The 72089-nt window shown below is 39.9% G+C and overlaps 1 protein-coding gene across 1 annotated transcript; it reads left to right on the top strand.

The window, feature by feature from the left end:
* LOC109234422 (probable serine/threonine-protein kinase DDB_G0282963) lies at positions 31160–45331 on the top strand. Its single transcript, XM_019400406.1, has 13 exons — positions 31160–32079; positions 39625–40030; positions 40136–40799; positions 41135–41175; positions 41577–41645; positions 42649–42749; positions 42861–42939; positions 43159–43257; positions 43356–43424; positions 43547–43596; positions 43701–43782; positions 43945–44039; positions 44522–45331. The coding sequence occupies exons 1-13, from the start codon at positions 31667–31669 to the stop codon at positions 44646–44648; spliced, it is 2295 nt and encodes a 764-aa protein (XP_019255951.1). The 5' UTR covers positions 31160–31666; the 3' UTR covers positions 44649–45331.

Below are 72089 nucleotides of genomic sequence, written 5' to 3' on the forward strand. Positions count from 1 at the left end.
TTCTCAAAACACGCTTTGATCAAAAAGTCTATCAAACCTCGTCCGAATGACCTGAAATTTTGCACACACGTCACATTCAACACTACGGAGCTACTCCAACTTCCGGAATTCCATTCCAACCTTCGGATCAAATTCTCACTATCGAACCGGAAACTTCAAAAGATCCATCTTTTGGCATTTCAAGCGTAAATTAGCTACGGACCTCCAAAACACAATCCGAACATGCCCCTAAGCCCGAAATCACCCAACGGAGCTAACGGAACCATCGGATTTCTATTCCGAGGCCGTCTTCACACTGTTCTGACTATGGTCAAATTTCCAAGACTTAAGCTCTCATTTAGGGACAAAGTGTCCCAAAACTCTCCGAAATTCAAAACTGAACATCCCGGCAATTCAAAATAGCAGAAATAAACACGGGAAAAGCAGTTAATAGGGGATTGGGGCGTAAATTCTAAAAATGACCGGCCGGGTCGTTACAGCTCTTGTTTGATACGGGCCAATATTCAAGAGGATACCTAGCCTCGACAGGTGCATCGAGTCAACTTCGACTGGCCATGATGGCCGATGCTTTGAAATAAAAAAAAAAGTCCTGGAAAGAAAGGAAATCAAAGTCAAATGCCCACAAAGGCAAAATAAAGTTGAAAAAGGTTAAGTCCCACGTGGCTAACCATCTCGGCAAAGATTTGAAAAGCCAAGGGATCCCAAACACTCTGAAGCTAAAGTTGGAAGAAAGAAACCAGAAATGAAAGGCCTATGAAGGCGAAACAAATTTGGAAAAGCTTAAGTCCCATGCGATAGCCATTGCAGCAAAGTTTGAGGAACCAAAAAAGTTCCCCAATGCTCTGCAGTTAAAAATTGAAAGAAAGAGAGAGTCAGGAGTGAAAGGCCTACAAAGGCAAAATAAAGTCGAAAGGTTGAGTTCCACATGACCAACCGTTATGGCAAAGCATGGAAAAGCTAGAGGTTCTCCAGGGTCAGAAATGAAATCGGTCCTCAGAGAACAAGCAGTTGCAGTTGAAATCTTCATCAAAGAAGCTGGGTCGAGATCAAATGACTGAAACACTCAAGGCCACAAAACCAACCACCGTTTCAAACTAACAAATTGTTCTTTATTTGAAAAATAGGAAACAGGTGCAACCAAGAGGAAACTGCGCAAGGGCTAGAAACAGCTCTGCGGAATAATCAATCCAAAAGGGAAGTCTCCTCCAAATTCTTTCCTCCATTTTATTCATTTTCTTAAAAAAAACAAAAAAAAGAAAAAAGAAATGCCAAAAATGAAATGAAAAGAAAAAGAAAAAAAAAATTCTAAATCATGGTAGCATAGGGTCTCCCATCTCTAGCTACGTCTCTTCCAACATAGGGTCCCATTCCCTAGTCGATCCCAGCATAACCTGGTAATCCTTCCAACATAGGGTCTCACTCCCTAGTTGATCCCGGCATAACCCGAGAACCTTTCCGGCATAACCCGATGACTTCCCCGGCATAATCCGAGGACCTTTCCGGCATAACCCGATGACTTCCCTGGCATAACCCGAGGACCTTTCCGGCATAAGCTGATGACTTCCCCGGCATAACCTGAGGACCTTTCCAGTATAACCCGATGACTTTCCCGGCATAACCCGAGGACCTTTCTGGCATAACCCGATGACTTCTCCGGCATAACCCGACGACCTTTCCGGCATAACCCGATGACTTCCCCAGCATAACCCGAGGACCTTTTCCGGCATAACCCGATGACTTCCCCGGCATAATCCGAGGACCTTTCTGGCATAACCCGAGGACCTTTTCGGCATAACCCGATGACTTCCCCGGCATAACCCGAGGACCTTTCCGGCATAACCCGATGACTCATAACCCGAGGACCTTTCCGGCATAACCCGATGACTTCCCCGGCATTACCCGAGGACCTTTCCTGCATAACCCGATGACTTCCATGGCATAACCCGAGGACCTTTCCGGCATAGCCCGATGACTTCCCCGGCATAACCCGATGACCTTTCCGGCATAACCCGATGACTTCCCCGGCATAACTCGAGGACTTTTCCGGCATAACCCGATGATTTTTGCAGCATAACCTGGTAATTTTTTCCAAACGTAGGGTCCCATTCCCTAGCTGATGCCAGCATAACCTGGTAATCTTTTCCAACATAGGGTCCCACTCCCTAGCTTTGCTAGCATAAACTGGTAATCTTTTCCGGCACAGGGCCCCATTCCTTAGTTGATGCTAGCATAACCTGGTAATCTTTCCAACTTAGGGCCTCCGATCCCCATTTGATTTTACTTTAGATATAAGGCTCCATTTTCTAATCTCTTTTTTTCCAAGGATACACAATCTTGATTTTATTGCTTCAATAAAGAAGTAGTTTAGATTTTTGTTACAATAACTCACGAAATTTTCCTAGTGAAAATTGGGCAGAAAAATTTCGTTCGTTTGTTTGTTTTGGTGCCTAAACAGGTTTTTACCATAAGGCACGAGGTTTGAGATGACCAAAAGAAGAAGTCTCAATCTAAATAAAAGAAAAGAAAAACAAGAAAAGAAGTTGAACTCTAAGTGTAGAAGCGGAGAGAAAATGCAGAATGCTCAAGATATGATTGAAGTCACAAGCTTTGCATGTCTCGCCTTGATCCGAAAAGCTCACGAAGAATGAACCAGCGGTTGCAACTAACGAGCATCAAGATTCAGATCAGAGTCTGCAGGAAAAACTAGCCAAGACTCAAGATCAAGCTTTAGAAGGTTTATATATATGAATCTTGTAACTCGTAGTTGATAGGCTTAGCTAGTTTAGCTTTTTATTTTTTTATTTTTGGTGTAATAAGGAGCTCAGCAAGCAGAAACAGCAGCAATAGCAGTGAAATCATAGTTTCACGGTAATCCCAGCTACCAAAACTTCCAGAACTATACCGACCTGATTCCTTTATAGCCAAGGATATCTAGGCAACATGCGAAGCAAGGTTCAGTCAAACTTTTTCAAAATGCTTCTAAGTGGAGTTTCAAACGGGCAAAAATTGCTCGTAGTTTCTCACTTTATCTTTGCCCGAAAAATTTTCATCTTTCCAAGCAAAGAGGGGCAGCTGTGAGCACCTAATTTTTGCCCCGCATGGAAATAACTCCTAAAAAATAGAACAAAAATAATTTTTAAGGGATTTTAGAAGTTTTTCTTTATTTAGTTGCATTTCATGCATTTTTAATATTTTTAAAATCATAGAAAAATCATAAACAATTGTCACATTTTAATTTCATGCCATCATAGGTTCAATTTGCATGTAGGAATTAATTAAGCAAAAAAAATCACAAAAAATGGTCATTTATACGTATTTAGATTTTAGTCCTTAAAATTAGCATTTTCTTTAGTTTTAAGTCAATTAGTTGTTTTAATGTTAGAAATAGATAAAGAATTTTAATTTCTACAAAATATATTAATTTAAGACTTAATTAATTTAATTAGGCTTTTTAAAATTAAAGAAAAGAAAAGGGGAATTAAGCTATTTTTGGGTCTAATTTCGGATATGGGCCAAATTGCATGGTCCAATTCCCTCAAAAAATGCCCAGCCCACCTCTCTAACTTACCTCTACCCTCTAATAAAAACCTAGATCAGAAAAAGGGGAGGGCGCTCTCTTTAGAAACGGTGCATCTGATTTCCCCTTATTTCTTCATTTTTGCCTTCTTCTTCTCCATTCTCACATTCACTCTTCTACATGATTCACACACAATAGCAGCTAAATAAAAGGCTAGAAATCTTCAAATAGAGATCCGGGAAAAACCAAAAAGAAAGAAGAAACTTCGAAACAAAGGTAAAGAAAATGGAGGAAACACAGAGTTATAGAGGAAATTAAAAAGCTTCTCTTCTCAGATTTCAGTTTATAATCATGGGATATCAAAGTTGATTGAGCTTTAGAGGTGCTGATTTTGTTAGTTTTGCGGTTAGTAGCTGCTGCTTTCTTCTTGGTTTATCTGACTTTTATTTGGTCTTATTCCTTTTCCTGTTCTGCTTTCGAGGTAAACATCTACTACCTCATGTTTTTTTATTGATGTATTAAAGGTTGTGATGAAATAATATTATTTGTTTATCCGGCAGAATATTTTTAAACTCCCATGAATGATCATTTGAACTTAACAATGAAAGACTAAAAAATGTTCGTGGTCTGTTGTGTCATTTCTTGCTTCTGAAACTCACGACTACACACACACACACTCATTATATTTAATCAGTCATATGGTTTGCAATTAACGTTATTGTGTTGATTTACTGAAAGTTGAGACGAAACCTTATAAGTTCAAATCAGATTTTAAAACTGATGAATCTAGGTGAGGGGTTAAAATTATTTTATTTCTATTATCAAGATATAGCAGAATGTGTATTTGTATGTGTGTGTGTTTATTGATGTGCGTGGTTTTAGGTTGGCTGATCACTTCTTTTCCTTTTCCTTTAGCTCCCTTATCAGCCATCTCTCTCTCACTTCCTCTAGATATCACTTTATGTGAAGATATATATGTTTGTGAGAAGAGCTAGCTGATTACTTGCTTACTTTGCGATTATTTGGAGGAAATGCAAAGATTTTATATAGGGAGCTAAGGCTTTATATGTGGTGTCTCATGAAATTTCTGCGCGACCTCACGTAAGGTTGATAGGAGATTCATGTTGTGTGTGTGTATTGTTTATGTGTATTTCTGATGTTTATTTATTCACTGTCAATCATGTAAAAATTTCAAGACTAATATTTAATCTTTTAATTTGCAGAGTGAATGTGTATGGGTATGAATGTAAAGACTAAATTTTAAATCTTTTTCACTATGTGTATGGGTGTGTCAACCAACTCACATTTTTGTCCAAGTAATAAGCAAGTAGTTAAAAAGTGTTAGTTATATTTTGTTTCAGCATTGTTCATATACTTTGTGCTCTAATAATCATCTTGGATATGTGTGATGACAACAGTGCATCTTAAATTTTATGGCTTCACTCTCCTTTACTTTATTATATTTTCTATATGTGTGATGACAACAGTATATATATTGTTCAAATCTTCGCCTATCAATTTCCTTTCTCACAAATCCATGACCCTTTTTTTTATTCCAAATTAGAATGAACAATAAATCTCTGAACATCGTAGTGTTGCTTTAAGCGCGATTAATAAACCATCGTGATTATGGGTACGGTTCCCGTGACATAATTACGATGCTTAATTTCCCAAATTCGGGTGTGCATTTTATGTGACCCGATCATAACAACTTTGAACAATAATAAAATAAACATGTCGCAAATTGCGGGTGCATTTCATGTAGCGTGATTTGAGGTGTGTTCCAAAACGGCAAGTGTACGACAATCGTAACTTGTTCAATAAATAAATCCATAAATTCTAAAAGCGGTTAAATTAAATAAAAGTGGTTATAAAGTTAAAAATGCACAATAGGTTTGGAACATGTAATTAAATCAGATATTTAGGCCAACTATAAATAGTTTAAGCGACCGTGCTAGAACCACGGAACCCGGGAATGCCTAACACCTTCTCCCGGGTTAACAGAATTCCTTACCTAGAATTTCTGGTTTTGCAGACTATTAAATAAAGTCGGGTTTTCCTCGATTTGGGATTTTAAAAATAAACCGGTGACTTGGGACACCAAATAAACTATTCCAAGTGGTGACTCTAAAAATCAATAAAATAATCCCATTTCGATAAATGTCACTTTAATTGGAAAAACTCCCTTATATATCCCTCGGGGTGGTAAAAAGGAGGTGTGACAGTTCTTGAGTTGCTTTTGGATAGTTTTGAGCCGTTCGGAGGTTTGGTACGCGCGGGATGGCATTTTTGGAGTATCGTTTGGCTTCTTCGGTATTGGATTTGGCTTGTTCGAGGTAAGTAACACTTTTAAACTTGGTGCTAAGGGTATGAACCCCTAAATATACATGATATGTGTTTGGTGTTGAGGTGACGCACATGCTAGGTGATGGGCGTGTGGACGCGCACTGTGTGAATTCTGACTCGGTTATTTTTATGGTATTATGTAGTTACTTAATCTTATTTGTATGATTGTATCTACGAAATCTCTACGTGCTAGAGTAATTGAGCTGTAATCCATGTTAGAAACCATGTCTAGGCTATATGCTTATCCTGTTGGGACCCACTGAGGTCATTTCTGTTGTTGAGTTATTTGCTTACATTGTAATTACATACTCAGTCACACGAATTCATTTGGATATCATATCTCAGTCTCTGTTACCATTTATTAATACATCACATCATCATTTTCGGGCTGATTTTCATGAAATTGTGAGCCCGAGAGACTGGAGAGATTGATGATTGAGTGAGGTCGAGGGCCTAATTGTGAGGATATTGATGGGATCGGGCTGCACGCTGCAGCAGGTATTATTGATTCATGATGGGATCGGGCTGCACGCCGCAACATGTATTATTGATTCATGCCATGAATAGCTTATTATAGTGCTTGGGATGGATCTGCCCTCTGGAGTCTACACACCCACAGTGAGCGTAGGTACCTACTGAGCGCGAGTGCCGAGAGCAAGTGCGTAGTGATTGGGAGGACTGAGTGAAAGGGAGGATTGAGTGAATTGATACTCTTGGAGTACGCATATAGTTTTATCACCGAGTTGCATTGCATTCGACATGCACACTTGACATATAGGCATAGAGATGCATTTTTCCGCATGTTATACGATATTGCGTCATTCATGACTTCACATACACATTGACATGTAGGCATAGAGATCTATTTTTCCTCATGCTATTTGAAAATGAAACATTTACATGTTGAAAGCTTTGGGAAAAATCATAGTTTTACAAACTTACTCATATTTTGGTGATTTCGGTAAAAGATTTGGGGTTCTCACTGATATACTTAAAAAGCATACCTATTTTCCGGAACTGTGAACGAGCTAACCATTTTGTTTTTGAGTTATTACTTGTACTGCTTTAGTTATATTGTTATACGTTGTTACTGGCTGTTGGTGTTGGACTCTGACCTTTGTCCAAGCTCGTCACTACTTTCAACCTAAGGTTAGGTTTGTTACTTATTGAGTACATAGGGTCGTTTGTACTTATACTACACTTCTGCACCTTACGTGCAGATATTGGATGTTGATGTTGCTGCGTGCGGTGGGAGCTAGATTTGAAGATGTACCTGCGTTCTGGTCATAGCTGCCTCTTGATCTTGGTAGCTTTAGAATTTTAAATTGTTCATGTATATTTCAAACAGATGATGTACTTTATTTCATACCAGTTTTGTAAATTCTTTGTATAAAAGTTCAGTTATATTATCATCATTTCTCTCAGTAAATCTCATTTGAATTGGATTATTGTTAAATTGGCTTACCTAGCGAGTCGAGGTAGGTGTCATCATGACTAGTTAGATTTTGGGTCGTGATAAGTTGGTATCAGAGCTCTAGGTTCATAGGTTCTAAGAGTCATGAGCAAGTGTCTAGTAGTGTCTTGCAGATCGATATGATGACGTCCGTACCTATCTTCGAGAGGCTATAAGACATTTAGGATAAACTTCCCATATTTCTTTCTTTATCGTGCGATATTGATTCAGCTTGAAGCGTATCTTTTTGAATTCTTCCACCACTCGTATACGCATGTGAGCGCTCAGTATTAGTTGTGCATCGACGGGTTGTGGATTCCATGGATGAGGTGCGAGATGTATTTTCTGTGTTTTGGTGATGGGCCAGTCTGGAGGACTTGAGGCCCAGTTTGGACCATAGCTTAGGCTCGATAGTTCAGTTGTGTGAGCATGTACTTTTAGACTTCTGTGTCCAGTAGTGTCCCTATGAGTGGGACTGGTGGCTTGGTGAGTGGTTGGATGGCTATATGATGAGTAGGATGTGACTGCGGGATGTGTTCAGATGGTTTGAATGTAACAAGAAGAGTTTGCTTGAGATGTCAAAAGGACTATTGGATGCTTGATTTATGTGGATGTGTCATACAGTCTTGAGTTATAAAGGTTTTTGAGAGATTCTTTCGTGTTATTTTACTTGTGGAACGAAGTAGATTTTCATGTCTTGTTGATGAGTTTAGACTTAGGAAGATTAAGCGATTGCATAGTAGTTGTGGCTGTTTGAAAGAGGTATAGAGAGATGTTAGTTTGAAGCTAAGTAGGTGGGTTATCACTTGCGGGGTAATCTACGAATCTGTGATCCTTATGATGTTGTGTGGAGGGTTTTCTTTTCTACCATTGTGTTATAGGTGTTGCGATTTGAGTTTGGATTGGTTGAGAAAGTTGACACGATCGTCACGAGGATGAATGTGATCTTAGCAGATGATTTGAGGTATTATATGGTTTGTGTTACATGAGCTTATGAAGGATTTAGTTAAATTTCAATGAGGGATTATGGCAGTAATAGAGTATGGGTATTGTGAGTTATCGAACCTTTTGTGCTATGTCTTTGAGATAAGTAAGGGAGTCTACTATCGATGATTTGATTTCATGGTTATGTGTTGTATAGGTTTCGGTGTGAGGCATACTTATGAATCAGTTATGACTTGTAGAGGTTGATATCGAGGATGACTTGAGTGAGGAGATTTCTGGATACGGGATATATCACACTTTATGGGTATATAGAAATCACGAAATGATTTGAGTTTGTTATTCATGACAGATATAGTATGCATGGAGTAGGGATTTACTTGATTGCTTAGAGGTGTGGATTACTTCTTTGGGTGTTGTCGTGCTAATGGGGAACATGTCGTTCGGCCCGTTTGGGTGGTGCAATTAAGATTTGAGCAGAGTGGATGACTCTCGAGAAGGTTCTAATGGATTCAAGATTTATTTGTAGCAATTGAGAATTTCGAATTGGTATATGGCTAGAATATGAGATTTGCATAAGATTGTATCGGGACTCATCATTATGGATTCTACATTTCAGTATCAGGAAGGTGAAGGAAACAACTTTAGATTCATAGAAGGTCTCTTCAGAATGGGTGTCTCGATTGTGGTACTTTGGGGTGCTTAAGAGGGAATACAGAGGCTTGTGTGCCTTAGGGCGGTGTGGTTTTATGCTAGGGTATCGTGTGGTGAGTTTTGGTTGAGGATCGTGGTATTATGGCGAGGAGAATTATCAACTTAAAGGCAATTCAGAAGAAACTCGGAGAAGTATGACAACTTGATAGTTGGTTGGATCAGCACAGTACTGGATATGATCAGTTCTTTGGGTACTTATGATGTGGTGAGTCTATACAGGTGCCTTGTGGCAATGCTTTGGGGTTTTGGCGACTTGTATGGCTTGGTTGAATTAGAAGGATTCGGTTCTGATAGCTTGGTTATGTGCAAATGGATTCCAAAGTGTTCTCGACGATTTCTACCATGGTTCGAGGTGGATATTTCCTATTGGCGTGAGGAGCATGTTGCATATTATGAGATCAAATGGAAGGGTTCTGACTGATTGGGTATGTATTCGGCTGGTGACTCAGAGTTGATTAGGAGATTCTCGTACTTCTCATATGATGACATGATAGATGCGGTGTGTTGTGTAGGATTGGGATTTGCATGTGCAAGGTTATGGTACAGTTTTGAAGGAAATGTCATGAATTCTTAGGCAACATGGATAGTTTCAAATGACTAGATGAATGAAACTTGGTATTGCTTGAGGAGAGTGTACATTCGGAAGGTGCACTGAGTTTTAACTTACGGATGCTTCGTTGGTATTGCGGTACTCATCGGGTTGATCGACTGCTGATATTCAAATTTTTACTATGTGGCACGAAAGGATTATAGAACCTCGTGGGAGGATCGTGTATGAGAGATGTGTTAGATATTCGGGCGGTAGAATTGGGATCAAATATGGTGATTCGTATGTTCTATGGATTGGGAGACTGGGAGTCCTCAGGAGCAGACTGTTTCGTAGTTGTGGATTTTGAAAATGTGGCCAAAGCTAGCTAGATGATAATATGCATTGTGGTTAGGTCATTGTGGACTTTTTGAGGGCTAACTATCTATTTGTGGATGACCAGGGTTGATTTGGGGGCTCATTGGTAGGCCTAATGAGTATGTGTATTCTACACCGGGTCGGATTGGTTGACAATGTACTGCTATTGTGGAGGGTTGTGTCTTTCGGTTAGAATTAATCTCATTTGTATCTGGTATGTTCTATGTGTTACTCTTCTTGCTACGAGGGGTGGTGATTTGTTGGTTATATGCACCCCTAATGTGGTTCTGTTTGGGCCTTGTAGAAGAATTTGAGTGAGATGGTTATTGGGGTGTTGAATGGTTGATTGCGCCTTAGTTATGGTCCTTTCGGGTTTGTGATATTGTGTTATTTGCTCCTTCGTGGTTATGGTTATGCACCTTGGGTACTTGATTTCGAATTGCGCGTGGTTGTTGATTTTGAGTATTGTGACTTGAGGTATTTCATATGGACCAGTGTTTGGATGGGGTCACGCATTGCAACGGAGTTATATTGGGATATTGTGACGACCCGGCCGATCGTCTTAAGAATTTACGCCCCGATCCCCTATTAACTGCTTTCCCCAAGTTTATTTCTGCTATTTTGATTTGCCGGGACATTCGGTTTTGAGTTTCGGAGAGTTTTGGGACACTTAGTCCCCAAATGAGAGCTTAAGTCTTGGAAATTTGACCATAGTCGAAACAGTGTGAAGATGGTCTCGGAATGGAAATCCGATGGTTCCGTTAGCTCCGTTGGGTGATTTCGGGCTTAGGGGCGTGTCCAGAGTGTGTTTTGGAGGTCCGTAGCTAATTTAGGCTTGAAATGCCAAAAGGTCGAATGTTAAAGTTTTCGGTTCGATAGTGAGATTATGATCCGAGGGTCGGAATGGAATTCCGAGAGTTGCAGTAGTTCTGCTATGTCATTTGGGACGTGTGTGCAAAATTTCAGGTCATTCGGACGAGATTTGATAGACTTTATGATCGAAAGCGTATTTTGAGAAATTTGGAGTTCTTAGGCTTGAATCCATGGTTAATTTGAGGTTTCGATGTTGTTTTAGGTGTTTTAAGGATTGGTACAAGTTTGGGGAGTGGTATTAGACCTGTTGGTGCCTTTGGTTGAGGTCCCGGGGGCCTCGGGATGATTTCGGATGGTTGGCGAGAAATTTAGAAGATGTTGCAGCTGCTGTATTTTTTTGCTGCTTCTGGTATTTTTGCATCTGCGGTAGGGGGACCGTAGATGCGGCTAAGTGACCGCAGAAGCGAAACTTAGGAATTTCCTCAGGAACCATAGATGCGGTGAGTTGTTCGCAGAAGCGCAACCACTCCTGCGGTTAGAGTTTCGCAGATGCGGAATCTGGCATTTAAATGAAAGTTGCAGATGCGACGTAGTTTCCACAGAAGCGGGACCGCAGATGCGGTCCCAGGGCTGGGCAGAACACATAAATAGTTGCCTTTGCGAAATTGAGCCATTCTTTCACCATTTTCATCCGGGTTTGAAGCTTTTGAGAGAGATTTTTGAGGAAAACAAAGGGAATCGCTTGGAGGTAATGTCCTTGACTTCATAACTCGTCTTTATGTGATTAAAGACCTAATTAGTGATGAGAAATTTGGGAAAATGGGTAATTAGGGCTTGAGTTTAAGAGGCCTTTAAATGAGGATTTGAGGGGTCATTTGGACTCCGATTTTAATGTTCTTGTTATGTTTAGACTCGTGAGAGTACGAAGTTTCTGAAAATGTAAATTTTATCCGATTCCGAGACGTAGGCCTGAGGGGCGTTTTGGTCATTTTACCTAATTTCGCGTATTAGCTTAGAATTTAATTGTAGCATCAGTTACTTGAAGTGTTATTTACATTATGAAATTGAATTGAATAGATTGGGGCCATTTGGAGTCGAATACTCGTGGCAAGAACGTGGTCTCGGGTTGATTTTGAGCCGGGTCGAGGTAAGTGGCTTGTCTAACCTTGTGTGGGTCCCCCTTAGGTTTGACTATATTTGGTAATTGAAATGCCTTGTACGTGAGGTGACGAGCGCGTACTTGTGCAAATTGTTGGAAGTCCGGTTTTCTTTAAGTACTTATTAGTATGTTTCTTCTCCTACTTATATTACTTGTACTATTAAGCCTGTCGTTAGCTTAGGAAAGCATGTCTAAGTGATTTAATTGCTTTAATTGTTCAATCTGTTTACCTGAACTCTGTGCAGCATGCTAGGCTAGAATTATTTGTTGCCTTGATATGAAATCTCCCTTCTCTTAATATTTTTCTTGCTGTCGATGTGTATTTAGTTTGGGACACGGGTTAGATTCCCGGTAGATCCCCCTTGTCTATTTACTTTGGGACTACGGGTTAGATTTCCGGTAGATCCCCCCTGCACATTTACTTTGGGACTACGGGTTAGATTCCCGGTAGATCCCCCTACACAGTTGTATGGAACTATGTGAATGCACCCGGTAAATTCACCAGTACTGAGTATTTATATTTGGGGACTACAGAACGGTATCCTGGGAGATCCCTGGTTGTTATCTCGGAGTTAAGCTGTATTCTCTTTCTGTGTTTTACTTGCCTTTGTAATAGTTGTTGTTGTCCTTCATATCCTGCGTTACTTATCTACACTGTTTATTTCACACTGTTAAACTTATATTATTATTTAACCTTAGTAGGGCCCTGACCTTCCTCGTCACTACCCGACCGAGGTTAGGCTTGGCACTTACTGAGTACCGTTGTGGTGTACTCATGCCCTTCCTGTGCATGTTTTTCATGTGCAGATCCAGGTACTTCGACTCAGCCCTACCACCCTTGAGGCAAGGCGACTGCTATAGGGACTTCGAGGTATATTTGCCGCGTCCGCAGACCGAGGAGTCTTTTTCTATTCTTGCTGTTTAGTATTAGCCCTTCTGTATTTTCCGTTCTTGTTAGACATTCTGGAGTTAGAGCTATGTAGTACTTCTTAGCTTGTGATTCATGGGTTTTCGGGTCTTGGATTTATGTGTTGGTTTTGAGAGTTAAGTATGGTGTATGCCGAGCGGCACATTTATACACTGGTTATTTCTTATTTCTATTTTAAATTGTTTTACTTCCGCAAATTCTTGGTTTCTTTTCCGCGATTAGGCTTACCTAGTCGTAGAGACTAAGTGCCGTCAGGATGGTTCACGGAGGGCGAACCGGGGTCGTGACAAGTTGGTATCAGAGCTCTAGGTTCATAGGAGTCACGGATCACAAGCCGGTTTATTAGAGTCTCGCTGATCGGTACGGAGACGTCTGTACTTATCTACGAGAGGCTATGTAACTGTTAGGAAAATTCCACTTCTTGATTTCCTCATCGTGCGACTTGATTCCTTGAGGCTTATGCCCTTGTTTCCTTCCTACTCAATCTTACGTGACGCGAATCGCTTGTTATAAATCGAGAATTGAAGAATTGTAATGGTATTACAGATGTGGTGCGGGATGTTTCTCCCGGTATAGTTGGTTGAGCTATTGTCGTCGCCTTGCGGAAGGATTTTCTATCGTTTCGGCTCGATAGTTGTGCTCCTAAGAGCTTGGAGGCTATGCACAGGTTGCTATGATGCTCGCGATTGGTTATCGCACAGTATTGACTTGATGGTAGGAGGCTTGCCTATGTGTTGGGGCGGTGAATGAGTTGAAAGGAAATCTATTTAGTGCATGATTCAGAGATATGATATTTCACTTCCGGTGAAGGAAAAACAATTGGCCTATGAATGTCCAGATTTGGGGTGATGGAGTAACGAGACTTGGTAAATTCGAGCGTGGTGGAATTTTTATCTGCGATGTAGTGTCGTCGTCCTCGATTGTATGTGTTAAGTTCGCCGGTGTTATGGTCTTCTGCAATTCGCCCTTGGGGTAGGATATTGTGAAATAATATTGGAGAAAAGATTGTTGGATATCGCGGGGTGCGGTGGTTCAGGATTGAATCGGTGTTTCTAATGTCGACGGCTCGAGAAAGATGATCTCCGGAAAGGTTTAAAGTTAGTAGCGAATTGTGGGTTCAAGTGCTACGAAGATAGATTTTATTAAGGCAACAACTGAGCAGCAAAGGATGAGGAAAGACATGTGGGGAGTGTCAGGCGGTGGTTAAAATTTCTAGAAGGCCAGGTATAAGAAGCAAAGGTCGAGTGGTCGATTAGAGGGGTGAGTTCCGCCAAAGTGGGAGAGTGGCGGATTTGCATATGGGCTTTGTGCTAGGATGACTACGCACCTTAAGGAGAGTTTGGAACGACTTGGGAATTTTAGTGATTGATGATTGGGGTCTACGGATCTAATTTGAAGTATGGGCTATTATGCGGCAGGAGATTTGATATAACGGAAAGGAGCTACTTGAAATGAAGAAGGATACAATGTAACTTTGAATTGGAAGGATGTTGCCGCACATTTAATTGATGTCCACGAGGGGTGAATGGACTTGTGCAGCTAGAGAGTGAGCTCGGATTCAGGATTTATGCCTTGTATAGAGGCGGATTTCAAGGGAAGTGATTCTGCCGGATGCTTCGTCGAGAGGGTATTCATGTGCTAGAAGATTCAAGGAGTTGATTATATTCGGGGCCAAGTCAGAGCGGGCGGCTCTCAACAACGGTCCTAGTGGATTCAAAGGGGCAAAGCGTGTTGCCTAATGATTTCGAGCCTACGATTAAGAATCAAGCTTTGTAGCAGCTTATGAGAAGAGGCACAGAATGTTCTATGATGTTTTGACTCGCAGTGTAGCATTTGGGAGGTATGAAATGGTTCGTGGGATTTGAGACAACATGGTCTCGTGATTCAAGGTCACTCGGGATGAGTGCGGATGGAGTGTGTTATGTGTTGAATGGAGTTATTATTATTTCTAAGGCAATCAAGAATTAATTTGGAAGAAGATAGATTGGTTAGCCATAGTTGAATTGGCATATTGGTGGTAGTGATCATTTCCTTCAACGTGATCAAGTTATGCAAGTGATTCGTGACGGCACGTGTGAGGCTTGTCGACCGCCGTAATTGATGTTATTCAGAAGTATTCCACTGTTATGGCCTGTCATGTGTAGGCGGATCCCGAAAGGGCTATGGTGGCTTAGACCGCTACTTAGAGATTTGCATATTCTACGGTTATGAGAATTCACCTGTGTGTTGCTATGACTCTCCCGAAGCGAGTTAAGTGAAAAGTTTTATATGATGAAGTGTTTATCTATTAGTGGTTACGGAGGTATGATGAAAATTGTATTCTATCGTATATTGGCATATTGGTGCAGTGTGTGGTATGGAATTTGAAGTGAGGATCAAGGTTGCAGTTCGGTGTTGACAAGGATGTCGCGAGCTCGGATGAGCAGTAAAGAAGTTTCGATGTTTAAAGTAAGTGGGTATCGTCTTCAGCGTCACCTGAGATCGGTGTTTTGTGAAAAAGGCCTTGCATCCTGGTTATGGATTCTTGAACGCTTTCTCAGCGTTAGTGCGGCTGGTGGTATGGATACGCATATTTGTTGTCTGTTACGGAAGGTCGTGGGAGCGTGCCCCACAGGAAGATTGTATAAGTGTGGCATGTAGTCACTTGGTTGATTTAAGATTTAAACCAAGTATGAAGACGGTGGTGATATCATTAATTTGGGAATTTATGCTTGGAGGGCACTCGACTTATTGGGTTGTGGACCGTGGAGGATTTGCCCCGGTTATGATGGTAGTTCTCGTGTGTTATGAGAAAAAGGGAGTTATTATGGACCTTCGAAAGGTTATTAGCCCAGTTCAGTGTGATCAGAATCAGCTTGAGGTCTGTGGATGGATCTAAATGTGAATATGGGCTCTATATCAGGCCAGATGTGTTCATTTCAGCAATGCGCTCCTTTGGACAAGTAGTCGGGGTACTATTTCGTCGTCAACTATTTCATGTAATGATATATTGCGTCGTATGAGTTGTGAGATGGCTTGATGAATTTCTTATGTGTTGAGTTCCGCGTAGAGATGATGTTATATGAGCAGGATGGCTCTCGAGATTCAGATCGTATATCGCACCTCAGTTGTGTTTGAGTTTTGTAGCCTATGGCACTATATGTCTCCCTAGGGATGGTATTATGCACTTAGCGTGCTTGTGACCGATATTCGGAATTTTTGTTATAATGAACAGTTTAGCTCGATGTATATCTCCTTATGTAAATTCTATGTGTGGATCGGGTGGCACGCCGCCATGGGTATGTTATTTGGATCGAGTTGCACGCCGCAACAATGTGATATTGAGTACAGTTTTCTATATGCTATTTTTGTATGCCTGGCTTCCTATTTTCTAAGGAAAGTTCATATTAGTGCGTGAGTTGAGTAGTTCCTTCTAGAGTTCATTTTCCTTTTGTCGCGTTCGTGTTCATAGCCTATTGGCACATTGTGGCATCATATGAGACTTTTGATCATGTCCGGGGTGGCTTATTGCCTGAGCGGTTCATACTGGGTGAGACGAGATCATTGGATTTAGGATCAGTGCAATCTGATTATATGAAGTATATTAAGGAGCTAAGACCGTTATCTGGTTCAGAATGAGGTGATGGTTCTTATCAGAAGTATAGGCACAATGATTTGTTGATTCAGCAGTTGGGTATGAATTTCTACACACCTCTTCCGTCTTGGCGGTATTGTAAGAGTTAGAGCAAGACCTATGTAGGTCATGAAGTGCAATGGGAGCATCAGATTCGTGGAATTTCGACTAATTTGATCAGAGAATGTTATTGTGGTCCTGTGAGTAAAATGGTGCAAGGTGTGAAGTCAGCTAAGGTATGCAATCATGTTTTGGTACCGCGGGTAGTTATTGATACGGTGAGCGTATGTTAGAACAGGCCTGGCAGAGAATTCTGGATGTAGGAATTGGGCTCTAAGACTTATTTGCTTAAGTGAAAAGGGATATCTTCAGATTGATCGAGCTAGGGCACCCAACTGAGTTGTGGTAGCATGGGTAGGTGCTCGAGGTGTTAAACAGTGATTTAGGACAACCCCAACATAGTTCTTAGCACGTTCGAGGATGAACGTATGTTTAAGTGGGAGAGGATGTAACGACCCAACCGGTCGTTTTGAGCTCTAGCGCGTCGCTTAGCAGTTTGGGGCCATGAGCAGCTTCACCTCAGGTATGTCTCTATGCTCGTTCGAGGATGAACGAATGTTTAAGTGTAGGAGGATGTGACGACCCGGCCGGTCGTCTTAAGAATTTACGCCCCGATCCCCTATTAACTACTTTCCCCAAGTTTATTTCTGCTATTTTGATTTGTCGGGACGTTCGGTTTTGAGTTTCGGAGCGTTTTGGGACACTTAGTCCCCAAACGAGAGCTTAAATCTTGGAAATTTGACCATAGTCGAAACAGTGTGAAAACGCCCTCGGAATGGAAATCCGATGGTTCCGTTAGCTCCGTTGGGTGATTTCGGGCTTAGGGGCGTGTCCGGAGTGTGTTTTGGAGGTCCGTAGCTAATTTAGGCTTGAAATGCCGAAAGGTCGAATTTTGAAGTTTCCGGTTGGATAGTGAGATTTTGATCCGAGGGTCGGAATGGAATTCCGAGAGTTGCAGTAGTTCCGTTATGTCATTTGGGATGTGGGTGCAAAATTTCAGGTCATTCGGACGAGATTCGATAGACTTTTTGATCGAAAGCGTATTTTGAGAAATTTGGAGTTCTTAGGCTTGAGTCCATGGTTAATTTGACGTTTCGATGTTGTTTTAGGTGTTTTAAGGATTGGTACAAGTTTGAGGAGTGGTATTAGACTTGTTGGTGCCTTTGGTTGAGGTCAAGGGGGCCTCCGGATGATTTCGGATGGTTGGCGAGAAATTTAGAAGATGTTGCAGCCGCTGTATTTTTTTGTTGCTTCTGGCATTTTCGCATCTGCGGTAGGGGGACCGCAGATGCAGCGCCGCATAAGCGGCTAAGTGGCCGCAGAAGCGAAACTTGGGAATTTCCTCAGGAACCGCAGATGCGGTGAGTTGTTCGCAGAAGCGCAACCGCTCCTGCGGTTAGAGTTCCGCAGGTGCAAAATCTGGCATTTAAATGAAAGTCGCAGATGCGACGTAGTTTCCGCAGAAGCGCGACCGCAGATGCGGTCCCAGGGCCGCAAATGCGGGAATCGCTGGGCAGAACACATAAATAGTTGCCTTTGCGAAATTGAGCCATTTTTCACCATTTTCATCCGGGTTTGAAGCTTTTGAGAGAGATTTTTTAGGAAAACAAAGGGGAATCGCTTGGAGGTAACGTCCTTGACTTCATAACTCGTTTTTATGTGATTAAAGACCTAATTAGTGATGAGAAATTTAGGGAAAATGGGTAATTAGGGCTTGAGTTTAAGAGGCCTTTAAATGAGGATTTGAGGGGTCTTTTGGACTCCGATTTCAGTGTTCTTGTTATGTTTAGACTCATGAGAGTACGAGGTTTCTGAAAATGTAAATTTTATCCGATTCCGAGACGTGGGCCTGAGGGGCATTTTGGTCATTTTACCTAATTTCGCGTATTTGCTTAGAATTTAATTGTAGAATCAGTTACTTGAAGTGTTATTTACATTATGAAATTGAATTGAATAGATTGGGGCCATTTGGAGTCGAATACTCGTGGCAAGAACGTGGTCTCGGGTTGATTTTGAGCCGGTTCGAGGTAAGTGGCTTGTCTAACCTTGTGTGGGGGACCTCCCCCTTAGGTTTGATATATTTGGTAATTGAAATGCCTTGTACGTGAGGTGACGAGCGCGTACTTGTGCAAATTGTTGGAAATCCGATTTTCTTTAAGTACTTATTAGTATGTTTCTTCTCCTGCTTATATTACTTGTACTATTAAGCCTGTCGTTAGCTTAGGAAAACATGTCTAAGTGATTTAATTGCTTTAGTTGTTCCATCTATTTACCTGAACTCTGTGCAGCATGCTAGGCTAGAATTATTTGTTGCCTTGATATGAAATCTCCCTTCTCTGAATACTTTTCTTGGTGTTGCTGTGTATTTACTTTGGGACTACGGGTTAGATTCCCGGTAGATCCCCCTTGTCTGTTTACTTTGGGACTACGGGTTAGATTCCCGGTAGATCCCCCCAGCACATTTATATGGAACTACGGGAATGCACCCGGTAGATTCCCCAGTACTGCGTATTTATATTTGGGGACTATAGGACGGTATCCTGGGAGATCCCCGGTTGTTATCTCGAAGCTGAGCTGTATTCTCTTTCTGTGTTTTACTTTCCTTTGTAATAGTTGTTGCTGTCCTTCATATCCTGCATTACTTATCTAGACTATTTATTTAACACTGTTAAACCTTATATTATTGTTTAACCTCAGTAGGGCCCTGACCTTCCTCGTCACTACCCGACCGAGGTTAGGCTTGGCACTTACTGAGTACTGCTGTGGTGTACTCATTCCCTTCCTGCGCATGTTTTTCATGTGCAGATCCAGGTACTTCGACTCAGCCCTACCACCCTTGAGGCGAGGCGACTGCTATAGCGACTTCGAGGTATATCTGCCGCGTCCGCAGACCGAGGAGTCTCTTTCTATTCTTGATGTTTAGTATTAGCCCTTCTGTATTTTCAGTTCTTGTTAGACATTCTGGAGTTAGAGCTATGTAGTACTTCTTAGCTTGTGATTCTTGGGTTTCCGGGTCTTGGATTTATGTGTTGGTTTTGAGAGTTAAATATGGTGTATGTCGAGCGGCACATTTATACACTGGTTATTTCTTATTTCTGTTTTAAATTGTTTTACTTCCGCAAATTCTTGGTTTCTTTTCTGCGATTAGGCTTATCTAGTCGTAGAGACTAGATGCCGTCACGATGGTTCACGGAGGGCGAACCAGGGTCGTGACAGATATGATCCTTTGTGTTAGATTCATGTGTTTTGGCTCTACGGTGTGTGATGAGTTCATAGCAGTGCGTTGTGGTGATACTTATTAAGATTGCGGGATAGTTCTCTCGTTTGAGTCATTTTTCATGATTGAGTACATTTGGATTGTTGCGTATTGGTGCACGGATTGCACGGTTTGCGGCTCTAGCTTGAATTGGTGTGGCATGTCAGTAGGGCGGCTGCATTTCATAAGATAATGTCGTCGGACCTCGAATGGGTGATATCGAATTTGATTGCGGTATTTTTGGAAGGATAATGTCGCTGATCGGCTTAGAAATTGGCTATAGTTCTTGTCGAAGGAGAGGGAACTCCATGACTTGTTGATCTGATAAGTGGTTATGAGTTGCTACGTGTTCTTTTCATCATCGGCAGTGTACGAATGTTTTAGAATGGGGTTTTGTGTGATATGAGGTTTATTACCTGTACTGGGTTTGTTTTGAGCAGTTATTGTGGTCGAAAATTTAGCGCTATTGGTATTTGAGTTATGTGGTATATCATGTGATTGTGTCTTGGGTTATGTTTATGGCTTGATACAGCTTGTTCAGACTTATATAGTGTGTAGGTGCGAGATTCGGGTATTGTAAGGAATTCCGGATGTGGAAATTGGATTCCAAGGTTTACAGTCTAAGGTTAAGTAATGATTTTCAATTATGTTGTGTTTTCAGGCCTATATGGAATAGAGTGACGTGGGATCACCCCCGGGTATGTGTATGGTAAGATTTCACGATGATTTGACGGCACAACTCTTGGCACGTTCGAGGATGAACGTATGTTTAAGTGGGGGAGAATGTATCTCATTTGGATATTTCTAGAAGGTTTTAGCACTAATTGGTGAAAGTTGGAAATTTGAAGGTTTAGAAAGTTCATAAGTTCGATCGGAAGTTGAGTTTGATGATATCAGGTTCATATCGTGGTTCCGGGAATTTGAATAGCTTCGTTATGTCATTTGGGACTTGTGTGCAAAATTTGATCTCATTCTGGATTGATTTGATATGTTTCGGCACGAGATTTGGAAGTTGAAAGATTCAAAGTTCATTAAGTTTTATTTTAGGTGCGATTCATGTTTTTGATGTTGCTATGTATGATTTAAGGCCTTGAGTAAGTCTATGTTATGTTATGGGACTTGTTGGTATGTTCTGACGGAGTCCTGAGGGGCTCAGGTGAGTTTCAGATAGGTTTGGGTTGTGTTGCGCTCGTTTGTGATGTTTCGACATCGTTTCTTCAAGCATAAATGATACCACTTAATCAAATAAGCTTAAAATCTGTTTTGATTGAAGCATTAGATCTGTATCATAATTTTGGAACCATAGCAACTGGAATCATCAAGTTTCGACATCGTATGAGAAATTTATGCTCATTTTACTAAGAATTGTGTTGCTAGATTTTTTTTCCAGATTAATTATGAAATTGCCACTAAATTCGTATTAAAAATCTGTATTATTTTCAAATATTGAAACCAACATATCTCCTTCATTATAAGGTCAAATGGAGTGATTCAAAAGCCTAAATTAATTGAAATTTCATTGGGAATCCATTGGAGATATCAAAAGTAAGTTTGGGGATCGTTTGACATAAGAAACGAGGCAGAATAGCTGGGCAGAAACATTTAATATCGACGGTTTTTCAATTGGTCATATTTGGAGCTATGGAGCTAGGATTGAGATGATTTTTGAAGCGATTTTCACCATATAGACTGGGGTAAGTGTTATCTACTCGGTTTTGTTTATATTTCATGAATCTATCCTCGTTTTTAGCATTTGGTTGATGATTTCAAAAGAAAAGTTGGGGGGTTTTTGTGTAATTTTCATAAAATAAATTTTTGAGTTTTGAACATCGATTCGAAGTTGGATTTGAGTGAAACTATTATGGTTGGACTCGTAATTGAATGGGTTATCGGATTTTATGAGTTTCATCGAATTCCGAGGTGCGGGCCTGGGTTTGACTTTTTGGTAGACTTTGGGCTTTTGATTAAAGATTCTACCTTTATCAATTGAGTTTGTTTCCTTTGGCATTATTTGATGTAATTGAGTTTCTTTTGGCTAGTTTCGATCCGTTTGGAGGTCGGTACATGCGGGATGGCATTTTTGGAGTATTGTTTGGCTTGTTCGGTATTGATTTGGCTTGTTCGAGGTAAGTAACACTTCTAAACTTGGTGCTAAGGGTATGAACCCCTGAATATACGTGATATGTATTTGGTGTTAAGGTGACACACATGCTAGGTGATGGGCGTGTGGGTGTGCACCGTGTGAATTCTGACTCGGTTATTTCTATGGTACTATGTAGTTATTGAATCTTATTTGTATCTATGAAATCTCTACGTGCTAGAATAATTGAGCTGTAATCCATGTTAGAAACCATGTCTAGGCTATATGCTTATCCTGTTGGAACCCACTGAGGTCATTTCTGCTGTTGAGTTATTTTCTTACATTGCAATTACATACTCAACCATACACATTTATTTGCATATCATATCTCAGTCTCTGTTACCAATTATTGATACATCACATCATCATCTTTGGGCTGCTTTTCATGACATTGTGAGCCCAAGAGATTAGAGAGATTGATGACTGAGTGAGACCGAGGGCCTGATTGTGAGGATATTGATGGGACGGGCTGCAAGCCACAACATGTATTATTGATTCATGATAGGATCAGGCTATACATCGCAACAGGTATTATTGTTTCATGCCATGATTGGCTTATTATAGCGCTTAGGCTAGATCTGCCCCACCGAAGTCTGCACACCCATAGTGAGCGCAGGTACCTACAGAGCGCGTGTGCTAGGAGCGAGTGCCGAGTGATTGGGAGGACTGAGCGACTGTGAGGACTGAGTGATGAGGACTGAGTGACTGTGAGGACTGAGTGATGAGGACTGAGTGATGAGGACTGAGTGAAAGGGAGGATTGAGTGAATTGATACTCTTGGAGTACGCATATAGTTTTATCACCGAGTTGCATTGCATTCGACATGCACACTTGACATACATGCATAAAGATTCATTTTTCCTCATGCTGAACGATATTGCGTCATTCATGACATCACATACACATTGACATGTAGGCATATAGATGTATTTTCCTCATGCCATTTGGAAAATGAAACATTTACCTATTGAAAGCTTTGGGAAAAATCACAGTTTTACAAACTTACTCATATTTTGGTGATTTCGGTAAAAGATTTGGGGTTCTCACTGATATACTTGAAAAGCATGCCTATTTTTCAGAACTTTGAACGAGCTGAGCATTTTGTTTTTGAGTTATTGCTTGTACTGCTTTAGTTATATTGTTATAAGTTGTTACTAGCTGTTGGTGTTGGACTCTGACCTTTGTCCAAGCTCGTCACTACTTTCAACCTAAGGTTAGGTTTGTTACTTATTGAGTACATGGGGTCGGTTGTACTTATACTGCACTTCTGCACCTTGCGTGCAGATGTTGGATGCTTATTTTTCTGTGTGCGGCGGGAGCTGGATTTGAAGATGTACCTGCGTTCCGGTCATAGTTGTCTCTTGATCTTGGTAGCTTTAGAATTTTAATCTGTTCATGTATATTTCAAGCAGATGATGTACTTTATTTCATCTCAGCTTTGTAAATTCTAAATCTTATAAGCTCATGATGTGTACTACCAGTCCTTGATAATTCTTTGTATAAAAGTTCAGTTATATTATCATCATTTCTCTCAGTAAATCTCATTTGAATTGGATTATTGTTAAATTGGCTTACCTAGCGAGTCGGGTTAGGTGCCATCATGAGTAGTTGGATTTTGGGTCGTGAAAAGTACCTATCCTAATGTTAGATCCTTCTGCACACCGATTTCGCACAGATGCCCGTGCATCGCATAGGCACGGGCCTGTCACGACCCTAATTTTCCACTTTAGGATGTCATGGTGTTACCTAGTCTCGAAGACTAGGTAACCCTAATATTTAATAATAACTTAACAGAATTAGCCAAACTAATATACTACAATAAAATTGATAAACTCACATAAATTCCAAAAATAGAACATCAATAACATAATTTCCAAAACCGGTGGAACTCAATCATAAGTTATACAGAATATTCTAAAACCTCGCTACAACACTTCCTGATCAAGAAAAGAACAGTAATAGATGATAACAAAGGTGACTCTGAGGCCAGCGGACGTCAAGCAGGTATAACTTGAAGTCTCCAAAAAATAGCTAATTAATCAATCACTAGCGTCCTGCACAGGAAGATATACCTGGATCTGCACAAAAGATGTGCAGAAGCGTAGTATGACTATACCACAACGGTACCAGTAAGTATCAAACCTAAATCGGTAGAGCAACGACGAGGCCAAGTCAATACACCTATGAGGACAATATAAATAAAACAATAATATAATAATGGGAAGTAATGGAAAGCGGAGAAATGAGTGATAACAAAGCAGTTTAGTAATGTAAGCTAATGAAAAAATTTAAGCAAAAAGGCAACATGAAGGAAACACATAATGAGAACCACAAATAATCAAATACACACAAAACTGGTAAGACGAGAAAGAATAAAAGCAACAAGAACTGTTCAACCAATAAATCTTTTCAATACGAAATGTACAACAAGAATCACAACCGAGGTACCGCCTTGTATTCACATTTCACAATTTTAATCACAATCTTTCCTTGTATCACTGCGTGAGCCTTACATTTAGTTTTAAAAATTATTTTTTCCGGAATAGCTACATGCGTTTTAGCCCACTTTATTTCACTGCACGGATTCAAGTAGGTCCCCTACTAGCAACATGCGTATCAAGCCCACCTTATCTCATTGCATGCATATCAACCCCTAGCCTTATACTACCGTATGCGTACCACTACCACTACACAATAACAAATCGCACCACAAGTGTCCATATGCCACAACTTGCCAAAAAGTCAACAATACCAATATTTCCACAATAAATAGCCCATGGCTTAACTACTATGTATACAATAATCTCAATAACAATAAGATGAATGAGGAATACTCATCAAGGCAAGATACCTCAACAATTAACAACTTCACCTCAATATAATAATGACTTTTACAACTTCAATACCAATAACTCAACAAGAAGATATTCCACGAAATAACAACTTTAAGTAAGAGTAATTTAACATAAAAGAGGTAACAAGGTAATAGGGAAAATAACAACTTCAACTAACACATATCATAGCAAATATAATAAGTAAGAGGTAGAACAAGTGTTACAATGTCAAGTAAAGCATGTAAGAGTAGATTAGATTAACAATGAAAGACATGACATGTTATAACAATTCCATTAAATGTATAGAAAGAGTCTAAATAGTCTAAACCGGTCAAATATCATATATAGCCCGTGTACCTACTCGTCACCTTGCGTACCCGGCTTTCACATGACACAAATAGCACAATCAACCCAAATCCTAAGGGTAGTTTCCCCCACACAAAGTTAATCAAAATATTTACCTCAAACAAGCTAAATTAGTCCACTAGTATGCCTTTCCCGCAAATATCCAACTTCGGACGGCTCGAATCTAACCAAAATAACTTAATACCATACATACAGCCATAAGAAACGATTCCGGATAATAAAGTTGCAATCTTTAAAGAAAATAAAAAAGTCAACTTAAAAAGTCAACCCTGGGCCCGCACCTCGAAACCCGACCAAACTTACAAAATTCGAACATCCATTCAATAACGAGTCCAACCATATCAAAATTATCCAATTCCGACCTCAAATCAACCTTCAAATCTAAATTTATATTTTAGGAAAGTTGCTATAAAATCCCCAATTTTTTCACTCAAAACACTAATTAAATGTTGAAAACAATGATGGAATCATTAATAATAAGCAAATCCGAGTCAAAAACACTTGCCCTTATCAAATCGTTGAAATTCCCTCCAAAATCGCCCAAAATCGAGCTCTCTATATCAAAATGTGGAAAATGAAACAAAACCCGCGACTCTAACCTTTTCTGCCCAATTATTCCACTTATGCAGACATTTGGTTACTTTTGCGACTCTGCATCTGCGAAAAAACCATGGCATATTTGGTTTCCACTTAAGCCCAGAAGAATTGCTTCTGCGGACATATATGTGCACCTGCGCGTCCGCTTCTGTGAAGATCCCACTGCACCTGCAGTCCCTCGCGAAAGTCCAGATTCCGCTTATGCGGAGCCTTCCTCGCTTTTTGCGCATCTGCGCGCCTCTTTCCGTACATGCAGATCGAGTCATCCAAGTCCAAGTCTTCTTCTACGATCCACCAGCCACACATGCAGCCAAGCCCGCCGCAGGTGCGATGACACCAGAAACTTAGCTGTTCAACAACACTTATCCTAAGTCCAAAGTGAATGCGAAATCAATCTGAATCACACCTGGGGCCCCCAAGACCCTATCCGAACATACCGTCAAGTCCCAAAACACATAACGAACCTACTCGAGGTCTAAAATCACATCAAACAACACCAAAACCACGAATCGCGCATTGATTCAAGCTTAATGAACTAATAAACTTTCAACTTCTTAGACTAATGTTGTCATATCAAATCAAATCCGAATGACCTCAAATTTTGTATACAAGTCATAAATGACACAACGGACCTACTCCAACTTCCGGAACCGAAATCCGACTCCCATATCGACAAAGTCAACTCTTGGTTAAACCTCTCAACCTTTCCTAATCTTCAACTTTTCAACTTTCGCCAATTCAAGCCAAAACAACTTGTGGACCTCCAAATCAATATTCGAACATACATCTTCGTCCAAAATCACCATACGAAGCTATCATAACCTTCAAAACTCCATTCCGGAGTCGTCTACACAAAAGTCAAACTCCGGTAAACTCTTTCAACTTTGGGACTAAGTGTCCCAATTCACTTCGAAACTCTCCCGAAATCAAACCAACTACCACGACAAGTCACATAACCACAAATTGAACATAAAAGAGGCAATAAATAGGGGAGTGGGGCTAAAATACTCAAACGACCGGCTGGATCGTTATAGGACCATCTAGTATATTAAACAATTAATTGTTCCTAACAAACAATATCTTATGATTAAATAATATGCAGTATACGAACATTATAAGAGAATGATTACTCACACCAATATTTAAAAAATCAAACAATTACACATTAAGAAAAATTATTTATAAAAAAAATAGACAAAATGAAAATAGTAAAGATCTAACGCGCAAGATTGCAACGTGACCATCATTCCCCCGGACAAAGACCCTATAATCAGAATAATTGGTTACTCTATCTCATTAATCCCACGCACTCTTGTTAGAAAATAGGAAACTTTTGGCCAAAAGAATAAAGATGTGAATGAAACAATTAGAAAGAGAGAAACAAAAAGCCAAAAAGTTAGAAAAGAGAGAGAAAACACAACAATCTCTACTAATGACCGGATGGCCTTCGGCCCGTGCTAGCACGGGACCAACATAGTATGTGTTTGAATTTTTTCGTGTGTATATAAAATTAGAAACTTATTTATTCGGTTTTACTTATGTTTTCCTTTTTACAGAAAGTAACTAAAGTTTTTTTTATAAAGAACATACAAATTTTGTCATATAGTACAATTTATATACGATTTGAACATACTTTTTGGTTGTACAAATGTCATACAAAAATATGTATACAATCTATTTATGTCTTATTCTTCGAGTTTCAATCTAAAATTTAAATCAAAATCAACTCGAATCTTCACGAAATACTCTCAAAATTGCGATATAAACGCCAAAAGATATTTCAATTATTTGCAACAACATCTAACCTCAAACAAATAATTATTTTGTAAGATTTAGTTTTTGAATTCAAAGCTTCTTAATGGATATCAATGAAGTTTAAGCCTATATCTTTACGTTTCACACGCCTTAAAAATTGTATATAAATGAATACATAATAAGTTTCGCATAAATGAACAAATAAATGATTTCATCCTCTCTTTCAGCCGTGTTTCTCTAAAAAAAATAAAAAAAAAAACTTGACTTTAGCATTGTTAGGATGAGGTAAAAGATGATATGATGGTTAACATGGATCAATTATGTGGGATGTGATTTTTTTTCAAGGAAGCTTTAGTTCGTCCATTTTTTGGGATAAGTTTATCCTTCATAGTTTAAAAATGAGGAGGGGAGGTGCAGTAAAAAACAAGAATTTCTAGCCTATAAGCTGGTAAGAGTGCGTAGGCCAATCTCTACGTGTGCCAGATAGAGTTGGGTGGAATGGGGAAGAAAAAAGAGGGAGAGAAAATGAGGAAGATTGCAAACTAAATACTTTATTTTGTATATAATTGATAAATTATATATCAAGTTATAATTAGGCTAAAACTTTTCTAGTAAGAATAACTAAGTTTCTAAAATAATATAGCTAGGTAAAAACTCCTATGTGTTTGTGTCATAAGTCTCATCTATTTACCTGGAATACAGCAATCGAAAGAGTTATTTATAAAAAATACAACCACTTTTAAAAAATTACTTTATATACAATTCAGTACAACTTTTTCACTTTTTAATTAAATTAGATACAACTTTAAATATGCCTAAAATATCTCATTATGGGACTTGAAAATAGGGATTATGCCAACTAACACATAATCCCTTAAATTCAAAATAATCTCACACTTCTCTCTCACCTAATCCGTGTAGACCATTAACTTTCTAATATTATATTTTAAATACCGTTAATATTTGTTAAGAACTGTATTACATATATTTTTAATAAATATAAAATATTATAATGTTAATATACTCAAAATCAATACCCATATATTATATTAGTAATCAATGGTATATTAATTATTACATATTTAGTATACGGTGGATATAGTATAACATATATACACATATATGCGCATATATGTGTGCACGCACGCGTGTGTTATATTATTCCTTTTCTATTATATATATATATATATATATATATATATATATATATATATATATATATATATATNAGAAATAAATATACCTCGAATAATATAATTATTTAATATATTTAAATACTTATATATTAGTATACAATGAATATGCTATAACAGATTTCATATATACATTATATAGTATATTGTATAGATTATACAAACATAATATAATAGTATAAGATAAATATGCTATAACAGATTTCATACTTTTATTATAATTGACTGCTATATTATATAGTACATCTCTCATCTATTTTTGAATGGCTGCATTTGAATTGGGGTAGATTTGGTTTGGCTTAATTTTAGGGATGTAGAGATATTTTAGGAAAATTTGATTGTTTTTGAATTGTAGTCGATTTGCTTAAGCTTAAATTTAGGGAATGTTAGGAATTCTATTAAATTCTGCTACAATTTTGGAATCTTCATTTAGTATAGGTTGAATAATGTCCGTAGAGAGAAATTCTTTTAATTTAAATATATATTAATTATATAAAATAAAGATAATGATGTTGTATAATATGTAAATCAATAGCTAATTGCAAATGATGAAATATACTATCTAAAAAGTTGTAGTTATGTAAACTTCCCTTTTAAAAGCCTAGTAGAGTTGATAAAACTTTCTAATGTGTGTATTTGAACTTATTCGAAGTATAAGTTTTTTTGGTTAACACACAAGTAGACCTGTTGTTTTGCAACAGCATCGTAGAGTTGTATAGAACTTTGAAATATGTGTACTGAAATTGCTAAATAAAAGATTGTATAGAACTTTGAAATATGTGTATTGAAATTGCTAAATATAAGTTTTTTTTTCAATACATGAGTGTGAGAAAGTTTCCGTCTGTAGTTTTCTCTTTGAAACCATTTTTCTCCTAGCTCTTATTTACATCATAACAAACATGTTTATTACATCTTTTACCTTTTGGAAAAAGTTTTGAATACCTCGATAAATGAAGATAAGATAAACCAATACTCTATAAATAAATAATACAGAAAAAATAACCACATTATGTGTAAAGTAATAAATTTTAATCTAAATGGATTTTCTTTGCTAAACAATTAAATGAATATGTTGGTTTTCTTTTAATTGTCCTATTATAGAGCGTATTTGGCGATTTTTTTTAATGAAAAATTGCTTTTAAGAATTAGCATACATTATTTTTCAGAAGCTGAAAAAATAATTTTTTCCTATAAATACTTCTGAAACCTAGGTCGAGTATATATTGTTGCTCTAATATTGATTTTTAAAATTGAATAGCCAAACATAAATTGTTACTCTGTAGAAGTACTTTTCTGTAAAATACTTTTGACAAAAAGATCTTTTGAAAATAAATAAATTTAGGAAGTTTGGCCAAACTGCCTGTTAAATTGGGTAAAACTATTTCTATGACTAAACTAGTGTCATAATAGAGATTTTTTTCCTTCTAATTTTACCGCAACTTCATGAAAAATATATTATTGGATAACTTTGTTGAAAACCCAATTGGAACTCCTTAGAGTTAATTCGCGATATTTCCTAACAAAATCAAATGCTTACATTTACAAAAATAAATTTAATGACGTAGAGACAGTTTTTCAAATTAAAACAAATAATAGCACTATTAATAAAATCCATAATTGTTGGATCTCATGCTTAATTACTAATGAATCGACTTTCGCGACTATTCCGATTTTCTATAATTAACTTTCAAGATGTGTCTAAATTATTATATTAGTCTATTACCTCTTCTTTTTTTCTCACAAATACCAGTAGGGGTGTGCATTCGAATCGATTTATCGATAAATCGAATCGATTATTTGTTATCGAAATCGAAAAAATCGAAACCTTATTAAAACGATAACGATAAGTATATATACAAATCGATAATCGATAAGTAATTATCGATAAGGGTCAAAATCGAATCGATAAATCGAATGCACACCCCTAAATACCAGTGTATTTATCGTTTTGGGTTCTATTTTTTTTTTTTTTTTTGACTTTATATTGTTATGATTATTATTTATAATTTAATATTGATGTATTTGTTCCTTTGACCAGTTTGTAAAGATAAAGGCTGCAACGCACGTGTAGCCGATAAAGTCGAATGAGCCCAACGGTTACAGTGCTATTAATGACGGACGTTATGGATATTTTGTCCAAATAATTATACGTACAATTAGTGGTGGCAAAATGGTTAAAAAAATAATTAACCATCCATATTATCCACTAAAAAAATAGGTTGGATAATGAACTTTTTAAAAACGGATGAAATATGGATAAAACCATATTATCCATTTTCAATGAGTCTAACTTTTACATTTGTAAAGCCTCAAATTGGGGTTCCTCAAGCTAGGGAGACTAAAAATTCTATCGTATACAAGAAGTCATGGATAATATGGGTAACCCATATTATTCGCTGGTTAACCCAATTTTTATCCGTATTGAATATGAGTCGGATGGATAATTGATCCATTTTTTCATTATTCGTTTTCGACCCGAACCATATCCGACCCGACCCGACCGTTTACCGCTCCTACTCCTAGGTACAATACATAAGTTAGTCTAGTACTACATGATTAAAGCATAGTTGTGCGCGAAATGCCAAAATTGTTCCTGGTCGGCAAGCTGATATGACGAGCTCGACCTGCTTCTCCCGCTCTTCGATATATTAGTAATAAAGAAGTAAGGATTGAGCTAGACTATTCGGTTTGGAAGGAACCCGATAGCTATTGCTAATATTCTATTACCCAATAATCAAAAGGAGTTTAGTGTGAAGTTGAGAACCCATAAACTCCACTTGTAGATTCTAGAGCTGAAAAAGGTCGCTTATTGAAGGTATGTGGATTCTAGAGTTACCATTTTCTTGATTCTTTCAGCTGCAAATGTGCGAAAAATAGTCTTGGGTATACGGCTATACAGACATAGGTAATTAGTGGGTTTGTGGTCAAATTTGGCATGGATCGATACTCCTAGAGATTATCTTGAGGGTTTGATCAAGATTGAATTTTCAGCTGAATCTGAAGTGGGGTTTATTTTGTGCTGAAAACCTGAAGTGGGGTTAGTTCAAAAATTGAAATTTGTGCATAATTTGAGGGAATGGATAAGACAACAACTTCAGGTGAAGGTGCAACAGCCCCAACAGAGGAGTTGCTAAAGAAGATCCAAGAATTAGAGGCAGGGCATGCTCAGCTGAAAAAGGAGATGTCTAAGCTTATGGTTTCAAATGATGGTAGAAGATCAGAGAGGCAAAGGTCTCATTCTATTTCCCCTCAACGACCCCCTCCTCTTAGGGGTTCTGCTGCTGGTTTTGATGCATTGGGGAAGAGGGGCTCCACTTGTTACCGGCATTTGTCACCTTTGCAAAGAGAGAGTAATAGTAAAAGTGAGCCTTGTAGTGGAGGTGCAGGTCCAGCTGCAGTCAAGTTTACTGATAGACAGTACTTGAGCATATTGCAATCAATGGGACAAGCAATCCATATATTTGATCTCAATTTTCGCATTATTTGCTGGTGAGTACTTGCTATTTGTGGAAGTATGTCTGCTCAGTTCTCTTCTGTTTTAGTCTTCTTGTTTTTGTTCCAGATTTTAGTTATAAACACTAATTTTTATAGTACCAATATGGTTTAACATGTTGTAGCAAAGTTATTTCTTCTTTTTAGTGTTCAGCATCTTTGCTGATTGCCTTTCCTTTTTTGGCTTGAACTTGGGAGAGAAAAGAAGGAAAGATACTTTATTAAGCATGTAGGTATTTAGCATGGATACCGGATACCTTTTCCATCAAATTGAGTCCTTAAATTGTATTTACTACCTAGTTGCCACTAAGGCTTAGTTGGGTGGGTATGCTTTTGTTAGGTCCATGTTTGCTAGGGATCTTTGAGTTCGTCCAAAGATTTGTATATTAGTAAGCTGTAGCGAACCTCTATGTCACGACCCAAAATCCCACCAATGATCGTTGTGATGGCACCTAACATGCTGGCTACGCGAACCAATCACACAACAACCGAATAAACAACAGTATTGAAGCAATATATCAAGTCTAATAGAGATTTATAGCATAAATAAGTCTAGAATCAACACCAATACGCAGAAACCAATTATATGATCCCCAGGAACTGGTATCAACGAGTATATGAGCTCTAAGAGTGTCGGAATACAATAGTCTGAACTCAATACAACATTGTCCGAAATAAAAATAGTTCCAAAATATGAAAAGAAGGTGACTTCGAGGTTTGCGAATGAACAAGCTGCACTATCTCGAGTCTCCTAGCACCACAATAATCTACTCCTCAGCGCTGCTAGTGCCAACACTTGGAGTATGAGTATAACCGATATAATGTACTCAGTAAGTATCTAGATTAACCTCGGCGAAGTAGTAGCGAGATTGGTCAACTGATACTTACTATCATAACTGAATAGTCCATGAATAAATACAACACAAGAATCTAACAAAAACAGCGTTACCATGATCCGATATAATTAATAGAAATAATATCAAGCTTTATATAAGAAATTATCAAAACTCACATTGGTTCATTGAGTCAGCATATAAAGATGATATGCATCACAGAGCGTTATTATAAATGCCAAGTATAAGAGTCTATAATGTTTATGTATGAATAATACTCGGCCCAACAACCAACACTTCTCAAGTGTCCAACAAACCTGCGCACACAGGGCCCAAGGTACAATAGGTGATTACCTGACTTTGGAGGGACGAATCCAAATCCATGCGCTGCATGGACAACTCACATGCTAATAACAATAACATTCTCATGAACAACTCACGTGCTATAATACTCATCTTGCACGGACAACTCACGTGCCTCAACCTCAGTCCATATAAGAGTTTCCATATATATATAGAGAGAGTGTGTATACGCACCATAAATAACATAAGTGATGTATATTGACATAAGAAGTATACATGTAAAGAGATGTGCATGTGAACAGTGTGACTACGACTAGAACAAGTAGAACATGATGTCACAATTAGTCATTTACGGTTAATGTGAGAAAATACGGGAGAAAAATATATTATTGATGTATTATTCAATTATAATACAATAACCCCTATTTATATAATACATATCCTACTCCTATTCTATGTGGGATTAGGACTAATTCATCTTATTTACATAACTATCTAACGCTCCCCCTCAAACCGGTATATACAAATAATATGTACCGAGCTTGTTACATATGTAACTAATACGAGGACCAGTGCAAGAATTGGTGAAAATATCAGCAAGCTGATCATTCGACTTCACAAATTTTGGTAGTATATAACCGGAGAGTATATTTTCTCTGATGAAGTGACAGTCACTCTCAATATGTTTAGTTCTCTCATGGAACACCGGATTTGGTGCAATATGAAAGACAAGTTCCATCTTGCTGATTTCACCAAATTTCAACTCCTTGAGCAACTGTTTGATCCAAACTAGCTCACATGTTGCCATTGCTCGATATTCTGCTTCTGCACTAGACAGAGCAACCACATTCTGTTTCTTGCTCTTCCAAGATACCAAATTACCTATTACTAGAACACAATATTCAGACATAGAACATCTGTCACAAGGTGATCTTGCCTAATCAACATTTGAGTATCGAACGATCTGCTCATGGCCTCGATCCTCAAACACCAATCCTTTGCCCAAAGCTGATTTTACATACCGAAAAAGGCGGACAACTGCATCCTAATGACAATCATAGGGAGAATCCTTAAACTGACTCACAACACTGACATGAAAGGAAATGTCAGGTCTAGTCACTTTGAGGTAATTCAATTTACCAACCATCTACCTATATCTTGTAGGATTGCTAAGCGGCCCCCCTGTCCGGACCCTTAGTCTGAAAGTGATGATAGAGATGGTTTTTTAACTTAGTAATACCATCCTGATCATTGCCGGTAATAACAATATCGTCAACATAAATCACCAGATAGTTACCGAAATTTGAAGCAAAATGCCGATAAAACACATAGTGATCAGCTTCACTATGAGTCATGCCAAACTCTTGAATAACTGTGCTGAACATACCAAACCCGGCTCGAGGAGATTGCTTTAGACCATAGAGGGACCGGAGCAACCAACATACAAGGCCATTAAACTCTCCCTGAGCAACAAAACCAGGTGGTTGCTCCATATAAACCTCATCCTCAAGGTCACCATGAAGAAAAACATTCTTAATGTCCAATTGATAGAGAGGCCAATGTCGAACAACCATGGATAGAAAAAGGCGGACTGATGCTATTTTAGCCACGAGAGAGAAAGTACAACTATAATCGAGCCCAAATATCTGAGTATACTCTTTGGCAACAAGACGACCCTTAAGTCGATCAACGTGGCCAACTGGACCAACTTTGACTGCATACACCCAACGAAAACCAACAATAGATATACCTGAAGGAAGAGGAACAAGTTCCCAAGTACAACTCATATGTAAAGCAAACATCTCGTCAATCATAGCCTGTCCCCATCCTGGATTAGATAGTGCTTCACCTGTAGATTTAGGGATGGAAACAGAGGACAAAAGATGATACAAACGCATAGTGATGATAGATGATGATAATATAAACCGACATAATGAGGATTAGGATTAAGTGTGGATCTTTTGAAGTGCAATCGATGGACTAGGAGGAGACAAGTCCGCAGTAGGAGTAGGGTCATGCAGGACGTAAATCAGCTAGGCTTGATGCTGGGCGCGAACGACGATGATAAGTCAGGAGTGGTGGAGCTGTAGAAGGTTGAACTTGACTAGGTGATGAAACTAGAGCTATAGGTGGTGGAGCTGGAATTGGAGCTGTAGGTGGCGGAGCTGGAGTTATGGAGGATGATGAATGGGAGATAGTCACTGAATCTCCAAATGATGAAACTGGTAGCACCTCAGAAATATCTAAGTGATTACCTGGACCTGTGAAAGTATGAGTTGGTTTCAAAGAAGGTAACATTAGCCGACATAAGGTACCACCGGAGGTCAGGTGAATAACATCGAGATCCCTTTTGCATTCTCGAGTAACCCAGGAATAAGCACTTAAGAGCACGTGGAGCTAACTTATCTTGGAAATAAGGTTATGAAAAAAGCACGTGTTCCCATAGACACGAGCTGGAAGAGAGAACAAAGGTGAGTGGGGAAACAAGATAGAGAATGTAACTTGATTCTCGATAGCTGAGGATGATATACGATTAATAAGATAACAAGATATGAGAATTGCACCCCCCTAAAAACGCAACGCAACGGAAGATGAGATTGTATGAGTAGGGTACGAGCAGTTTCAATGAAATGTCTATTCTTTTTTTTTTCAGCTACCCCATTTTGCGGAGATGTGTATGGACAAGATGTTTGATGAATGATTCCACGAGAGTTCATAAACTGCTGAAATGAAGAAGGAAAATAGTCTAGGGTATTACCACTACGAAATGTGCGGATAGAAACCCCAAATTGATTTTGAATTTCAGCGTGGAAGGTCTGGAAAATAGAAAACAACTCAGATTGATTTTATATCCATCAAGGATATCCAAGTGCACATGGGATAATCATCGATGAACTGACAAAGTAGCGGAACCCCAAGGTAGAACTGACCCGACTAGGAACCCAAATATCTGAATGGACTAAAGTGAAAGGTGACTGCTCGATTATCAGGACGCCGAGGGAAATGGGAGCGAGTATGCTTGCCGAGCTGACATGACTCACACTCTATAGTGGACAAGTGAGATAAACCATGTACGATTTACTAAAGTTTTGGCAAACTGGGATGTCCCAACCATTTATGTAATAAATCTGGTGAATCAGACAAGTTGTTGAAGGATGACAAGATGTGAGTCCATGTGATTTCGCAAGGACAAGGTAATAAAGTCCATTTGCTTCACGCCTGGTACCATATTCCGCCATGTATTGCATTCCTGTATAAAAACAAGGTCATCAAGAAATAAACAAAGCATTTAAGTGATTTGGCTAAGCGACTAACAACTATGAGATTAAAAGGACTATCGGGAACATAAAGAACTTAATCTAAAGGTAAGGAAGGAAGTGCACTTGCTTGCCCTATTCCAGTTTTCCATGGTTTGAGACCCGTTGGCCATTGTGACTATTGGAAGAGATTGAGGAAATGAAATAGTAGTGAAAATATATTTGTTACTAGCAATATGATTAGATGCACCTGAATCAATGACCCAAAAATCGGGTAATGAAAATTGGGAGACACGAGTCACACTATTACCTATTAGAACAACGGAAGCTATCTCTAAAGATGTCTGTTTACATGCTTTATAATGAAGGAACTCAATATAATCCGGTAGAGAAACCATCTAACTATTCATAGTATTGGATCCCATTTCGCTACAACCAATTTCTCAAACTAAAAGTTGTATGATTAACCTTGGAATGCCAAATCAGAAAAAGTTAAGCTGGAGACCTTTTTCTTTTAAGGTTAGATGGAGTTGGAAATCAAGTTCTTCACTTGAAATTGTTGAAATCAGTAACTCTACGGTAAAACTGAAGAAATATCTAGGCAAACACTGTTCACAATAGAAAAAGCACTGTTCATGCCGGAAAATAAGAAAAGTGGTCGGAATTTGGTTTAAATTAGATGGGTAGACTGGGATTGAAGGGTGAGCAAGCTGTCCTGAAGAAGCTTTGCGAAAAAATGCCTGAAAAGTTGCTCACGCGCCGACGCATGATTTGGAACCCTTGCTGGAAAAATCTCTGTTGCCGGCGCGTGGCAGGTCTCTGCGGGAGAAATTTTTTGGGGTTGGTCACCGGAGGGTGATCTACCTCGTGGTGGTGTTGGTTTTTGCACAACACCGATAAAAAATAACTTTCACGTGGACCGCCCTTAGGTCACTGGAAAAATTGCATGATGACTAAGTTCTTCCTTCCCGATTACGCTGGAATGACGCACATCGATTTTTTCTCACAATGCTCTGATACCATGTGAGAAAGCACGAGAAAAAAATATATTATTGATATACTATCCAATTATAATAGAATGAGCGCTATTTATAAAATACATGTCCTACTCCTATTCTATGTGGGACTAGGACTAATTCATCTTACTTACATAACTATCTAACAGATAACAAGGTACTAAAGGCCTAAGACATGGCTTCTAGCATGATTGAGAGAGCCCACATTGTCACACAAGGATAACTACAAGTCATAAATAGTATACGATATAAATTCAAAGCATAAAGTAGTCTTACCCCGAGCATGAATAGTCCATAGCACTTGTAGATACGCTCGTTACTACGTATGTACAACGCCCCCAATCTATAGCAATTAGTCAAATAAGGTCAATCTCCTAAGGTAGATTCCTTCAAGCCAAGTCTAGGAAATATACTTACCTTTGGGAGCTAGATAAATCCTCCAAAATCGCCTTTCCTTAAGAAATTACCTCCAACTGGCTCAAATCTAATCAAACAATACTCAAATAAGTCAAATAAACCCATAGGAATCAATTCCAAACAATAAAACTTTAATCTTTAATCAGTTCCCAAAAAGTCAACAAAGGTCAACCCTGACTCACATGGTCAAAATCCGAGTCTAAGGGTAGATCCCGTTTACCGATAACCTCATGATTCCAAATATGTGTTTAGTTTTCAAATCCAAGCCCAAATTGATGTCCGAATCCTCAAATTATACTCTCTTAAGTTGTAGACAAAACCCCCAAGTTTCACTTTGAAATTTCATTTTTTAGGTACAAAATTCCATGGGGAATCAAGATATATGATCAAATCCAAGTTTAGATTACTTACCTCCAAGATACTAGTGAAATCTATCTTTAAAATCTCCTCCTGTCGTTCTCCAAAACTCAAAAATATGAAAAATGGGCAAAATCCCGAAATTTAGACTTAAAATGCCCCTGGCCAGCACTACCCTCCGCGAACGCAACACAAGCCTCGCATTCGCGAAGCACAAACTGCCTCCCTAAAATTCACCTATCGCGATCGTGGGAAGACTCCCCTATCGCGAAGCTTCGCCTGACTCCCCTATGCTAACGCGATTCAACCTCCACGAACACGATGCCTCAGTGACCTCCAGCCTTCGCGCACGCGACCACCCCTTCACAAGCGCAAAGCACAACAGCTCCCAGCCCAAATCCTTCATCGCAAACGCGGGACACCCCTCGCTAACGCGATGAACACCAGAAAATCTGCCAACACCAATCATGCTCCGGGTGGTCCGAAACTTACCCGAGCTCTCGAGACCCTGTCCAATCATACCAACTAGTCCATAAACACTACCCGGACCTATCCAAAGCCTCAAAACACATACGGAACCATCAATTCTATGGATCAAAGGCCAAACCACACATTGAACTCTCTTAAGTTCATAAGCTTCTAAACTTCCAACCAAGCGTCCTATTCATACTTAGTCATTTCAAATCACAACCAAACTTTGCATACAAGTTCAATTCAACAAAATGAACCTAACTACATTCGCGTAACAACAACCGGAATCCGATAACCATAAAGTCAACTATCGGTCAAACTTAAGAACTCTCTAATTCTTCAAATTGCCAACTTTCGGTAAATAGAGCCAAAATCTTCTAGGAACATCGAAAACCAAATCCGAACATACGCCCAAGTCCAAAATCACCATACGAACCTATTGGAACATTCAAATCACCAATCCGAGATCGTTTATGCAAAAGTCAAACCTTGGTCAACTCTTACAACTTAAGGCTTCAAAAATAAAACTAAGTGTTCCGAATCACTCCCGAACCCCACGAAAACCAAACCATCCATCCCCGCAAGTCATATGACATCAAATGAACCTACGGGAAGCATCAAATAAGAAAATGAGGTTCTAATATTCAAAACGACCTATCGGATCGTAATACTATCAGAGAACGCCAATAATAAGTCTTTAAAAATGAACTATTGAGTATAGGAAATAAACTAGTCCTAATGGAGTGAAATGGAAATTGAGGATTCATATGGACGACCACAACTAGTTGGGATAGATGCGTAGTTGTTGTTGAATCTTAAAAATGTAGGACCAAACTTGGACTACAGAATTTACTTCCTTTGCGAAATTGGGTTGTAATTGTTGTGCAGGAATCGAAGTGCTGAACAACTATATGGTTATTCAGCTGCCGAAGCTCTTGGGCGGAATCTTCTTGAGCTAATAGCAGATCCTAAGGATCATGCTGTGGCAAAAATCATTTTATACCGAGTGGCAAAGGGTGAGAATTGGACTGGACAATTTCCTGTGAGGAATAAGCGAGGGGACAGATTTTCAATCGTAGCAACAGACACCCCTCTTTATGATGATGATGGTACATTTATTGGTATTATTTGTGTATCAAGTGACATGAGGCTATTTCAAGAAACATCTACAGAGGTGAAGCATATCGAAGCTGATAAAAGTTCTGGTGGGCCTAGAAGCATTGCTTCTGCGAGACTTGGACTTAATCCACAGCAACCTCTGCAAGTTGCCATTGCCTCCAAAATATCGAGTTTGGTTAGTATGGAGTTGTTTGGCATGCTTTCTTTTTCTATTTTTGCTTTTGTTTTTTCTTGGTTGTATGAGGTGGGCATGTGCTAACATGATGGAAACATCAAATAGGCTTCAAAGGTGAGCAACAAGGTTAAGTCAAAAATGAAAACCGGAGAGGGCAGCGTTCTTGGGGAAGGTGCAAGTGGATGTGGTCACCATTCTGATCATGCTTTTTCTGACGCTGCTCTATCAGATCAAAGGGAAGATGCAAATCCAAGTGGAGCGAGTACGCCCAGGGGAGATGTTCATGTTTCTCCATTTGAGGTATTCTCCAATGTTGAGCACTCTCCAGAAAAACCCTCAAGAGACTCGGGGGATGAGAGTGAGGCAAAACCTGGGATTTCTAAGATTATAACTTCAAAGGCAGAGGCATGGATGGTTAAGAAGAACTTATCATGGCCATGGAAAGGCAATGAGCGGGAAGTGTTAGAGGCAAAGACTACACGCTCTGTTTGGCCCTGGCTAAACAACGACCAAGATAATGAGTGGAATCATTGCAAGAGTTGTAATGCAGTATCGACATCAGACGATCAGGTTATCGAAAGTAACCGTACAACGACCAATGAGGCTTGGGAATCCTGGTCATCATTATTTAATGTTAATAGCACAAGCAGTGCTAGTAGTAGCGATAGCACCAGTAGTACTGCTGGTAATAAAGTGGATACTGACACTGACTGCTTGGATTACGAAATCTTGTGGGAGGACTTGACAATTGGAGAACATATTGGACAGGGTACGTCAAATTCTTGTTTACTGGTAAAATTTCCAGAGATAAGTCTATCAGTTGTGCAGACCTTTTTCTCTTGTTAAGGCATTCGCAAGCATGTATGATGGTATTACTTTCTGTTTTACAGTACTTTTAGTTTTAGATGTTCAGCCAAATATCAGAAGCTTGGACTAAATTTTGCACTAATTACTTCTATGCATATTTGCGAAGCTTACACACTAATTTCACAACGAAGATTCCCTTGTGCTAGAGCTATCGGATTTATGTCTTTTATGGTTCTACTAGAGCTTATCATTTTCTGTTTCATCATTCTCACTTTTACTTTGCTTATTTTTCACTAGGTTCTTGTGGAACTGTTTATCATGGGCTGTGGTTCGGATCAGTACGTTCTCTGGCTCTTTTATGAAATTCCATTCATAGAGAATGTCCTAAGAAGCTCTGTTTAAGTGTTTTCAAACATACCACAGCATGATGAAATGTCTTGTTATCAAATATTGCGTGTTTTAGTTATCAAGTTGACAGGAGCTTACACTTATCCCCAAAAAAAGGCAACAAAGGGCTAAACTCTAGCTGCTTTTCTCATTACACGCTCCATTTCAGTTTAATGTTTAAAACTTTAAGTTTCTTTAAGCCAGTATTTGAACAGTGTTTGACATGTCACTTCTCATTTTCTATGACTGTCATTTGATTTCTAGATTAACTGGTTACTTTTAAGGAGTGGAACAGCCAGTAAGAAGTGATTGTGCTGCTTCACTTTTGTAAAGTGATGTCTTTGTTTTGCAGGATGTTGCGGTTAAAGTATTTTCCAAGCAAAAATATTCTGATGATGTCATATATTCCTTTAGACAGGAGGTCAGCATGTTTCTCCTGAATAAATTGTGAAAAGCTTTTACTTGTTTACATATTGAAAATTGTTTTTCTATAGCATTTGGCGTAATTGGTAAAGTTGCTGCCATGTGATCAGGAGGTCACGGGTTCAAGCCGTGGAAACAGCCTCTTGCAGAAATGCTGGGCAAGGCTGTGTACAATAGACCCTTGTGATCCGGTCCTTCTCCGGACCCCGTGCATAGCGAGAGCTTAGTGCACCGGGCTGCCCTTTTCATAGCACTTAAGCTATATCACAGTTATTATTGAGTATTATGGGCCCTCACTTGGTAAGAGTAGAATGCACATAACTTTTCATAACCCTGAGCAGAATTGTTCTCTTCCTCATCATTGATGTGTTTGAGATTTGCATTTTCTTGTATGATGGACCTAAACGTATGACTCTAGATAACCGTAGATAAAAACAGTAAAGGTACTAGTTGAATTTTAATAAGTTGTAGAATTTGTTTGAAAAGCCACTTAATCAAACTAACATATCTAATGCTAATAGTGAATTAATATTCTTAAGCTGTCGCCTTACACACTCCACATCAGCTGTGAAGTTCTATGCATTAACCACTCACTTTGAAAAGTACTAGAAGATCTCTGCTTGGAAATACTTCTTTGCTCGTGTCCAAGCTTCTGTGAAGATCTCAAATAAAACTACCGTGGTTCTATAGTTCTCCTTTTTGTTTTGGCTTTTGATTACTTTTCATCTGGATTCCTGCTTTCACTTTCTGCTTAGGTGCTGGCTAGTATTGTATTAGAGGATTCCTGTTAGGAAAAGCGTTATTATAATAAAGCACTTTATCTTATCAGATATTTGCATATAATCATCTGAAAGATTCTTCTAAATATGTCCTTCTAGAGGGGTTTTGTGCGAGATATAACATATCCTTTTCAGTTTCAAATTAAACAATGGTGATTGGTTTTCTACAGTTATTCTTGATCAGCAAGCATTTCTAAGAGATATTATGCTTGCTAATCTTAGGTGTCACTGATGAAACGTCTCCGACATCCAAATATTCTTCTTTTCATGGGTGCGGTAACTTCATCTCAACACCTCTGCATTGTCACAGAGTTCCTGCCACGGTCGATTTCAGTTCTTAAAACCAATTTGTTAAGCTCGTATTTTTTGTCATGTCTCTATTATTATGATGATATCATATAATTTACAAACAATTTCGTTTTCCATTTACGCAGAGGAAGTTTGTTTGGGTTACTACAGAGGAATGCATCCAAACTAGAATGGAGACGGCGTATTCACATGGCTTTAGATATAGTGAGTTCCCATGAAATCTGTAATACCTAGAACATTTCATATTATCATGAGTAGCATCATTATTTCTTCTGGAAAAAGCATCATTTTTATTTTTCCTCTTCAAGATCTTCTGACTTGTAAGATTGTGCTTTCTTTTCTTCTAGATCAACTGGAATTTGGCATTACGATGGTAAATCATGTTATTCGACTGTAATGTGTTTCTTTATGCTGTTTCTTCAGGCTCGCGGCATGAACTATCTTCATCATTTCAACCCACCTATAGTTCATCGGGATCTGAAGTCTTCGAATCTTCTTGTGGACAAGAATTGGACCGTTAAGGTTACACTATCATTTTACTGCTTCCTTGCCAGACTCCTAAACCTCTGTCACTTAGAGGTTCTAGTTGTATGAGGTTCTCACTATGCAAGTATCTATAGGTTGGGGATTTTGGTCTGTCACGTCTTAAGCACGAGACATATCTAACAACAAAGAGTGGGAAAGGAACGGTATTCAACTTGAACTGAGGACCTCTTTTTCTTAGCACATATATTAGCTACTTTAGTTCACCTGCATATTCGAACTTCAAGTGCCTTGGCTGACTTTATGTCAAACTTCATTTCTCTTGCAGCCACAATGGATGGCTCCAGAAGTTCTTCGCAATGAACCTTCAGATGAGAAGTATGCCAACAATAAGAGTTTAAATATTTTTCATGATATTGATGAATTTCATGAAGACTCCTGAGTAAATAATGATATTGTTTCTTAAATGGATGTGCATCCAGGGCTGATATATACAGTTTCGGTGTGATACTATGGGAACTTGCCACGGAAAAGATCCCTTGGGATAACCTCAACTTGATGCAGGTATTTTCATTCACTTGGATTACATACCATACAATTCCCTTGTTTGGGCTAGATTGGAAACACCCCAACCCCCTCCAAGAAGAATAGCCCAAAGATGAAAAATCGGAAGGAAATGTGTTCTTATAGTTGAGCATCTGAGAACAATTATTTGAGTCACTTCAGGTGATCGGAGCAGTAGGATTCATGAATCAGCAGCTAGATATCCCGAAGGATGTTAATCCACAGTGGGCTTCTATTATAGAGAGCTGTTGGCATAGGTTTGTATCTTATTCTTGTCGCCATTACGGTTTGGTTATTTGAAGGAAATAGGCATTTTAAGAAAATAGTTATTGCCCTGTTTATACTCGAGTTTTGTGTCCTTGACAAGCTGTACTGGCACAACATCCAAACATATAGAGATGTTTCATCATGATTGGGGAAAATAAAATGGAATTACTTGAAAATATATAACCTGAGTGAAGCTCTTCCACAAAAATAATTCATATGTGATGTCTGTAAACCGGAAGGCTTTATTTGCTTAATGTGGTACATCATTTGTGGAAAAGACGGAGTTCTAGTAAATTTATGTTTAGAGGTGACACATCAAAATTACTGGCTGCAACAAATTTGGTTCACTGGCTAAATCATTAAGCACCTTGACTGCAAGATCAATGTATCTTTCTTCTAAATCACTTTTGTTTGAACATTATTATGCATATAATTTAACTGATATGCAACTTCTTTGATTTGTCCGCCTCAGTGAGCCACAACTACGCCCAACATTCCTGGAGTTGGTAGATAAACTAAAGGATCTGCTGAGACAGTGTGCCATTCAGGCCCAGGCAGCACGTAATGTTGCAGGAGATAGCAGCCAGAAGGAACTTTAGATAAACATGGTTGTGCAATTCTGCTATATTTCCAGCAGATACACTGATAGCTCTTAAGGTTCAGTAACTGTTGCTTGGAAGTGTCACTAGATCTCGAATTGCTTGTGTTGTCGGATCCAAGATTTGGTGAAAAATGTCACCGCAAGGAAATTTGATGGAAACGATAGCAGCTGTCGTTTATCGTTGTCAAGGCAGAACTTCATAAATCCAATAGGATATTGCGTATGTGAAATCACAACTTTCATGTCTAGTGTGTGAACCGAACTTGTCTCCGGATCATACTGTGGCTCTGTGTTAAACCATCATTTCAAGTTTGGGCTGTGCCTTGCAACTATAAGTTTGCTTGTCATAAAGGTCGTGGTGTTTCTGTTAGGTTTCGTGAATGGGTGTGAATGGGAAATGGAAGAGGCACCTTTCGAATTGTATGTCTTCATTTCACCCTTTCATTGTCTATAAATTTAGAAGCTTAGCATCATTTTTCAGATATGAAAAATCTAAAAAACTTCTCTCCTCTTTTCTACATTGTTGTATTTTTTTCTCAAATAAATAAAGATTGTTGGTATTGAGAAATTAATTGTCATGGTGTGGAACAAATGGGAGTTTGTAAATGACATTCGCCCGATGTAAGTGGGTACGTAACTTTTCCAACAAGTTCCTAACCGTTATTTAGTTGCAATTGAAAAGCTGAAGCGCCTCTTAAGATTTGTTGTTTCACTTAAGATTTGTTGTTTCCTGTGGAAGTTAAAAATGACTTCTTTTTCCTATAGCATATGCGTGGGTTCTCATGGGTATCTTTCTTATAGTGAATAAATTGCTTCTGTGATGATTTTTACAATAATAATAAAAATGCATGCCATGGTAAGGAATGACATGTGTTAAAGATTATACTTATTACTCCTTCGTTGGCATATAATTTTGATTTAAATGCATATGTAAACTATGAGAAAGATTATTTCAAGTGAGGTAAGAAATGATTTTAGGCTTACACAATACTTGAAAATTCTTTTGAGATCGTGAAGATGATACTTTGTATGTATATTTGTGATGACCTAAAAGGTCATCACTTGTTTTAGAAATCAATTCAGTGTTCCGAGGCCTAAGTATATCTTTTTTACCTCACCTTGATTTGCGTGCGCAGTCCGGGCGCGTAGCCGGAAAGCCATTATATGAAAAACTGTGGAAAATGATAGAATTTTGCCTTTAAAATGAATTTAAGTTGACTTCGGTCAACATTTTAAGCAAACGGACCCGGATCCGTGTTCCGACGACCCCGGGAGGTCCGTAAGAAAATATGGGACTTGGGCGTATGCTTGGAATCGGATTTCGAGGTCCCAAGCCCGAGAAATGAATTTTTAAAGAAAATTGTTTTCTGAAAAATATATGAGTTTTCGAAAATAAAATATGTTTGAAATTTGATGGTATCGGGCCCGTATTTTGGTTCCAGAGCCCGGTACAGGTCTTATATGTGACTTAAGTCGAGACTGTGAAGTTGAGTAAGAAACGGACTTGAAATGACGTGAATCGGACCTTATTTGAGAAAATTAGAAAATTTGATGTTCTTAAGTGATTTTATGATTTGGATGCTAAATTCATAGTTGTAGATGTTATTTTGGTGATTTGAATGCACGAGCGAGTCCGTATGACGTTTTTGGGTTAGTGTGCATGTTTGGTTTGAAGCCCCGAGGGCTCGGATGAGTTTTGGATAGGCCACGGAGTGAAATTTGACTTAGGAAAATTGCTGGTGTGTAGCAGGCCTCTGATCTCGCATTTGCGAGATCAGGCATCGCAATTGCGATGCAAGCAAGATTCCCAAATGCGAGAAATTCGTCGCAAATGCGAAGAACCCCTGGCCAGCCTTATCTCGCATTTGCGAGATACACTTCGCAAATGCGAAGTGTTCAGTTTATGCCTAAAGTCGCAAATGCGACACAAGCATCGCAAATGCGGTATCACAAATGCGACAGGGCAATCGCAAATGCGAAGAAGGCCGGAAAATTGACTTGGTCGCAAATGCGACATTTTGTTCGCAAATGCGAAAGTCCCAGTATTCTGAAGGGTTCGCAATTGCGAACCCTGGTCGCAATTGCGACATCAGAGACCTGTAAATTCATAACTTAGACGCATTTCAACCATTTTTTCACACTCTTTCAAAACCAAAACACTCTAGGGCGATTTCTCAAAAGCAATTTCTTCTCCAAATCGATTGTAAGTTATTTCTAACTCGCTTTCTTCAATCTTTAACATCTTTTCACTTGATTTCAACTCAAAATCAAAGGTTTTCATGGGGGAAATTGGGTGTTTTGGGTAGAACCTAGTTTTTTCAAATTTTGGGAATTTGGACCTCGATTTGAGGTCCGATTTCAAAACAAATTGTATTTTTGAGTTCGTGGGTGAATGGGTAGTCGGGTTTTGGTTCGAACCTCGGGTTTTGACCATGTGGGCCCGGGGTCGATTTTTGACTTTTGGGGAAAAATTTTAGAAAACTTATTTCCATGCTTTAGAATTGATTCATTTAGTATTTATTGATATAATTAAGTAACTTGTGGCTAGATACGAGCGAATTGGTGGTGGAATCAAGAGGTAAAGCAATAGTTGAGGCTTGAACTGTGTTCGAGGCATCGAGGTAAGTGTTTGGTCTAACCTTAGCTTGAGGGATTAGGAGTTGTGTCCTATTTGCTATGTGATATTTATTGAGTACGACGTATAGGCATGGTGACGAGTATCGATACGTTGGTGTCAAGCATGACCGTGAGTCTTGTATTATTATTAAAATGACTCCGTTTGTTTTGTTCATGCCTTTATGTGATGCTTTCTATTGTTGAGCAAAGTTGTGGAAATAATGGTGATATTTGAACATTTAGGAGCGTTGGCTCAAGTTGTGAGGCGAATTGTGGAAGAATAATTGGTAATTGAACCTTATTGAGCATTGGCTCAAATTGTGAATCAAGTTGTGAAGTAAATGTGAAAAAGAGAAAGAGGATTATGGTATTGTTCCCTTGCCGGGACGTTGTTATTTTTTAACATTGTTTCCTTGCCGGGATGTTGTTGTCTTGATATTGTTCCCTCGTTGGGACTTTTTTATGATTCAATTATTCCTTGCCCTTATTGTTTGTGGTTGTTGTTTGGGTGAGGAAGAGTGTAAAGCATGAAGGGTGATGCCTTGCATTGTTTTGGTGAGAGAGTGTTAAAGCACGAAGGGTGATGCCGTGTATGAATTTTGTGAGGAAGAGTGTAAAGCACGATGGGTGATGTTGTGCCGCACGATTGTATCGATTTTATGGTGAGGATGAGAGTAAAAGCACGAAGGGTGATGCCGTGCAGTTTATATTGATTTTTATGATGAGGATGAGAGTAAAAGCACGAAGGGTGATGCCGTGCACTTGTTTGATTTCTGATTCTTGTTAATAGTTGAATTGTGGTGTTCCCTATATTTACCTACTGTCTTCCTGTTGCCACCTGATATTTCCCCGCAGCATGTTTCCCCCTCCCACCTTGACTGTATATTTCTGCTTTTACTGTACATTATTTATCTGCACAGGTTTATTTGGTAGTCTGGTCCTAGCCTCGTCACTACTTCGCCGAGGTTAGGCTAGCCACTTACCAGCACATGGGGTCGGTTGTGCTGATACTACACTCTGGACTCTTTTGTGCAGATCCCAGCGCTGTAGATTTCGGACCGCAGTGAGATTTCTGCTCCTTGTTCATCAGGCGACCCGAGGTAGTCCTGCAGGCCTCCGCAGGCCTTGGCGTCTCCCTCTATCTATTATTCCTGTTTCTTTTATGTAATCCCAGAGATAGTATTTTGTTATTTCTTTCAGACCTCTATTTGTAGTACTCTTAGACAGTCTGTGAAGTTGTGACACCAGTCTTGGGTAGATTGTTATGGATTGATATTGGTAGTACTATTACAACTTGAAATTTAGTCTTCCGCCTATTAAATTATGTTGTTCATTAACTGTTGGTTCTTATTTATTAACGGATTTAAATGGAATCAAGGTAATTAAATTCAGTTGTTCGGCTTGCCTAGTTTTTACTAGTAGGTGCCATCACGACTCCCGAGGGTGGGAAATTCGGGTCGTGACAAGTTGGTATCAGAGCTCTAGGTTACATAGGTCTCACAATTCACAGACAAGCTTAGTATAGTCTGAGGGATTGGTACAGAGACGTCTGTATTTATCCCCCAGAGGCTATAGAGTTAGGAAAAACTTCACATCTATTCTTTCCTGTCGTGCCGTTTGGTTTCTCAATGCTAATTGAGTTTCTACTCTGTTCTTTCGCAGATGCCGAGAACACGTGCTTCCTCATCCGCTGATCAGCAGCCCGAGCCCCCAGCAGCAGCTCCCACGAGGGGCAGAGGGTGAGGCCGAGGCCGTGCTAGAGGCCGAGGTAGGGGCAGAGCTCAGCCCGGAGCAGCGACACCAGTGGCGGAGCCTCAGGTTCAGTTTGACGAGGAGATTCCGGCCCAAACAACTCCAGTGGGCCCAGCTCAGGTCCCAGAGGGGTTCATTGCTACCCCAGTACTTCAGGATGCTCTGGTCTGTCTAGTGGGCCTCATGGAGAGTGTCACCCAGGCAGGCTTGCTTCCTGTAGCACCAGCCGTCTCTCAGGCTGGAGGAGGGGCCCAGACTCCTGCTACTCGCGCTCTGGAGCAGGTGGCTCCCCAGTTTCAGACTCCAGCAGCTCAGCCAGTTGGAGCAGTTCAGCCGCGTGTGGTAGCCCAGGCTGGTGACAGAGCAGCTATGACTGCCGATGCCTTGTGGAGATTGGATAGGTTCACCAAGCTCTTCACTGCCACTTTCAGCGGTGCATCTTCTGAGGATCCCCAAGATTATCTAGACAGTTGTCACGAGATTCTCAGGAACATGGGGATAGTGGAGACCAATGGGGTCGATTTTGCTACTTTTCGCCTATCTGGATCCGCCAAGACTTAGTGGAGAGATTATTGTTTGGCTAGACCAGCAGGATCACCAGCTTTGACTTGGGAGCTGTTCACTAAGCTATTCTTGGAGAAGTTTCTTCCCGTTACTCAGAGAGAGATCTATCGGAGGCAGTTTGAGCGTCTCCAGCAGGGTTCCATGACTGTTACTCAGTACGAGACCAGGTTTAACGAGTTGGCCCGTCATGCTCTACTTATACTTCCCACTGAGAGAGAGAGAGTTAGGAGGTTCATTGTGGGACTTATCCAGCCTATTCGAATCCAGATGGCTAAGGAGACGGGGGGTGAGATTTCTTTTCAGGAGACGGCCAATGTGGCCAGGAGAGTCGAGATGGTTTTATCACAAGGAGGTGGTCAGGGGTCTGACAAGAGGCCTCGTCATTCAGGCAGATTCAGTGGCGCTTCGTCTGGAGGTAGGGATTCGTATGGTAGAGGCCATCCTCCTAGGCCTTTCCAGTCGGTACTTCAGGTTTCTCACGGTGCTTCAGGTGGCCGTGGTTCTCACATGCAGTATTCTGATCAGCAGTCCTATAGTTCACCACCAGCTCCTATCAGTGCACCGTCGCTCCAGAGTTTTCAGGGTGGTCATTTAGGTCGTCAGGGTCAGCAGTCTCAGCAGCCGAAGACTTGTTATACTTGTGGTGATACGGGTCACATTGCTAGATTTTGTCCTCGAGCATCGAGCAGCTCTCAGTATCCGGGTTCCCGTGCCATGGTCCAGGCACCGAGTGTTCCACAGCCTGCCCAGCCAGCTAGAGGTGGGGGTAGAGGTGCTAGAGGTGGAGGTAGAGGTGTTAGAGGTGGAGCTCAAGCCACTAGAGGTGGAGGCCAGCCAACAACAGGCCGTCCAAGGGATGTAGTCCAGGGTGGTGGGGACCAGCCCCGATTTTATGCTCTTCCAGCCAGGCCGGAGGCTGAGGCTTCCGTGCAGTTATCACAGGTACGGTTCTGGTTTGTAGTAGGGATGCTTCACTGCTATTTGATCCAGGGTCTACATACTCTTATGTGTAATCTTATTTTGCGCCGTATCTGGTCATGCCCAGTGATTCCTTAAGTGCTCCTGTTTATGTGTCCACCCCGGTGGGTGATTCTATTATGGTAGATCGTGTTCATCGTTCTTGCGTGGTTGTGATTGGGGGTCTTGAGACCCGAGTAGACTTATTACTGTTGGACATGGTTGATTTTGATGTCATACTGGGGATGGACTGGTTATCACCTTACCACGTTATCTTGGGTTGTCATGCCAAGACTGTGACCTTAGCCTTATCGGGTTTACCTCGTTTAGAGTGGAGAGGGACTCCTGGTCATTCTATCCGTAGTGTTATCTCATATATGAAAGCCTAGCGAATGGTCGAGAAGGGGTGTTTGGCCTATTTGGCATATGTTCGTGATTCTAGTGCCGATGTTCCTTCTATTGATTATGTGCCCGTTGTTCGTGAGTTTCCAGAGGTATTTCCTTCAGACCTACCGGGTATGCCACCCAACAGGGATGTTGAGTTCTGCATTGATTTGGCCCCGGGCACTCAGCCCATTTCTATTCTGCCATATCATATGGCCCCGCCTGAGTTGAAAGAGTTGAAGGAGCAATTGCAAGACTTGCTTGATAAGGGCTTCATTAGGCCCAGTGTCTCGCCATGGGGTGCGCCGGTGTTGTTTGTCAAGAAGAAGGACGGATCGATGAGAATATGTATAGATTACCGGCAATTGAACAAGGTCACAATCAAGAATAAGTATCCATTGCCGAGGATTGATGATTTGTTCGACCAGCTTCAGGGTGCCCAAGTGTTTTCTAAGATCGACTTGAGATCTGGCTACCATCAGTTGAGGATTAGGGCGTCCGATGTCCCTAAGACAGCTTTCCGCACTCGGTACGGGCATTATGAGTTCTTGGTGATGTCGTTCGGGTTGACGAATGCTCCAGCAGCTTTCATGGATTTGATGAGCCGAGTGTTCAGGACTTACTTGGATTCGTTCGTGATAGTCTTCATTGACGATATTTTGATTTCTTCCCGCAGCCGGGAGGAGCATGAGCAACATCTGAGAGTGGTTCTTCAGACTCTGAGAGATAGTCAGCTGTATGCTAAGTTTTCGAAGTGTGAGTTCTGGTTGAGTTCAGTTGCTTTCTTGGGCCATGTGGTTTCAGCAGAGGGTATTCAGGTAGATCCAAAGAAGATAGAGGCAGTCAAGAACTGGCCTCGACCCACATCAGCTACTGAGATCCGGAGTTTCTTGGGTTTGGCAGGCTATTATTGTCGGTTCGTGGAGGGGTTTTCATCTATTGCAGCCCCGATGACCAAGTTGACCCAGAAGGGTGCCCAGTTTAGGTGGTCGGATGAGTGCGAGGCGAGCTTCCAGAAGCTCAAGACTGCTTTGACTACTGCGCCAGTGTTGGTTTTGCCTACAGGTTCAGGCCCATATACAGTTTATTGTGATGCATCTCGTGTTGGGCTTGGTGCGGTGTTGATGTAGAATGGCAAGGTCATTTCTTATGCTTCGCTTCAGTTGAAGATTCATGAGAAGAAGTATCCAGTCCATGATTTGGAGTTAGCAGCCATTGTTCACGCGCAGAAGATTTGGAGGCATTATTTGTATGGCGTGGCATGCGAGGTGTTCACGGACCATAAGAGTTTGCAATACTTGTTCAAGCAGAAGGAGCTGAATTTGAGGCAGAGAAGGTGGTTGGAGCTGTTAAAAGACTATGATATCACCATCTTATATCATTCGAGAAAGGCCAATGTGGTGGCCGATACTTTGAGTAGGAAGTCAGCCAGTATGGGCTGTCTTGCGTATATTCTGGTCGGTGAGAGACCGCTTGCTTTGTATGTCCAGGCTTTGGCCAATCAGTTCGTGAGGTTGGATGTTTCTGAGCCCAGCCGTGTATTACCTTGCACAGTTTCTCGCTCTTCTTTATTGGAGCGTATCCGAGATCGCCAGTATGATGATCCTCATTTGTGTGTCCTCAGAGACACGATGCAGCACGGAGGTGCCAAGCAGGTTACACTAGGAGATGATGGATTTTTGAGGATGCAGGGTCATATTTGTGTGCCTGGTGTGGATGGACTTCGGGAGTTGATCCTAGGGGAGGCCCATAGTTCCCGGTACCCTATTCATCCGGGCGCCGCCAAGATGTATCGGGATTTGCGGCAGCATTATTGGTGGAGGAGAATGAAGATGGACATTGTTGCGTATGTGGCTCGGTGTTTGAATTGTCAGCAGGTTAAGTACGAGCATCAGAGACCTGGTGGTCTGTTCCAGAAGATTGAGATTCCTGAGTGGAAGTGGGAGCGGATCACTATGGACTTCGTTGTTGGGCTCCCACAGACTCAGAGGAAGTTCGATGCAGTGTGGGTTATTGTTGATCGGCTGACCAAGTCAGCACATTTCATTCCTGTGGCTGTCTCCTATTCTTCCAAGAAGTTAGCTGAGTTCTATATCCGGGAAATTGTCCGTCTTCATGGTGTGCTCGTGTCTATCATTTCGGACCGAGGTACGCAGTTCACCTCACATTTCTGGAGAGTAGTTTAGCAGGAATTGGGCACACGGGTTGAGTTGAGCACAGATTTTCATCCTCAGATAGACGGGCAGTCCGAGCGGACTATTCAGGCAGTCCGAGCGGACTATTCAGATTTTGGAGGATATGCTCCGAGCTTATGTCATTTACTTTAGAGGCTCATGGGATTAGTTTTTGCCTTTAGCGGAGTTTGCCTACAACAACAGCTACCAGTCGAGCATCGAGATGGCTCCTTAAGAGGCTCTATATGGTAGGCGGCGTCGGTCTCCGGTCGGATGGTTTGAGCTGGGAGAGGCTCGGTTGCTGGGTACGGATCTGGTACAGGATGCTTTGGACAAGGTTAGGATCATTCAGGATAGGCTTCGTACAGCTCAGTCCAGACAAAAGAGTTATGCCGACCGTAAGGTTCGTGACTTGGCATTCATGGTCGGTGAGCGAGTATTTCTTCGGGTGTCGCCTATGAAGGGCGTGATGAGATTTCGAAAGAAGGGAAAGCATAGCCCTAGGTTCATTGGCCCGTTTGAGATTCTTGATCGAGTGGGAGAGGTGGCTTACAAACTTGCGTTACCGCCGAGCTTATCAGCCGTGCACCCAGTGTTTCACGTGTCTATGCTTCGGAAGTATCACGGCGATCCATCCCACGTGTTAGACTTCAGCACTGTCCAGTTGGACAAGGACTTGTCATATGAGGAGGAGCCGGTAGCTATTCTAGACCGGCAGGTTCGTCAGTTGAGATCAAAGAGTTTTCCTTCTGTTCGTGTTCAGTGGAGAGGTCAGCCTGCTGAGGCATCGACCTGGGAGTCCGAGTCCGATATGCGGAGCTGTTATCCCCATCTTTTCCCCGACTCAGGTACTTCCTTCTTATGTTCGTTCGAGGACGAACGGTTGTTTTAGAGGTGGAGGATGTGATGACCCAAAAGGTCATCACTTGTTTTAGAAACCAATTCAGTGTTCCGAGTCCTAAAAACCTCTTTTTTACCTCACCTCGATTTGCCTGTGCAGTCCGGGCGCGTAGCCGGAAAGCCATTATATGAAAAACTGTGGAAAATGATGCATTTTGCCTTTAAAATGAATTTAAGTTGACTTCGGTCAACATTTTAAGCAAACGAACCCGGATCCGTGTTTCGACTATCCCGAGAGGTCCGTAAGAAAATATGGGACTTGGGCGTATGCCCGGAATCGGTTTCCGAGGTCCTAAGCCCAAGAAATGAATTTTTAAAGAAAATTGTTTTCTGAAAAATATATGAGTTTTTGAAAATGAAATGTGTTTGAAATTTGATGGTATCGGGCCTGTATTTTGGTTCCGGAGCCCGGTATAGGTCTTATATGTGATTTAAGTCGAGAGTGTGAAGTTTGGTAAGAAACGGACTTGAAATGACGTGAATCGGACCTTATTTGAGAAAATTAGAAAATTTGATGTTCTTAAGTGATTTCATGATTTTGATGCTAAATTCATAGTTGTAGATGTTATTTTGGTGATTTGAATGCACGAGCGAGTCCGTATGACGTTTTTTGGGTTAGTGTGCATGTTGGGTTTGGAGCCCCGAGGGCTCGGGTGAGTTTTGGATAGGCCACGGAGTGAAATTTGACTTAGGAAATTTGCTGGTGTGTTGCAGGTGTGTAGCAGGCCTCTGATCTCGCATCTGCGAGATCAGGCATCGCAATAGCGATGCAAGCAGGGTCCGCAAATGCGAGAAATTCGTCGCAAATGCGAAGAACTCCGGGCCAGCCTTATCTCGCATTTGCGAGATACACTTAGCAAATGCGAAGTGTTCAGTTTATGCCTGAAGTCGCAAATGCGACACAAGTATCGCAAATGCGGTATCGCAGATGCGACAGGCCTATCGCAAATGCGAAGAAGTCCGGAAAATTGACTTGGTCGCAAATGCGACATTTCGTTCGCAAATGTGAAAGTCCCAGTATTCTGAAGGGTTCGCAATTGCGAACCTTGGTCGCAATTGCGACATCAGAGACCTGTAAATTCATAACTTAGACGCATTTCAACCATTTTTTCACACTCTTTGAAAACCAAAACACTCTATGGCGATTTCTCGAAGGCAATTTCTTCTCCAAATTGATTGTAAGTTATTTCTAACTCGCTTTCTTCAATCTGTAACATCTTTTCACATGATTTCAACTCAAAATCAAAGGTTTTCATGGGGGAAATTGGGTGTTTTGGGTAGAATCTAGTTTTCTCAAATTTTGGAGATTTGGACCTCGATTTGAGGTCCGATTTAAAAACAAATTGTATATTTGAGTTCATGTGTGAATGGGTAGTCGGATTTTTGTTCATACCTCGGGTTTTGACCATGTGGGCCCGGGGTCGATTTTTGACTTTTGGGGAAAAACTCTAGAAAACTTGTTTCCATGCATTAGAATTGATTCATTTAGCATTTATTGATCTAATTAAGTAACTTGTGGCTAGATACGAGCGAATTGGTGGTGGAATCAAGAGGTAAATCGAGAGTTAAGGCTTGAACTGTGTTCGAGGCATCGAGGTAAGTGTTTGGTCTAACCTTAGCTTGAGGGATTAGGAGTTATGTCCTATTTGCTATGTGATATTTATTGAGTACGACGTATAGGCATGGTGACGAGTATCTATACGTTGGTGTCAAGCATGCACGTGAGTCTTGTATTATTATTAAAATGACTCTGTTTGTATTGTTCATGCCTTTATGTGATGCTTTCTATTGTTGAGCAAAGTTGTGGAGATAATGGTGATATTTGAACATTTAGGAGCGTTGGCTCAAGTTCTGAGGTGAATTGTGGAAGAATAATTGGTAATTGAACCTTATAGAGCATTGGCTCAAATTGTGAATCAAGTTGTGAAGTAAATGTGAAAAAGAGAAGAGGATTATGGACGTTGTTGTTTTTGAAAATTGTTTCCTTGCCGTGATGTTGTTGTCTTATATTGTTCCCTTGCCGGGATTTTTTTATGATTCATTTATTCCTTGCCCTTATTGTTTGTGGTTGTTGTTTGGGTGAGGAAGAGTGTAAAGCACGAAGGTTGATGCTGTGCATTATTTTGGTGAGAGAGTGTTAAAGCACGAAGGGTGATGCCGTGTATGATTTTTGTGAGAAAGAGTCTAAAGCACGAAGGGTGATGTCGTGCCGCACGATGTACCATTCCGTGCCGATTATATTGATTTTATGGTGAGAGTAAAAGCACGAAGGGTGATGCCGTGCAGTTTATATTGATATTTATGGTGAGGATGAGAGTAAAAGCACGAAGGGTGATGTCGTGCACTTGTTTGATTTCTGATTCTTGTTAATAGTTGAATTGTGGTGTTCCCTATATTTACCTGATGTCTTCCTGTTGCCACCTGATATTTCCCCGCAGCATGTTTCCCCCTCCCATCCTTGACTGTATATTTCTGCTTTTATTTTTCCACTGTACATTATTTATCTGCACAGGTTTATTTGGTAGTCTGGTCCTAGCCTCGTCACTACTTCGCCGAGGTTAGGCTAGGCACTTACCAGCACATGGGGTCGGTTGTGCTGATACTACACTCTGTACTCTTTTTTGCAGATCCCGGTGTTGTAGATTTCGGACCGCAGTGAGATTTCTGCTCCTTGTTCATCAAGAGACCCGAGGTAGTCCTGCAGGCGTCCGCAGGCCTTGGCGTCTCCCTCTATCTATTATTCTTGTTTCTTTTATGTAATCCCAGAGACAATATTTTGTTATTTCTTTCAGACCTCTATTTGTAGTACTCTTAGAAAGTCTGTGAAGTTGTGAGACCAGTCTTGGGTAGATTGTTATGGATTGATATTGGTAGTACTATTACAACTTGAAATTTAGTGTTCCGCCTATTAAATTATGTTGTTCATCCGGTTGGTTCTTAATTATTAATGGATTTAAAATGGAATCAAGGTAATTAAATTCAGTTGTTTGGCTTGCCTAGCTTTCACTAGTAGGCGCCATCACGACTTCCGAGAGTGGGAAATTCGGGTCGTGACAATATTATGTCGGATTCAATAAAGATATACATATGTGTGTTTGATAAGAATATATACCAAAAAGCTATAATATTTAGGGGTTATAATGGTTTAGTTGGAAAACCATTTGAAAAGAAAATTAAAATACTTGTGATTTTCTACCCTTAATTCTGGAGAATAAAACCTTCATGATTTTCTACTTCTGCTTTGAGATTAAAATCTGCGTGATTTTTACCCATTGAGAATAAAGTATTTGTGACTTTCTATTCATTTAACGGAGTAAAGTCTAAGTGAATTTTTATTCGTTTTGGAGATTAAAATTTTAGTGATTTTGTACTCTAATTTATTACACGGTTTGAAGATTAAAAACTTCACCGTTTGTAAGATCTGGTTGTATCAGATAATGCTTGGTTTGAAGATTAAAAACTTCACCGTTTATTAGTTTTGGTTGTGTCAGATTGATTTGAAGATTAAAAACTTTATTAGTTATTAATTCTGACTGTGTCGTGATACAAACAACAGTTCCTGCAATTGGCTCTACAAAGTAATAGGGGAAGTGAATATGAATCTCCTTTTGAAAAAATATGTTTAGAATATGGTATTATTCATCAAACGATTGTCCCTTAGTCACTGCAATCTAATGGAATTGCAGAAAGAAAGAATAGAACGTTAAATGAGATGATTAATGCCTTGTTGATAAGTTCTGATTTAACCCAGAACTTGTTGGGGGGGGGGGGGGAGCTATTCTTACAGCTAACTGAATATACTCAATCGAGTTCCCCATAGCAAGACGCAATCAATTCCATATGAAAAATGGAATGGAAGGAAGCCCAACTTAAATATTTTAAAGTGTGGGGGTGCTTAGCTAAAATGTATGTTCCTAAATTCAAGAGGGTAAAAAAACGAACTGGGAATTATTGATTGCGTTTTCATAGGACATGCATCAAATAGTAAGGTATATCATTTCCGAGTTCATAAAACAGAAAATCCCGATATTCATATTAATACGGTAATCGAATCAGATAATGCTGAATTCTTTGAGAATATTTATTCGTATAAATAGGAATGTGAGTCGTCTAGTGAAATATCTAAGCAACTTCAGAAGAAGCAAAGGAAAATACACCTAATGAGGTGAATCTAAGACGTAGTAAATGTCAAAGGACAACCACTTCCTTTGGATCTTTCTGATATTTTTGTTGGAAAATGGTTTCAAACTTTTAAAAAAATTATGTCTTCCTCGAAAAGAAGCAGTCAATAGTGAGATAGAATCCATATAAGGAATCATACTTGGGAATTGGTTGATCTTCCTCCAGAAAATAAACCTATGGATTCTAAGTGGATTTTCAAAAGGAAAATGAAAGCTGATGGTGCTATTGACAAATATATGACAAGGTTAGCTGTCAAAGGGTTTAGACAACGAGAAAGTATTGATTACTTTGACACTGACTCGCTGGTAACGAGGATTACATCTATTGGGGGTGTTAATAGCGTTAGCCACTGTATATGGCCTTGAAATCCATCAGATGGATGTGAAGAAAACCTTCTTAAATGGAGATTTGGAGGACTAAATTTATAAGAAACAACCTGAAGGATTTGTGGTTCCCAAAAAAGAGAAGAAGTTGTGTCGACTTGTTAAGTCTCTTTACGGATTGAAACAAGTATCCAAAATAATGGCATTCAAAATTTGACCAAATAATGAGTATAACAAATGTATTTAAATTAAAGATACTCCAAATTATGTAGTCATTATTTGAAATAATAGAAAAGGTACATGAAATATTTAAAATACGGGGGTATTTAGCTTATACGTGGCAAAAGCTAATATTATGCGCAATGTCTATATTATTTAGAATAACTTTGATATGGTAGTTAGTAAATTCATTACTTGTTCAGTCTTAGTGAAGACTAGTCGTTGAAACTACCAATTCGAAAGTTGGTCACGCGCCTTTCTCGAAAGATTGTTTTTTTTTTTGAAAGTTTATATTGTTTAGTTCTTTTATAAAAGGATGTCATTTCGAAGGTTGGGACTTTTCATGAAAAGATACGTTTGTATGTTTTTGTATGGACACGACCATTTATGAACAAATGTATTAATAAGTTGGTCTATAATATAGTGAACCAACCGATGAAAATGATGAAAATCCATAGTGAGTTGGATTTGCTTCATGAATGAAGGTGTTATAATTTGCATATCGTATAAACATGTATTCTATTTGTGGAATATGAATAAATAACATACAAAATGCTAGTAAAAAGCGAAGTGGTAGCGAAATGTATTATATATTAAAAGGTTGTAGCCACAACCGTTACCAATCATTCCAGCTGTTGTTATAATATACTATTGCTACATTAAGTGTAGTCAATAATCTGATATGCAATAGAAAGCCGAGACGTATTAGTCTGCGACATAAGGAAGTTTGCATTGAACTGTCATGACGATAAAATGAGTTTTATTTGATATATATCCATAACTATGCATTGCACTGTAATAAATATCATGTAGTTATTGAGGGGTATAGTGATGCAAATTGGATCGCCGGATCAACCTAAACTAAATTCACAAGTGGATAATTTTTACAATCAGTGAAGTTGCAGTGTCATGGAAATCGTCCAAACAAATGTGCATTGCCACTCTACAATGGAGGCTGAGTTTATAGCCTTAGTCAAGGCCGGTGAAGAGGTTGAATTGCTCCCATTCCATCTTAGCACAAAATTGGCACCTATATGCATATATTGCGGTGGTCAAGCGGCAATAGAAAGAGCTGAGAGCATTACTACTCTCTAGAGGAATTATCATAATGGACTATGTGAAGTTAAGCGATAATGTGTCGGATCCATTTACCTAACTAGAGAGGTAGATGGAAGATCATCGAGGGGAATCAGACTATAGTTGAGGACAAGTCGTTGTGGCGGTAACTCTACCTAGAAGATTGGAGATCCTTAGATCTAGGTTCAAGGAGCTCAAACAATGTCATTATTGACGGTTCAACATTGTCAAATAAAATTTCTTTTTGGTCCATTCTCGTGATGAGACAATGTTCAGTACCAAGGACAAAGCGTTAAGGCTTTTTAATGGTTTCTAAGTTTGATACGGGGTATATGAAATAGTGTATCTACGGGATAACATATTTAGGAATCACCTACGTAAGTGTGAAGTGTTAGCCGCTTCAAGGAGAGTTCTGTAAGGCCAATTCTCTACGCACTTATGAAACCAGGTGGTGTTCATGGCTGAAACGAACACAACAATTTGAGAACCAAAGACGGTTAACGGTTGATTGTGTACTTATGGTAGTCTAGGTATACAGTAAAGTTCGACGGTTCAAATATATCAAAATCTACCAATTGACCGAGTATATCCGGCAAATGTCACTACGAAAAGTTCAAAGGGAAACCTGCTTATCCAGTGCGATTAATTCTTAATTGCGAATCACATAAGTTTTTTGCATGTTTTTAAACGTATTTCCATTCCCCATTCATGTGGGGGATTGTTAGGTTTCATGAACGGAAATAGAAGAGGCACCTTTTGAATTGTACCTCTTCATCTCACCCTTTCATTGCCTATAAATTTAGTGGCTTAACCTCACTTTTCAGATATGAAAAATCAAAAAAACTTCTCCCCTTTTTCCTACCTTGTTGCATTATTTTTCCAAATAGACAAAGTGTCAAGTGTGATTTGCTCCGTTTATTGAGTTCGTTGAAGTTCTATAATTTCGATTGCCAGTATTACAGAATAGTTTTTTCGTTCTATCATGGGAGGAAGCAATCCATAACCTTGGGCAACGATGAGGGTATTAAATTTCTTAAGGACACGCAAGCAACTTGTGGGCTCGGAAATAATTTTATGTTTTGTTTTATTAAACTAACATTTCTTTACTTCTCTAATATTCTGGTTTTGAACGTAGATTACCAACAGTTTCAACCGAGGTTGTATGTATTGAAGTTCAAAGAGAGCATCTATAACAAAAGTGAACGTTTTTTCTACTTCCAATCTCCCTCCTAGCCTTGTTTGTACTTTGCCTTGCAACTCAATGTTTTTCTTTCTTCATGTCTAGTTCACCATCTGTGCCTTTAAGAACAGAGAATGAGATCATCGCAGAAGACTAAGCTTCGCATTACTCAAATATGTCCCTACAGAGTTGCTCTCTTTCTATAAACTTATTCAGCGGCATGAAAAATTAATTGCACTGTTCTAGCGGTGCTCTCATCTTAATAGTAAGCTGTGGGGAAAAGGAATCAGGCATAAAACAATCCTTATTTCTTCAATTCAGTATTTTAGTACATCTAAAGACATCATATGGTTAAAAACATATAACAAAAAATTAGACTGAAACAGAGATTTACAGTGAACCAACTGAAATAAGAGATTCCTTCTCCCTTATACAGACAATTTATTTATGCCATATATCGTGGATTGAGAGACTAGAAAAAGCTATGTTGAGAACAGAAAAGAGACTCTTGTCTCTGTTAAGTTTGGGATGGGTGTACGGAGTGCTCAGTTTGCACATAGGGAAATATAATATGAAAGTCATATGTTGCTATCACACGAAACATAATAAAATTAAGGTGCAACACAACCCTTGTGTTTCAGTCAAGTCCTGTGTCATTCATCGTCAAGCTCCCATTTTATCACCAATTGATCAAAAAAAAAATACAAAATAACCAAATCCATGGGTTACTAGTTGAATAAGCATATTTTTACTTCATTTTCTTTAGCTACAATCACTTTCTTATCTCAGTGAGAATTCAAATAGAAAATGTATTGACCGTGACAATGCACAGTTGCTTTTGTTAGGGATGCATAAAAATCTTTAAGTGCAAGCCTTTGGTTACATTTTTGCATTGAAAAATAATCAATATTTATAAAGTAATTGATAAATAGTCACTATTTAATGGGGAGATAAAATCTAGATAAACATATCCTTAGTTGAAATATGAAAAATTTAGCATAATATGATGGATTTTGCATTTTTTACAAGTAAAGTCTAATTTTTTGTTCTCGAATTTATGAAAAAAAATGCTGAAGTTAAAAAAAAAAAAAAGTAACTCGGGGGCAAAATGCTGGCCTTCGAAAAATCAACCCCAATAGTCATCTGTTTCCATCTTTTTACTTCTTTCTCAAAGTGAACCCCAATCGGCGACAACACTGAAAAAGACTTGAATACACCTTCTTATCAAGAAAAATAAGGAATCAACACAGAAAATATTCACATATTGGGAATAAGCATATGGCTGGAAACAAAAATTAAAATAGACAATGAGAGTTGGACCTTATTGAAGCAATTTTCCTTTGATTTTTGATTTGATAAAATCGCCGATCACGCTCAATTTTAATCCTAAAAAGGATAAGCAGTAACTGCTAATGGCTTATGAGTCCAGAGTCGAATCCCGTAGAGAATTAAGGCTTAGATATACTGTTCAATATCGCTAAGAAATACAAATTCAAACAATTTCCTAGTCATAAAGATTGTGATTTTTATTTTAAACTACTTAACTAATATATACTAGAAAGCAGTGAAAACTATCAACTAAAGAGAAAAAAGTGAATTTAAGTGTTACGATCTGACTGATCATTTTGTGTATTTGTACCCTCGTTTCCCCTTTTGATGCTTCACACATGTGTATTTGTGGTCTTATGACTTTGTGGTTTGATTAGTTTCATTCCAGGTAGGTTTTGGGTTGAGTTGAGCCCTTTGGTTCATAGTTTAGAAGCCTAGGTTGAAAGTGTTGACCAAACTTTGTCTTTTGTGAAATCAACCCCGGAACGGTATTTTGATGGCTCCGATAGGTTTGTATCATGATTTTGAACTTGGGCGTATGTCTGAAATCGAATTCGGAGGTCCGTAGGTTGATTTATGTTGTTTTGCCGAAAGTTGGCAATTTGAGGTTTAGAAGCCTTCCCAAGTTTGACCGTATGTTCACTTTTGACTATAGCGTTCAGAATTTAGTTTGGGGCTAAGAATAGGTCCGTTATTCTATCTAGAACTTGTCTGCAAAATTTGGTGTCATTTGGAGTTGCTTTGATAGGATTTTGACGCTTGGTTGCAATTCTAAAGGTTCTTGAACTTTTCTTTGAAATACATGCTTTTTGATATTCGACTCGTAGTTGTAGATGTTATTTTATATTTTGATCGCGAGGCCGAATTCTTATGATATTTTTAAACTTGTGTGAATATTTGGTTTGGAGTCCCGAGGGCTCGGATGAGTTTCAGATATGTCGCGGAATGGTTTTGGACTAAAAAGAGGTTGCTAGTGTGCTGGTGCTGCAGTTATCGCAATTGCGAGCACTAGCATCGCAATTGCGAACATGGCAAGGGAGGCTTAGTATCGCAATTACGATACCTTGTTCGCACTTGCGAAGTCTGGGATTGGTGCTAGTTCGCATTTGCGACTGTTTTCTCGCATTTGCGAGTTGGACTGTGTCGCAATTGCGACACCTCCTTAGTGTGTTAGTAGCTGCAATTGCGAGATTTTCTTCGTAATTGCGAACCCTGTGTTGCAATTTCGACATCTGCAACTGAACAAAAGTTAGAAAAGTGGGGATTTTAGTCTCATTTTTCTTATTTTAGAACCTTAGATCGATAGGAGGCAATTTGGAGAGGGAATTCATCTACAAACACTGGATAAGTGATTCTAATCAATTTTCAATTATATTTCATGATTATATCTTAGATTGAAAATCAAATTTATGAGAATCAAAGAGGAAATTTAGGGATTTTATCTAAGTTTTAAAAAATGAACATTTGGGTTTTGAGAGTCGATTTGGACTCGGATTTGAAAATAAAATACATATATGGACTCGTGGGGTTATGAGTAGTCGGAATCTACCCTTGGATCTGAGTTTTGACTGGGCTGACCCGGGGTTGACTTTTGTTGACTTTTTGAGAAATATGTAAAGATCATAGCTTTATATATTGTAAATGATTTCTCTTGCATTGTTTGATATTATTAAGTCATTTCTGGTTAGATTCGAACAATGTGGAGGCGAATTTTAGGGGACAAGCTATTTTCGAGGGTTGATTTGGCCTAGTTGAGGTAAATATCTTGTCCAACTTTGTGTGGGGGAACTACCCCTTAGGGTTTGGGTTGGTTGTGTTGTTTGTGCTATGTGGAAGACGTGTACACGAGGTGACGAGTGTGTACACGGGCTTTATGTGGTATTTTGACCGAACAAACTTCTAGACTTCTTCCATGCATTTAATTGAATTTGTTACAACATGTTACATCTTTCACTGTTAAATTCACTCTCGCATGCTCTAATTGACTTTGTTAGCATTTGTTCTATTCCTTTGTTGTTGTAATTGCTCTTATATGTTTTAGTTAAAGTTGTTACCTCTCTTATTGTCTTGTTACCCTTTCTTGTTGAATTACTCTTATTTAAAGTTGTTGTTTCATGGAATATCTTCACGATAGGATGATAGGTTATTGATGTTAAAATTGTGAAAGTCATTATCAGATTGAGGTTGAAATTTTTAATTGTTGAGATATCTCCCTTGTTGAGTATTCCTTATACATTTTATTCGTAATTGAGATTTTGTACACACTGTGATTGAGCCATGGGCTATATGTTTTGGTACATTGGTATTGTTAATTTGGCAAGTGTTGTGGCATATGTGCACATATGGTGCGAGGTGATTATTGTGTTGTGATACTGATATGCATGCGGTAGTATAATGATAGGGGTTGATACGCATGCGTTGAGATAAGGTGGGATTTATACGTGTACTGATAGTAAGGGAATTACTTGAAGCCACGGGGTGAGATAAGAGGGCTAAAACGCGTGTAGCTATTTCGAAAAAATATTTTTAAAAATAAATGCAAGGCTCACACGGTGATATAAGGAAAGATTGTGATTGAAATTGTAAAATGTGAATATGAGGCGTGGTACCTCGGTTGTGATTCTTGTTGTACATCCTACGTTGAAGAGGCTTTTTGTTTGAACAACCCTTGTTGTTTTCTCCATTTCTTACTTGTAATTGTCCGTGTTTGACTACTTGTTGTTTCATCATGTGTTCACTACTTGTTGCCTTTGCCGCTTAAATTTCCGTTGTTAGCTTACATTATTGAATTGCTTACTTATTATTTATTTCCTCGCTTTTCATTATTAGACTATGCTATACTTTATTTAGTTTCTTTTATCCTAGTAGGTATCTTTACCTGACCTCGTCACTAATCTACCGAGGTTAGGCTTGATATTTACTGGGTACCGTTGTCGTGTACTCATTCTACACTTCTGCATATTTTTGTGCATCCAGGTACATCTGCCCGTGCCGGACGCTAGTGATTGACTAACTACTTTCAGAGACTTCAGGGGTACACCTACTCAACGTTCGCATGCCTCGAAGTCACCTTCTGCTTTTAGATGTTCTACTGTTTATTTCCTGTTCCAAAACAGTATTGTATTTCGAGACTATTAGTACATTCTTGTAGAGATTATGACTCGGTTCCACCAGGTTTTGGGGAGTTTTGAACAGTTGTACCGCTTGGGTTCTGTTATGATATTTTAATAGTTTAAAGTTATTATTTATGGTATTTCTCAATGCATGTTAGGCTTACCTAGTCTTAAAGACTAGGTGCCATCATGACATCCTAAGGTGGAAATTTGGGGTCATGACAAGTTGGTATAGAGCTCTAGGTTCATAGGTCTTTCGAGTCATAAGCAAGTTTAGTAGAGTCTTGCGGATCGGTACAGAGACGTCTGTACTTATCTTCGAGAGGCTACAAAACTGTTAGGAAATTTAACTCCTTTGATTCTTTAACGTGTGAATTGGTTGACTTCAAAATTTGAATCTTTTTCTTCTATTCTCTCACAGATGGCGAGTACACGCACTGCTGGATCCGATGATCAGACACCCACGCCGCCTGCTAGAGGTGCGAGAGGCTAGGGCTACGGTAGAGGCCGAGGAGGGGCACGTGCTGCATCTAGAGCACCTGCCCTAGCAGTAACTGAGGATCCACTAGTAGATCTAGTTGGGGGACAGGAACCCGAGGCACCTGTTTCCTACCCTGGACTTCAGGAGACCCTAGCACAGTTTTTGAGCATGTTCGGCACTCTAGCTCAGGCGAGATTGATTCCCCTTGCACTAGCCACATCTCAGGCTGGGGGAGGAGCTTAGATTCCCGCGTTTTGTACTCTAGAGCAGCGGGTCCATATTGATCAGTCTTGGGTGTCATGCGAGCATAGCTCGTTATACCAGTTCAGCCTGAGGTCAGGCCAAAGGCATCTGAGGAGGAGCAGAGGAGACTTTAAAGGTTCAAAAAGTATGATCCTCCTACTTTCAGTGGTATAGCTACCTAGGATGCGCAGGGTTTTCTAGAGAAGTGTCGTCGTATTGTGGAGGTGAGTGGAGTTTCTTTTACTACATTTCATCTCTCAGGAGCAGCGTACCGGTGGTGGTAGGCTTACGAGGAAGGTAGGCCAGCTGGTGCAGCCCCACTTACTTCAGATTAGTTTTCAAAGATGTTCTTGAGAGAGTTTGTTCCCCAGACCCTTCGTGATGCATGGAAAACTGAGTTTGAGCAGATGCGTTAGGGGACTATGTCAGTGTCAGAGTATGCTATCAGATTCAGTGCGTTGTCCCGACATACACCTGCCTTGGTTTCTACAATTAGAAAGCGAGTCCGCAGATTTATCGAGGGGCTCAACTATGGTATTAGATTAAGCATGGATCGAGAGTTGGAGATGGATAATCCATATCAGCAGGTGGTAAAGATCGCGCGGAGGTTAGAGGGTATGCATGGCCATGAGAGAGAGGACAGGGAGACCAAGTGGCCTCGAGATTCGGGAGGATATATTGGTGCCCGCGCTCCGGCTACGGCCCGTCATGGTAGCGGCTATGTGAGCCCCCAGTTTATTCAGCACTTCTAGCTACTAGCGGTGCTCCTGCTATTGCGAGGTCCCAGGTTGCCCATTTCGCTCAGCCACTTTCTATTTCACCTCCTGCACGGGGTGCCTTCAGCGGTCAGTCTAGCCGACCAGGTCAGGGTCAGTTTCGGTGTCCACGCCCACCGAGAGCTTATTTTTATTGTGGCAATACTAGACATATGGTGAGGGATTGCCCCAGACGCAGGAGGCGTGCACCTCCATAGACTACTCAGGCTCCACAGATTCCACAGGGTCCACAGGTTTCTCAGGTCATGGTTGTTGCTCCAGTTGCCGCTCTACCTGTACAGCCAGCTAGGGGTGGAGGTCATGTGGGTAGAGGTCACCCTAGAGGGGGAGGCCATGCTTGTATTTAGCTTTTCCTAATAGGACAAAGGTGGTTCCATCGGATGCTGACATCACAAGTATGGTTCTGGTTTGTCATAGAGATGCATCAGTCTTATTTGATCTGGGATACACTTATTCATATGTGTCATATTACTTTGCTCTATATTTGGATATATTTCCTGATTCTTTGATTTCTCCTATATATGTGTCCACGCCTGTGGGAGATTTTATTGTTATGGCCCGTGTATATCGGTCGTGTTTAGTTGTTATTAGTGGTTTTGAGACCAGAGTTGATCTATTGTTACTTGATATGGTAGACTTTGATGTGATCTTGGGCATGGACTGGTTGTCTCCCTGTCACGCTATTCTGGATTTCCACGCCAAGACTGTGACATTGGCTATGCCTGGTTTCCACGCTATCCTTCCTTAAGGCACATCAGATGGTTGAGAAGGGGTGTGAAGCATATCTAGCCTTTGTGAGATATGTCAGTGCTGATACTCATATCTTTGAGTCAGTTTCGGTAGTGAGAGATTTCCCATATGTGTTTCTAGCAGACCTACTAGGCATGCCACCCAATAAGGATATCGATTTTGGTATTGACCTGTTACCGGGCACTCTGCCCATTTCTATTCCACCATATCGTATGGCACCTGTGGTGTTGAAAGAGTTGAAAGAGAAGCTTTAGAAGTTGCTTGATAATGGTTTTATCCAGCCGAGTGTCTCACCTTGGGGTGCTCCATTTTTGTTCGTGAAGAAGAAAGATAGCTCTATACGAATGTGCATTGGTTATAGATAGCTAAACAAAGTCACAGTCAAGAACAAGTACCCATTATCGCGCATTGATGACATATTTTACCAGCTACAGGGTGCTAGAGTGTTCTCAAAGATTGATCTGAGGTCATGGTATCATCAGCTGAAGATTCAGGAATCGGATATCCCAAAGACTGCTTTCAGGACTCGGTATGGTCACTACGAGTTCTTGGTGATGTCATTGGGGCTGACCAATTCCCCAACAACATTTATGCATCTGATGAACAGTGTATTCTAACCATATCTTGACTCATTCGTCATTGTGTTTATTGACGACATCATGGTGTGCTCCCATAGTCGGGAGGATCATGAGCAACATCTGAGGATCGGTCTCCAAACCTTGAGAAAGAAGATGTTACATGCAAAACTCTCCAAGTGTGAATTCTGGCTTGATTTGATGGCGTTTTTAGGTCATACGGTGTCTTGTGAGGGGATCAAGGTAGATCCGAATAATATTGAGGCAGTTCAGAGTTGGCCTAGACCGTCTTCAGTTATGGAGATTCAGAGTTGCCTTGGGTTGGCTAGATATCATTGCCGCTTCGTAGAGGGTTTTTTCATCCATTACTGCACCGTTGACCAGATTGACCTAGAAGGTTGCTCCATTCAGGTGGTCCAACGAGTGTGAGGGGAGCTTTCATAAGCTCAAGACTACTTTGACCACAACTCCAGTCTTGGTTTTTCCTTCAGCATCGGAATCATATATGATTTATTGTGATGTTTCGCGGATTGGTATTGGGTGTGTCTTGATGCAAGAGGGTAGGGTGATTGCTTATGCTTCACGCCAGTTGAAGACCCCTGAGAAGAACTACCCCATTCATGATCTAGAGTTGGCAGCTATTGTTCATGCATTGAAGATTTGGAGGCACCATCTCTACGGCGTATAATGCTAGGTATTCACAGATCATCGGTGTCTACAACATTTGTTTAAACAGAAGGATCTAAATTTGAGATAGCGGAGGTGGTTGGAGGTGTTAAAAGACTATGATATCACTATCTTGTATCATCCCGAAAAGGCCAATATGGTGGCCGATGCCTTGAGTAGGAAGGCAAGGAGTAGGGTAGCCTTGCGTATATTCCAATTGGGGGGGGGGGGAGACCATTTGCATTGAATGTTCAGGCATTGGCGAATCTGTTCATGAGATTAGATGTATCAGAGCCTAGACGGGTTCTAGCTTGCATGGTTTCTCGGTCTTAATGAGCGCATCAGAGATTGTTAGTATGACAACCCCTATTTGATTTTCCTTAGGGACACAGTGCAACACGGCGATGCCAGGGAGGTTCTACCGGAGATGACGGGGTGTTGAGGATGTAGGGCCAGTTATGTATGCCCAATGTGGATGGTTTGCGTGATTTGATCCTTGAGAAGGCCCACAGTTTGCAGTAGTCCATTCATCCAGTGCCTCTAAGATGTATTAGTATTTGAGGCAACACTACTGGTTGAGAAGAATAAAGAATGACATAGTTGAGTGCGTGACTTGGTGTTTGAACTGTTAGCAGGTAAAGTATGAGCATTGGAGGCAGGGAGGCATGCTTTAGAGACTTGAGACTCCGAGTGGAAATGAGAGCGTGTTACCATGGATTTCATTGTTGGGCTCCCACGGACTTTGAAGAAATTTGATGTTGTATGGATTATTATGGATAGGCTTACCAAGTCGGTGCATTTCATCCTGGTGGTGACTACCTATTCGTTGGAGCAGTTGGCTCAGATCTATATCCGAGAGATTGTTCGTCTTCATGGTGTGCCGATATCCATTATCTCCGATCGAGGCACATAGTTCACATCGCATTTCTAGAGAGCTATGCAGCGTGAGTTAGGCACTCAGGTTGAGCCGAGTACAACATTTTTCACCCCCCAGATAGACGGGCAGTTAGAGCGTACCATTCAGATCTTAGAGGATATGCTTCGTTGCCTGTGTTATGCAATTTGGGAGTTCTTGGGATCAGTTCTTGCCGTTTGTAGAGTTCGCCCACAATAATAGCTACCATCAAGTATTCAGATGGCTCCTTATGAGGCCCTATATGGGAGACGGTGTTGTTCTCCAGTTGGTTGGTTTGAGCCGGATGAGGCTAGGTTGTTAGGCACTGATTTGGTTTGGGATGCCTTGGAGAAAGTCAAGTTGTTCCAGGATTGGCTTCGTAAAGCATAGTACAGACAGAAGAGTTATGCTGATTGGATGGCTCATGATGTAGCATTTATGGTGGGAGAGAGGGTTTTACTCTGGGTTTCACCCATGAAGGGTGTGATGAGGTTTGGGAAGAAGGGCAAGTTGAGCCCTAGGTTTATTGGTTCTTTTGCGATTGTGAGAGAGTTGGTGAGGTGGCCTAGAAGCTTGCATTGCCACCTAGCCTATCGGCGGTCAACCCGGTGTTCTATGTTTCTATGCTCCAAAAGTATTATGGTGATCCATCCTATGTATTAGATTTCAGCTCAGACCAATTGGATAAGGATTTGGTTTATGCTGAGGAGTCAGTGGCTATCTTGGACAGGCAGGTCCAGAAATTGATATCAAATAATATTGCTTCAGTGAAGGTTCATTAGAGGGTTCATCTAGTCGTGGAGGCGACTTGGGAGATCGAGCACGAGATGCAGAGTCGTTATCCTTAACTTTTTATCACTTCAGGTATGTCTCTTTGCATATTCGAGGACAAACGTTTGTTTTAAAGGGGAAGAATGTAATGACCTGACCGGTCGTTTTGTGTATTTGCATCCCGTTTCCCTTTTTGATGCTTCACACATATTTATTTGTGGCCATATGACTTGCGGGGTTGATTAGTTTCGTTCCGGCTAGGTTTTGGGTTGATTTAAGCCCTTTGGTTCATGGCTTAGAAGCCTAGGTTGAAAGTGTTGACCAAACTTTGACTTTTGTGAAAACGATCGCAGAATAGTGTTTTGATGGTTCCTATAGGTTCATATCTTAATTTTGGACTTGGGTGTATATCCAGAATTGAATTCAGAGGCCCGTGGGTTGATTTGTGTTGTTTTGCCGAAAGTTAACAATTTGAGGTTTAGAAGCCTTCCCAAGTTTGACCGCGGGTTAACTTTTGGCTATCGGGTTTAGAATTTGTTTTGGGGACTTAGAATAGGTGTGATATGCTATTTAGAACTTGTTTGCAAAATTTTGGTGTCATTTGGAGTTGATTTGATAGGATCCAGATGTTTGGTTGCAATTCTAGAGGTTCTTGAACTTTTCTTTGAAATTCATGCGTTTTGATGTCTGATTCGTTGTTCTAGATGTTATTTTTGTGTTTTGATCACGCGAGCGAGTTCCTATGATTCTCTTAGATGTAACAACCCGACCGGTCGTTCTGAGATTTAAGGTTCCGTCTAGTGGTTCGAGGTCTTGAGTTGCTTCATATTGTGTATTATGACTTGTATGCACAATCGGATTTGATTTTTGGAGGTTTCAGGATCTATTTTGATGAGTGATCCTCATTTTAGAAGCTTAAGATGGAAATATTACCCAAGGTTTGATTTCTGTGAAAATGACCCTGGAACGGTGTTTTGATGGCTCCAATAGGTTCGTATCGCGATTTTGGACTTGGTTGTATGCCCCGAATCGAATTTGGGGGTCTGTAGTTTGATCTGTGTTGTTATGCCGACAATTTAAAGGCTTAGAATTTTGATAAGTTTGACCGTAGGTTGACTTCATAGCTATCATGTTTGGATTTATGTTTTGGGACTTGGAATAGGTCCTTTTTTCATTTGGAACTTATCTGCAAAGTTTGGCATCATTCTGAATTGATCTGATAGGAATCGGATGCGTTGTTGTGTTTTTAGAAGTTCTTGAGTTTCAAGTTGAATTCATGTGTTTTGAGGTCCGATTCATGGTTTCAGATGTTATTTTGATGATTTGATCATGCGAGCAAGTTCGTGTTATGTTTTTAGACTTATATTGATGTTTGGTTTGGAGCTTCGATGGCTCGGGTGAGTTTCGGACGCGTATCGGAGTGTCTGGAAGGATTCTAGCATTCTGGTTTTTGCACAGGTGCTTCAGGTCTCCCATTTGTGAGATATTGATCGCAATTGCGAGATTTGGATA

Source organism: Nicotiana attenuata, chromosome 11 (genome assembly GCF_001879085.1).
Source record: "Nicotiana attenuata strain UT chromosome 11, NIATTr2, whole genome shotgun sequence".
In the NCBI taxonomy this organism is placed as follows: Eukaryota; Viridiplantae; Streptophyta; class Magnoliopsida; order Solanales; family Solanaceae; genus Nicotiana; species Nicotiana attenuata.

Bases quoted from the DNA above. Each gene is read 5' to 3' on its own strand.
- LOC109234422 (XM_019400406.1), top strand. From the start codon at position 31,667: ATGGATAAGACAACAACTTCAGGTGAAGGTGCAACAGCCCCAACAGAG. The intron at 41,646-42,648 runs GTCAGCATGTTT...TGCTAATCTTAG, and splicing joins TATATTCCTTTAGACAGGAG to GTGTCACTGATGAAACGTCT. The intron at 43,425-43,546 runs GTATTCAACTTG...TTTCTCTTGCAG, and splicing joins CAAAGAGTGGGAAAGGAACG to CCACAATGGATGGCTCCAGA.